Consider the following 72,089-nt stretch of genomic DNA (forward strand, 5'->3'; position numbering starts at 1 on the left):
ACATGGAGTCACAAACTTTTGACAAGATGTAACACATACTCCCTAAGTGTACCGATTCATACGTTTTCCTAGATTTTCACTTTTTAACATCATAAGTTGATGGTTTTTATGGGGTTATGACCCTCTACACTCCTGTCGGCCTAAAAAGGCGATAAAGGCAGACACAATGATATTGTAATATATACAATTAGTCTTGTACATTTACTTATTTTACGGCCGTAAGATATACTATTTATGTATTTACACAGCTATCCTGAAAATTAATTATTTTATGTTTTGTGGGATAGTTCCACACATCTTTTTTCCCAGTTCAGAATTAACGCTCACCTCATGTTTATGGTACAAAGAGATAAACACAAATTAATAAAATGGTCTGGGTATATAAGGCCATTTGAAGATTTACTATGTGAAGAGAAACAAGTCATTATTGCAACCCATGAATTTGTTGCCCATCTGACCACTTCAATATGTACCCTAGTAGAGTATGCTCATTACTATATACCATGCACAGCACTAGACAATGCACACTACTAGACCATGTACACTACTAGGCGAGATACACTAGTAAACCATGTACACTTTAGGCGATACACACTACTAGACCATGTAAAACACTAGATCAGACAAACTTAAAGACCATATACACCAATAGATCATGTACACCACTAGACCATGTACACTGTACACCACTAGACCATATACACCACTAGACCATGTACACCACTAGACCATCCACACCAATAGACTATGTACACAACTAGACCAAATACACCACTAGAACATGTACACCACTAGATCATGTTTACCATTATCACGTACACCACTAGACCATGTGCACCAATAGATCATGTACACCACTAGACCTGTACTCTGTATACCACTAGACCATATACACCACTAGACTATGTTAGGCATTAGACTTTTTACGCCACAAGACCATGTACACCACTTGTCCATGTACACTACTAGACCATGTAAACCACTGGATCATATACACCATTAATTAGACCATGTACACCACTAGACCATATATACACCATTAGATGTTCACCACTGGAACATGTACACAACCTGACCATATACACTACTAGACCATGTACGCCAACAGATCATGTATCCTACTAGACCATGCACTCTAATATTACATGTAAACCATTGGATCATGCTCACTACCGGACCATGTTAACTACTAGACCATGCACCACTGAACCATACTTATCACTACATCATACACTAGACCATGTACGTACACCACTACACCATGCAAATTACATAACCATGTGTACACCGGTGGACCATGTACAGCCTCTTTTTGAAAAGTTCAAGGTATTAATGAGTTCTCGATAATCACGAGAATGTTATCAGAACTGTTTGGATATATATGATGAAATATTTCATTATATAGAGACATTTCTATAAATACTAATAAGTGTTTTTACCCTTTTCATTTCAGTGGATGCTGTAATGGGTCGTTTCAAAATGCACATGCGCAATACATTGGCCTTTACTCTCTTATTGGTGCCTGCATTTACATGTCTATATTTTATACATGTATATTAAAAAATGAAACAAAACTTTTACGGTAAATGTTATAAATAGTTAAATATTGATTATATATACATGTATATATACTGTTAGTTGATCTACCTGTGAAACATTTAAGAAATTCTAGGTTTCAATTATAATAGTTTGTTATATTTATCTCAATATATTAAGTTGTATTTGTTTGACTGAAACTAGGTTTGTTCTTCTAAACTTAACTGCATTTCTTCTTTTTGATAAAAAATGTAAAGGGGTGGTATATTTTTTAAAACGATATTTTAACAGCGTTTTAGGCTGTGTAATTACCGTGGAAGGATGTTTACAGTTTAACCTTCCAAGAGTATTTTTTTGTATCAAACTATATTCAAACTGTGCCATAAATTATATGAATTTTATCTAAGTGTTCATTTCTAATATTTTTTATTGTTTATGATATTTATGCTCAATACATTGTTTTGTTTTTCTGGTTTTTTGCGAAATTTTTAACACATTTTTTTTTGTGTAATATAAATCCTTGTCTCGATTTCCTGAACAAGTTACTATATATAGTAACTTTACCGAGAGTGTTGGAGCACCACGCTAAATATCGTAATCCGGTATATGTTTGTTTGTTTGTTTCATTTTACGCCTTTTCCAACAGTATTTCAGTCATATAGGCGGGTAGTTTCCTAACCATCGTTCCTGGAGAGTTACACCAGTACTAGACTACCTTCCTCCGCGCTAAACTACCAAAGCATCTCCCGGGGATCGAACCCACGCCAGAGAGGTAACTTGATTAGAAGTCATCTACTCTAACCCCTCGACCACGGAGGCGGTATATAATCCGGTATATACCAGACAAAGCGCTTTAATGATTAAATGCTGAAATCTCGCCTTTTTACTGACGAAATCAACTTTAAAACGTCTAATTTGTCTCTAAACACCGATTTATATACGATAATGAATGAAAAATGTAAGATTCGGTATTTTTGTACATTGTGATCATAATTTCAGCAAGCGTCTAGAGGTACCGCTCCAACACTAGTGATTTAAATACCTCCGACATTGTAGTGGGTTAATCCTAGTCAAAATGCCAAATCCGATCAGTTGTCACACAGAATTAACGTCTCGTTCGAGAAAGTATCACTATATTTATAGTATATGTATTTTTTTAGGTTAAGTATCTATTTGTTAGAATTATGCCTTACGCATTATAAGTAAATTGGTCAATAATTAAATGTCAATTAAGGAGTATATGATGAGTGTTTTCTATTATCATACAAATTTTCATTCTTAACCACTTAGAACTTTACCAACATTTACATGATTTTTTTTCAAGAAATATTTTATAAGAATGACAAAATAATATATTTTACATATTTTATACATTATATTGATATATAAGGATATATTTCTATTGTTTTTTTTTATAAGTATTTGAAATACTTATTGAAAATGCGACAATGCAAGACCATTCCGCTTTAAAGTTAATGCTGTACATCAACGAATAAAGCCTGTTATTGACTTTGATTAATAAGTATTGTGGATGATATTGTTATGTTATTAATATGCCTTGGAATATTTCTTTATTTATTTGTGTTCTGTAAAACACGTTGCGTAGATCGCGAACTAATAAGAAATATTTTGATACAATATTTATATTTTTCTCCGGTGAACCTCAGGAGCTTTATATGTGCCATATAGATATTCCGTTATTATATGTTTAAAACATATTATTTACGTACATTGTATATATGTCTACTCCGAGTGATTATTTTTATATAAATCATGTTAAATAAGCAGGTTTTCAGTTTTGAAAATGCTGGTTATTAGATTGGCGAATGGCGGGCGCTCGAGTGGGCGCCGAACAGGTGGTTTCCAGTCTGTAGTTAAAGTTTGGAACAATATTTGTAATCAAACTTGGTATAAAGCAAGCTTATGTGAAGAGCTCGCTTGAGGTTGGTTTTGGGTTCCCTTTGGTCAAGGTCACTGATGTTAATGATAGTAAAAGTTGTTTCTGGTTTGAAAATTTGGTTTCATGGCATTTCGATGTTTTTTGTTAGAGTTCCCTTTATATTGGTTTTGGCGGGAATATTTTGTATAGATTTATCAGTAAAGTATCACTGTCATGTGTTAAAGGCCCCCCATTAAGCCTAAAATATGTAAATATTTTGATTGTCCAAAGTCTTTTTATCTTCTATGTCATTTTACAGTTTCCAAAAGTGTAAGTCACTGACAAAATCATTAATTTTATTGCTTCTTTTGCAATCACTACAGTTATATATTATATACTGCATAAGTATTTTGTTTGAAAGTCAAAAACACCACTTTGTTTACATTTTGCTAATTTTTATCACTATTTATTTCATATTCAGCGCAATTTTATTCAGATGATAAGCAACTTATTATGTTTTTCTTAGTTCATTATTACAACATTATGAAACAAATGTTTGTCATTTCAAAAGAAAGAAAAAAAGAAGATTTCTCAGGCTTAATGTGCCTTTAAAGTTTCAAGGTTTCATTTCCATAATGTATTAAGTTTTTAATTACAATTAACAAGTGTTCTTTATTGTTGGCTTCAGAATTATTATGTGTTAAGAAATAAAAAGTGAAAAATTTACTATTTCAATAATTGTTTGTTTCTGTTTGTTCATAATCCTTTCATGTGGTTAGAAATCCAGGGAAAGAAAATAAATGTTCACCACACGAAACAGTATCTTGTTTACTGCAATAAGAGAAAACAGGCTAGGTAAAATATGATTGAAAAAGCAAGTTTGTTACGCCGTTCATATCATTTATATGTACTATATACATTGCTGCTATCAATTTATGAAGAAATTGACAACAATGCAATGCTACATACCTATTTTCTAATCTTTGGGCATTGTATGTTACATAATAAGACTTAAATGTTTTTCCGTAAATAAGTCTATATAAATCAGTTGACCATTGGGGCGGCAGGGAAAATATTGTTTCTAGCGGTTTTTGGAGTCCATAAAGCATTGTTACATGCAAAATATCTAAACTCTGGGCATTGTAGTTTCACACAGTAACACTTGAAATGTGTTGTCCTATATAAAGTCTTATTAAATTAAGTGACTCCCGGGCGGGGCCAATGTTGATCTGAGGAAGGACAAACCTGCATTTTAATTTCCTCCATTAGTTAAAAAGATAAAGCTCGAGGGCTGACATCAACATTTTGAAATTCATAAATTATATGACTTACGGTTAATATTTCTGCTTAGTAGTTTCGGTGCAAAGGATATAGCGGACTCAAAATTGCTAACAGACGGACGATCAGATGCATAACAATAAATGCCGAACATTTTTTGTGCGTGTAAAAAAATCTTTAAGAACCTGCTTGTCAGAAATAACAATTTTCATTGATAAGATAAGATAAGATATTTTTGGATGTACATGACCATCTGATTCACTACATAGGCTATGTCATAGACATGTTAATCATCCCTTGAGTGAAATTGGACCCGACCTTGGAGCCATATATTTTACACAGCTTTATATACAATGTATATACATATATAGGAATGTCCTTTTATTGCCAGTATGTGGTGTCTTTGTTTCATTACGAAACAAGTAGTCGCTTCAAAGAGTGCAGAAAATTCAAATCTTTTAATCATCCGAATGACATTAAGTTTCTGCTGTATTTCCAAAGCTGCCTTAACATTTATTTTGTCTTAAAAACAATTCTGTGTTGTTTCAAACTAAGTATTTCAATAATTTCATCTTTTGTGTACATCACTGTTACGCCTTCTCAAAACAGCGTCCAGAGGGCTATTTATAACGCGTCAGTGACGTCTGTTTCTAAAAATAGAAGAATCGTGTAACGATTTGTCCGCTTTAGAGGTATTGAGGGCTTTCCTTATTGATTATCATTTCATCGACGTCAAATTTCATTTTCTCAACCATATATCTTTCGATTGATAATTATATGAAACCATATATCTAAAAATAACATTGTTAACCTTTAGAAAAGCTAAAGGCCGCTTTAACATTATAGATCTAATATCAGTTACTCTTGATAAACGTTTCAAGGGAAAAAAATACATTAATTTCCTGTCACTACTAGATGGACAATGTTACTATGTAATGAGCTTATAACATTAAAGTAGAAATTCTAATACTAGACATCAATAAATCTGTTATATCACGATAGGTCTTGTATTGCTAATTGACAACACCAATTTTACTTCTCTTTACATAGAAAATATATCTCGAGCGACACATTTTTTCCTTGCTGTTGCGTAGCAACTGATTTACTCCGCGGTGAGATAATTCAAATTATTGGACATCTACGTCAGATAAAAAGAGTTAATATGTGTCTATTTATGTCGCGATATTAGACTTTACTTGATGGAATACTGATACTTTGAGATAAATTTTAATCAATGTTATAGCGTTTCATTTTATATAGTAAAACCTCGGTATGTCGAAGTTGAAGGGACTTACAAAGAGACTTCGAGACAACGGTAATCGATCTATGTTTCTGACAACTTTTTGAAAAAAGTTCGAGCCATGGATGTTTTGAAATTGCTTAAAGGAAATGACGATATAAGAGTTAACAAGAATTTGTAACAGAGTAACCAATGTCCCCCGCCTCGGGAAAGTTTTATATGAAGCATAAAATTGTGCTATTTCAAAAAAATTGATGTATGGATCTCAGGATTTTCAGTCCAAAATTATGATCAATACTAAATCTGCAAATGCAACAATAAATCTTTTAAAAAAATAATATGAAACACGAAATCAAAAAGTCTATCATGTTAAGCTTTGACCTCTAAGTGTGGCCTTGACCTTGAAGGAAGGGGTGCAGGTGTTGTGCATGCCATATAGTCTTATTATTGAAACTATTTGTGCCAATTTTTTCAAATCCCTTGAACTTTGAAGAAGTTATAGATCGGACACAAAATATACCTTGTTACAGACTATGTAAATCTTTGACCTCTAAGTGTGACTTTGGAGTTTTGTTTGTTTTGCTTTGGGTTTTACGTCACATCGACTCATTATAGGTCATATCGCGACGGTACAGCTTTACAGGTGGAGGAAGACCTCAGGTGCCCTTCCGTGCATTATTTCGGGCACGAACGGGCACCTGAGTAGAACCACCGACGTTCCGTAAGCTAGCTGGAGGTAGGGACCCATGTTTTGCGTCTGACATATCGTCGTATTATTGTGATTATTGTTGCAAAGTTTTTTAAAAATCCCTTGAGCTATGAAAAAAAAATGGACTGGACAAAAAAATATACCCGTAAATCTTTTACCTCTACGTGTAACCTTGATCTTGGAGGTAGGGACACATGTATTACGAATGACATATCATCTTATCAATGTGACTATTTGTGCCAAGTATTTTCAAAATCCCTTGCTCTATGAAGAAGTTATGGACGGGACACAAAATATACCATACATGTTTAACAGACTCTGTTAACCTTTGACCTCTAAGTGTTACCTTGACCTTGGAGGTAGGGGTGCAGTTGTACTTGACATATCGTCTTATTAATGTTACTATTTTAGCCTAGTTATTTCAAAATCCCAAAGAAGTTCTAGATCAGACACAAAATATACCCTGTAACAGACTATGTTAATCTTTGACTTCTAAGTGTGACCTTGAACTTAGAGGTAGGGATGCAGGTGTTGCGCATGACACATCGTCTTATGATAGTGACTATTTGTGGCAAGTATTTACAAAATCCTTTGATCTATGAAAAAGTTATGGACCGGACACAAAATATACCCTGTAACAGACTATGTTAAGCTTTGTGCTCCAAGTGTGACCTTGACCTTGAAGGTAGGTGACTGGCTGTTACGCATGACACATCATCTCATTATTGTGAACAATTGTGGCAAGTATTTACAAAATCCCTTCAAAGATAAGAAAGTTATGGACCGGGCACGACATATACCCTCAAATAGACAATGTTGACATTGAATGAGCAAGTGCGACCTTGACCCTGGAGGTAGGGGTCTGGTTGTTGCGCATGACACATCGTCTTATTATAACAAACATTTTAGCCAAGTAATTTCAGATTTCTTTGATAAAAGACAAAGTTATGGACCGGACACGAAAGTGTGACGGACGGACGGACGGACAGACGGACGGAGCCTTTTTCTATATCCCCATTTTTTCTTCGAAAAGGCGGGGGACAATTAGATATATTTCTTGTGATTATCACGCGCCAAATGGTGTTGTTGAAACTAAATTTGAGAATCACCTTTTTACTTCAAGGTCATTATTAGTATTTATAATTATTGTAAAGATTTACCGCAATATTTAAGTGATTCATGAAATTTATCTCTCAATATAAAATCTGTGATACAAAAATTGGCCCAATGGGATGGAACATTTTTAACCAAATGGCATGACTTATATTCTTTCTTGAGTCCTCTAAACGTTGATAGTAGGGTTCTAAAAAAATCAAAATTTGGACCAGTTGCATAATTATAATTCTACTTTAAATTTCAAACTGAGTTTTAAAAAATTCTTCAACGTAGAAATTTCGTTATATCTCGCATGCAAGACTTTTCACAGACAAAATGAATCCTTTTGACGACGATGTATTCAAAAGTAGATGAATATTTTGTGCCTGAAACAACATAGAAAAGCACTTAGTGACAAAAAAGAATGGCAGCAATGACCCAAGCACTTAGATGTTAATCATTTTATATTTCTTAGTGGATATACATCGGCAATGTTGTTTTTATTTCCAATTTTTCGTTATATAGCCTATGGAACGATTCATTTTTTAGTTCTGTTTGTAAAAAAAAAGCTCTTTAATATGGTGGCTGATTAGTGCCATTCGTGTTTTCGCCCCGCGACCTTGCCAATTTTAACAAGTTATAAAAATTTGTCCCGCGCCCCTGCTAATTAGCGTGCTTTTGCACCGCGACCCGCCAAGCGAAAATGCGGAAAAAAAACAAGTTAAATGGCAGGGCGATGTTTAATAATTAAAACGTCGCCCTGGGGGAGCGAGATTTAAAAAATAAAACGGCGAGTGAAACTAAAAAAGGGGAAGCACCACATTAAATACAGTATTCGGTATACGAGACATACCGGACAAGGCGCTTGAACGATAAAATCTTGCTTTTTACCCAACGGAATGAATTTTAAATGAATGAATTTTAAAAAGTCTAATTCATATTTTCACATCGATTTATGTATGATAATGAATGAAAAATGTAATAATCGGCGAAATAAAGAATGTTTGACTATTTTGTAATCATGATTTCTGCAAGCGTTTAGAGGTACTGCTCCAGTCCTGTAATGAGTTGAATCCTAAAACGACGGGGGCTCGGGGGCTTTGCTAGCGACAGGACGAAAAAGCGATAACGATATAAGTTGTGTTGTCGCTATCGACAACGCAAAGCGCAAAGTGTACCAAATCAGCCACCTTACTTATTTAGTAAATTATATTGATTTTCAAGTATGGTGTTGAAACACATGAAAAGATTAAATCATTCAAATTGTTAACAATGCACATGTTTTTTACATAAAGTTATTGAATACAAATATAACAACATATTTGTTTACTTGATTTTTACGAATCAAAATAAAACTAATTAATACAACATGACATTAACTGCTTATAACAACAGCTCCTTCCATAGGCCAAAATAAAAAGCATTCCATAAGAGGTCACCGGTGTCGCTAATGAAATATATTTCATCTACTTAGATTTTATCTTGTTAAATATTCCTGGTGTCAAATTCCAGAGACTTTATCATTTAAAATCTGTAAATCAATAATCAATACGCTAAAACACTGATATTGTTTGGTCAATTCTCAGAACTCACATACTCTCTATCGATAATGATTATGAAACGTCTAAAGTTTATATATGTATGTATTCTAAGGTAAAAGAGGGTCCATTCTCATTTACAAGGCACAAAAAAAGCTTTCGCTGTCGTGTACGGATCCCCTTGAAGCACAAAGTGGTGATAAACTACCACCATGCAATGCACACGGAGTATAAGCCAAAGACACGAATTTTGAGCTAAAAGTAGTCCACTGTACGAAACCCAATGAGAACCTAATGAACTATAACCTGAGATAGTAATAAAAGGGGGTACCGCTGAAAAATGTTGCTATGCCCGCAAATGGTCTGACTTTTAAGCTGCCACTCGGTGCAAGGGGCTCATGCACGCTAGCATACTTACTTTGTCGTCACTGTCTACTTTATATAGTCACTTACCTCCGCGTTATGTTTATTTGTCGCCATCCCATGTTCGTTCATCGTATCTTCCGCCAATGCACTGTGCCTTCTTGATGTTGAGCAACGACATGCAAGTTACGTCGTACCTAGGGGAAGTGAAAATATCTGAAGTTTACGACATTTAGATATGATATAAAGCTAAACTACGAGTATTATTACAGTCGGGTGGTTATAGGTACACTTGGCAGCTCTTCAGTTTCCACGAAAGTGTTTCTTGTCTGGTCACTTATTGTTCTTCCAACCAAACTACAAAACTTAGTTGAAACACTATATACTACATGTATTTGTTTATATCATTCACAACAACAGACTGAGTGTTTTAAGGTAGACCAAAGAGAAACATTCATGCTACCCGAGAAGAGAAACTGACTTGCGTCAGATTGCTTTTAAATTAATTTTGATATTTATTTTGAAATAATGAATTTACGTGTATTTGAGTACGAATTTTTTCAACAATTTTAATTACTGTAACAGCAGCAAGCCTCCAGATTCCTGCTAATTTTCAAAAAAAATGTGTAAATGTATAAAAAGTAAGTGAACATTTTTTACATAATGCAAAAGCCACTTACAACCTATGTCAATTATCGTAAAACGAGGTCAAAATAAGTAAAAATAGCCGTTACTGCATTACTAACGTAGGTGATGTGTGATGAAAAATACTGCAAAATCGGTCCTTACATATAATCGCATTTAACATTAAAATTATTACTTTTATCTTGAATCTCTTTACTTTTCTTAAAATCTCAGTTTGTTTGTCTAAAGTTTGATTTTCTTGAAATATGTTGGCACATCTGGTGACATGCCGCTTTACATTGCCATACTTAAATTAAACAAATTATTAAATGATAGTGCTAAACTTGCATTTGTAATGTATTAATGGATTAAAACAAACCATCCGATGATCAAGTTATGTGTTGGGTATAACAATAACAAATTTGACCCTTGAGTACAAATACATTGATTATTACGCATACAATGATTGATGTAATGAATTTATTTTACTTGTGTTTGCTATAACCGTGGTCTTTCAAATAGAATGACTCTGCTATAACGTGCTATTTGCAATAAACATTCAATGATAATTATGTTTTGATTTTAACAGATCATGAAAATTAAAATGATAATCACGATTAGACCTTTGCAGTAACACAGCTAGAAATAATAGTTATTGAAGTTCAGAGCTAGTAAAATATATAATGTCACCACATTATATTATTTCGTCCCATAATTAAATTACAGTCTCATTTTTTATCTACAGCTTATGTTTGCAACGAAGTGTACATTACTTTTGCAGCAATATGAAGTGTTTTAGTCGTATTATCATTTGTTGCGTGATTTTAGTGAGTTCTCTATTTACAAATACTCTTGTCATAAGAAAAAGTGAGCAAAAAACCCAACAAAACAACAACAACAAAAATAAAACAACAACAAAAAACACCCTCAATGTCCCGGTTTTTATTTAAGTCTTCAGTTTGCACTTCTAGTTTTAGTTTATTCATATTAATGAATATTTAGGAAGCTTAATGTTTATAAACACTGTCGAATCCGTTCCTGAAACTATGAACGTTTATTATAAATATACATCTCTGCTTTAACCAATCAGTATTAAGCAATGCGCTTAAGTTTCTCACTCCAGGAAAGAACGGCTTACCCCTGTCTTAGATTATTATTTTTTCAAAACATACCATAAAATAACTGAAACTTAAGTAATATGTTTATTACTTGACATTCATTCTTTGTGTTTGATATATGATATTGTTTAATGAGATAATTTGTTTGTCATTTTCGGTGTATAAGATTAGTTGTAAATACGATATTCGACCTTTACAGTATTGATAAAGGTTGTGCTAAGAAATGTCATTATTTCATCACTTTATCCCGGACTAAACATTTTCACGGCTGATATAAAGAATAGGAATACTCCTCTTTCATTTTATGTGATTTATGAATCAATTAAATACTTTTTATTAGAAAGGATAACAGTTTTCTAAGAAATACCTATTGTAATGTCGGACAAATTTAATCTCTGCTTGCAAATGAAATAATATGAATCCAGACACATTTGGAATGCATTTGGCACCAGTGATATAGAATAATGAGGATTGCAGAAATGATTCAAGATAAGAAAATCTCATACCTTCAAACATGTTTGCTTTTTAGGGGGTCAATTTATTTATTGGAAATGCATTTGTTCAATTTATCACAAATATTCAGGGTCCGTTCTTTTTCTCTCAACATTTGATTGTAACATCGATTAATATGATTTCGAACATATGTCAGGACAGGTCTAGTTAGAGTCACGTTTTGATATTTACATACTCTGTACTTGATTGCATTAACACTGTCTAATGTCATTTTCAGGTGATTGCGATTTGACAGCCATGTTCGATTCTAACAAAGTAGGTGCAAGGTATATGTTTGCCAATATTTACAAAGACAAGTCTATGAAGGTCAAATGATGAACCATTTACAATAATACTCCAAGAGTATGCATCGAGGAATAGTATTCAAAAAATTGAAAAATGTAACAATAACAATGTTTACCTCTAAAGTGTTTAGTTTTTGAAGACCAAATACAGACTATTATAAGGCTTTATGCACATTTTATGAATGGCAAAATCCAGTTAAAATTTTGCAGTAACGCAACCAAATGATATATATTGCAACAAGTTCATCTATGATCGTCCTGATAACAGTTTCATTGACGTACTTGTTATATGTTTTCCTTTTAATTGATGAATCTGACGAAATTAGCATTTTTGATTCATTTTGTCATTCAATTATTTGAAATTTTTTTCTACTTTGATCGAAGGCTCGTTTTGTATACATGTCTCATGGTGATAAAATCTCGTCGCGCGCATGCGCGGAATCGCATATCGGATAAAGGTGGACAGAATGATAGATGGCGGAACGCGCGGAGTGCGAAATATGACAGATTTTCACAAGAGTATGTGGTGTTATGGCAGCTTTGTGAAAAATTTTACACATATTAATGTATTTATACAGTATTATTTTGTGTCGCTAAAGTATTAATATATGAAAATATTCCGATAGAACGCTGCAACGCTGAGTTAAAATTGTACCTAATTTAAAAAATATTCGTCTATTGTTTAGGCATACTCTCTACACTTTGACGCCCTTTAACTTCAAGCACAATTTATTACCGCGATTCAGATTCAGATAATTAGTTTCTACATGGTTTAATGGTTGCAATGCAAAAAAAGTTTCTTGATTGCTTAAAAACTTTTAAAGAAATTCATGTTTGAAATTTGTCTTTTTTCTGTGAATTATTTCCAAATGATTTGAACATCTTTTATTTGATTACCTGAATATTAGTATAAATGTAGTATTCTACTAATTAGTGTATTAAATATATTTTCAGATCATTGAAAAAAGCGTTCATACATAGATGAATTCATTATATTGGCAAGGAAGAAACTTTTATTGGCATACAGAACAGCTGTTTTATAATATTATTTTTTATGTTGACTCAAAATTTTTCATAGTTATCCTTCACAATTCCCGTCAAATGATTTATTTGTCATATGCTTAATTTCATTTTTTCAACGAAAGGACTTGTATATTTTCAATTTCATTTATAAATGTTAATAAAGAAAATAGATTTACATTGTATTTATATCTATCATCTTCAGAATCATTTTCTTATTACACATACAATGGACTGTAGTTTAAGATCGCGCACATACAAAATATACATTCAAATTCTATTTGTTTTTGAAGATTGATTGTTGCAATTATCACATGCAACCTGGTAATGAAATGTTGAAAATAAAGTTTTTCAATTATCGCTTGTTACCTGGTAATTAACCCCCTTCAAAAGTAATTAAACTTCAAAGACATTTAAGCGATGTCACGGATTTATATTACAATATAAATCCGTGGCGATGTGTAAAAAATAATCAACAGTTACTTTTATTTCGCATAATACTGACTCAAACTGTAAAGATTTTTATTGTTTTTCTAGTGTTACATTAAAAAATATCAGAAATATCTTTCTACAGGCATTCAAATAAAAAGAATAATCAAAATATGCGAGTGACATTAAAAAGGCCGGAATCGAGACAGCCACACGAGAGTAGGGCCTACTTTACTGTTACGATGATTGTCTACTTAACTGCACCGACAGATAATAATGATATAAATTATGAATGAAATTTGAATATTGTATGAATATGGCAATATTAAAATCTCGGCAATATTTTGTACTAAAAAATGAATATTTTCTTCACGTGTTGAGCGAATTGTAAAGCCTGCAATACATTACCCGTAAAACAATTGTGCGTTAATAAATTTGACTACATAACCCAATAAATCTTAAATATTGCATCTTTGATCAACTGTGAATAACTTACATTGGCTTCTTTTTTATTTTGAAATTGAATTTATTACGTGTCCATAATAATTAATTTCAAATACCTGCTTTTTATATAAAAAAATGTAAATTTACCGCGGATTTCGTCAAGTTATTTTTTTAATCGCCGTTGCGGACAAATAAACTATACCTTTAAAAAATTAATTAGATATTTGAATTGAACAAGTATTTTTCTTCAAAATAAACTTTAAATTCCCAAAATCGGATAATAAATGGAAAAGCTATATGGTATTTTTGTAAAGTAGGTATCCGTTGCGAACGGCATTTACGCTTAGTGCCAGTAGTTTATCGATCGATGTACCTTTATCGGGTGCACGACAAGATATTTAAGCATTTATTTAGGGTTAACTGGGAGTGTCCGATCCCTGTAATATAAATCCGTGATTTACTATAGAACAAAGCATACGAAAATTCACTAGGCCGACTCCCTAAATAACGCACAAATATATTTAGTACTACGGAGCCAATTTAGATACCGGCGAGATACGGAATATAGTCAAAGTAGAGGGAGATAACTGTCAACATAATATCGGCGGTAGTTTTAAAACTGATTATTTTCTTTATTGATTATTATAGTTGTTATTTTGTATATTTTTAGGTTTCTTTATCTATGTTAGACTATTGTGAAAAAATTAGGCTATTTTGGATTGGGAATGGGTCTGTCATTGCCCCACGGCAAATTACAGGGTGAAAATCCATGGAGATCATTTGATCCCAACCTTGATCTGTTGATAAGAAAAGAAATTCTTTATAAATTTGCATTTTGTTTACACTTACATTAATTATTGACACAAGAGGTGATCTTGTAAGCCAAAGCACTTGGTAGATAATTTCAGTTGCACACTAGCTCTTGCGTAAAATGATGTTTGACTTTGAGACCAAGTCCCCCACCCCTCAACTGATACCCCTCAACTTGGGGTCAAGCCTAGCCCCTGGATTTTTATTGTGTCCACTTAGGCTTCCAGTTGAATCAATGATCCAAGAAATAATTGTTAATGGTACATAAACAGATACAATTTTAAACTAAGTGTTAATATTTTCAATAAACTAGATCTAATTATAGAAATTAGAATTGACCGCTTTGGGAATATTGACTCACAGACCTACAGTACAGGTACCATTTTGGTGAAAATGGTTTTGTCAAACTACTGGTTCGGCAAACTAATGTTATAATAAAACAGTTTGTGGTTTCGGCTGTGACGGTAGATTCTGTCCCAGGTTTCGGCTAAGCACAGATTTATATTACAATATACAATGTATATCTGTGGCGAACTGAATTTAAAGTGTTAAAGATATCTATTGTAGGCCTATATAATATATAGGCTATATTGGACACGCCAATAATCATACATGAAGGTGTTAATTTGTGGTTTAACGTGCAATTTCATGCAATTAAAGACAAGATCTTTGAAAATTTGAACTTTTACTTTATTCAATATTTTCTTTAGTATAATAACTTTAAAATATTCAGAATCTGTCACACTTTTTCATATATTAAGTTCACTGAACTGGTAGTTTGCCAAAACCACTATAATTCGTACCATTATAACTGGTTAAAACTGAGTTTTAATTGTCAGACTGTAATACATTCAGTAGAAAGAAATGGACCAAAAATGATATTCCATACTTCAGAAATGTGAAAATTTATTAGAATATCTTTTTTTTTTCAGGAAATTTATAAAGTAAAAACTTAACACACTTGACCTAAAGAATGGATTCAAAAAACCTGCAGGAACTCTCCGAACATTTCACAACAAAATTAGATAGAATTGGAACATTACTAAACCTTCGGGATGCTTGCCAAGACCACACATGCATTGAACAGCTACAGGTAACAAGGACTAAGTTTTGACCCTTTTCAGATTGCCTATGCATGATTGCCCATATACAATTTTTAGTTCACTGTTCTGGAGATTATCATCTTGGCCTGGCACTGCCATAATTGATGTAACACTTGGTTAAACAAAGGTCTTCCTTGAAATATATCTCATTATCAGCAGAAGCAATTAAGGCATTTAAATAACAAATTTTTATCATGTTCATCTTAATGATTAATTTTTTTCAGAAATGCTCATTTACAAAATCTCTCAGCAAGCTAACAGTTTTGATTTTAAAGATAGATTATAGGTTGTGTTATTAGGTTAGAAAATATGGCAATCAAAGATTAAATGAAAGTCTTGATTGACAGTCTTTTTGTTATTTAATCTCCTAGATTATATAAATTATAAATAATAAAAAGATATATGCTTACACAAGCATGTGAGATAAAAGCTACAATAAATGATAGTCTTCCCACAAATGAGTTATGTAGAGCCATCATGGTGCTCTTGTCTTACGGTTAAGCAAGGTGACCATTCTGTAATAAAATTTGAAGTTAAGAAATTTAATGATATTGCAATAATAATTCTATTCTTTTATTTTTTATAGGCTTTACAGACTGAGCTTAGAACACAAGAAAACAATCTATCATTGCTAAGGAACCAGTTTGCTGCCAATCAGGAAAGTTTTAAAAGAATAAAGGTAGGAGTTTTTATTCTTCAGTGTTTATTCTAGGATTCGAAAAACAGGGGGGATTTTATTGAAAAGTGAGAATTTATTACATTTGTTGATCTTTTTCCTTCTTTGTCTATGCAGAATTTTCCCCCTTCCTCTAAAAAAATAGGGGTGAATTTTAAAAAATATGGGTGAATCCCCCCATCGCCCCTCCTAGAATAGAAACTGATTCTTGCCATGTTAAATATCTTAAATGGACTTTTCCATCTTTTGGATGTAAACAAAACCATTCATCATGTTTTAAGAGCAATTTCAAAGTATATAGTGACAGAATAGCAAGCATTGCAGACCATGATTAGATGTCACAGATCTTTTGTCTGTACTGGTTGTGTGTGTAGAATCTGTTGCCCACAGCAGTTTGAGTGTTAAAATGTTGTCAGATCTTTCACAGTCCTTGGGGTTAAGTAAATATTCAATTCAAAAATGATTATACTTACTGATTTGGAAGAAGCAAAATTGTCTGGTTTGCATGATAAATTATTGTTATTCTATTGTATTGTTTGTTTGAAAAGACAATTGTCATTGGATGGCTATGATTTTTAGCTCAACTATTCGAAGAATATGAGAGCTATTGTAGTCGCCCCGGCGTCCGCGTCCGCGTCGGCGTCTGCGTTGGTTAAAGTTTTTTGTATAGTCAAATATCTCAATTATTACTTGAGATATTCAATTGAAACTTACAATACTTATTTATAGTAACAAGGTTCATCAGATTGACAAGTTGGATAACTCTGCCTACAATATTGACAGAATTATGCCCCTTTTTAACTTAGAAATTTTGGTTAAAGTTTTTTGTAAAGTCAAATATCTCAATTATTGCTTGAGATATTCAATTGAAACTTACAATACTTATTTATAGTAACAATGTACATCAGATTGACAAGTTGGATAACTCTGCCTACAATATTGACAGAATAATGCCCCTTTTTAAACTTAGAAATTTTGGTTAAAGTTTTTTGTAAAGTCAAATATCTCAATTATTGCTTGAGATATTCAATTGAAACTTACAATACTTATTTATAGTAACAATGTACATCAGATTGACAAGTTGGATAACTCTGCCTACCATATTGACAGAATTATGCCCCCTTTGGAACTTAGAAATTTTGGTTAAAGTTTTTTTGTAAAGTCAAATATCTCAATTATTGCTTGAGATATTCAATTGAAATTTAAAATACTTATTTATAGTAACAATGTACATCAGTTTGCAAAATTGCATAACTCTGTCTGCAATATTTGCAGAATTATTTGCCCCTTTGAAACTTAGAAATTTTGGTTAAAGGTTAACGGTCTTCAAAGATATATACTTGAAACTTTACACATGCACTTAGGGTCATAATTGGAGGGTCATAATTGTATGTCACTGACCAAGTTCCATAACTCTATCTTGCATTAAGGCTGATTCATATCCCCTTTTCTACTTAGTCTCTTGGTTAATGTTTACATGCAAGTTTTACATATCTCAATAACACATCAAGGTTCACTCAGAAAAGTTAAAGTCAACCGCATACAAGACACTTGTCAGACCCCAGCTTGAGTACAGCTCCACGGTCTGGTCCCCCTACACAGGAACTCTCATTGACCAGATAGAGTCAGTCCAGAGAAGGGCTGCTAGGTGGGTCAAACATGACTTTGGCCGTATGTCAAGTGTCACTGACATGTTGACTTCCCTTCAATGGAGGCGCCTTGACCTTCGGCGTATTGACCAACACCTGGTCATGTTTCACAACATCCTGCATGACCAGGTGGCTATTCCTTTCCCAAAGTATATCGTCCCTCTTACAAGATCATCTAGAACATCCCATCTCCATGCATTCCAACAAGTCCAAACTAAAACTGATTACTATAAATATTCATTTTTCCCAAGAACAATTGTCCACTGGAATGCTTTACCACCTGAAATCATAAACTTGTCTGGCCCCGAGTTCAGTCTGGCTGTAAGCCGGATTGAACATACGTCTCCCTAAAATACTTTTTCTGTTTTTAACCTGTTTTTAACAATATACTCATTTCCTTTACTTTTATATTCTTTTATTTCAGCTCTTTTACTAACATTCTTGTCAGTTGACGCGCGTCAAGTCTAGGTCCCCAGCATGGGTTTGACTATATGGAAGATAGAACTATTAAAGATATTTATCTAAAACTTCACATATGCATTTAGGGTCATAATTGTAGGTCACTGACAAAGATCCATAATTCAATCTTGCATTTAGGCTGATTTTTCTCCCCTTTTTCAACTTAGAAATTCATGGTAAAGTTTTCCTTGTAAGCTGTTATCTCAATAACTACTGAAGGGTTTGTGCCTTTTTTGGGACAATTTTATGCATTCATAATAATAAAGCAGTGATTTACTTGATAAAACATCTTAATAACAAGCCTTTGTACCTTTTCTGTCAAATTTATGTATTCATAGGTAATTAGTATTATTATACTCAATAAAAAAACCTTGTGACATTACCTTCCAAATAGTCAAGCCAATTCTGTATAATTAGACTCTCTGTAAGGCCTATAACATGAATTTATAAAAAAAAATTAGCCCTTTTGTGAACTTAAAAAATTTAACAATATCAAGGCTCTTTTACTATCAAGCACTTAGAATAGTCGAGCATGCTGTCCTACAGACAGCTCTTGTTTATTCATTTTAATAGTTGTTTTTTTTCAGAGGATATTACACATTCATAAATGGTGTTTTTCATAAACAAGAGGGCCATGATGGCCCTGAGGTCGCTCACCTGTATATAGTCCCCCCGGAGCGGGGCCAGTTTAAACCCCAGGGCTTTTATTTGAGCAAACTTGGAAGACACCCATTAGAAGATGTTTCATGATGTTAAATTTTTACTACACACATATAATGAAAAACAATGACCTCTGCCCCCCCTTTGGCAGGGCCAATTTAAATCCAAGGGCTTTTATTTGGACAAACTTGGTAGACACCAACAAAAAGATGTTTCCTGCTAAAAATCTAACCTCTAGCTCATTGGGTTTTTTAAAAGAAGATTTTTTAAGTTTTTACTATACACATATAGTTAAAAACAATGACACCTCTGGGGCGGGGCCAGTTTTAACCCCAGGGCTTTTATTTGAACAAACTTTGTAGACACTTACTAGAAGATGTTTCATTCTTAATATCTTAACTCTAGCTATTTGGGTTTTTTCAGAGAAGATTTTTAAGTTTTTGCCATAAACATATAAGGAAAAATAATGACCCCCGGGGCGGGGCCAATTTTGACCCCAGGGCTTTTATTTGAACAAACTTTTTAGACACCCATTAGAACATGTTTCATGCTAAATATCTTAGCTCTAGCTCTTTGGGTTCTTTAAAAGAAGATTTTTTAAGTTTTTACTATATGCATATAGGGAAAATCAATGACCCCCTGGGGCGGGGCCAATTTTAACCCCAGGGCTTTTATTTGAACAAACTTTGTAGACACTCACTAGAAGATGTTTCATGCTAAATATCTTAGCTCTAGCTATATGGGTTTTTTCAAAGAAGATTTTTTAAGTTTTTGCTATACAAAGGAAAATCAATGACCCCCTGGGACGGGGCCAATTTTGACCCCAGGGCTTTTATTTGAACAAACTTGGTAGACACTCACTAGAAGATGTTTCATACTTAATATCTAAACTCTAGCTATTTGGGTTTTTTCAAAGAAGATTTTTTAAGTTTTTGCTATACACATATAAGGAAAATCAATGACCCCCTGGACGGGGCCAATTTTGACCCCAGGGCTTTTATTTGAACAAACTTTGTAGACACCCATTAGAACATGTTTCATGCTAAATATCTTAGCTCTAGCTCTTTGGGCTCTTTAAAAGAAGATTTTTTAAGTTTTTACTATATGCATATAAGGAAAATCAATGACCCCCTGGGCGGGGCCAATTTTGACCCCAGGGCTTTTATTTACACAAACTTGGTAGACACTCACTAGAAGATGTTTCATGCTTAATATCTAAACTCTAGCTATATGGGTTTTTTCAAAGAAGATTTTTTAAGTTTTTGCTATACACATATTAGGAAAATCAATGACCCCCGGGGCAGGGCCAATTTTGACCCCAGGGCTTTTATTTGAACAAACTTTGTAGACACACATTAGAACATGTTTCATGCTAAATATCTTAGCTCTAGCTCTTTGGGTTTTTTCAAAGAAATTTTTTAAGTTTTTGCTATACACATATAAGGAAAATCAATGACCCCGGGGCGGGGCCAATTTTGACCCCAGGGCTTTTATTTGAACAAACTTTGTAGACACCCATTAGAACATGTTTCATGCTAAATATCTTAGCTCTAGCTCTTTGGGTTCTTTAAAAGAAGATTTTTTAAGTTTTTACTATATGCATATAGGGAAAATAAATGACCCCCTGGGGCGGGGCCAATTTTGACCCCAGGTCTTTTATTTGAACAAACTTGGTAGACACTCACTAGAAGATGTTTCATGCCAAATATCTAAGCTCTAGCTCTTTGGGTTTTTTAAAAGAAGATATTTAAAGTTTTTTCTTTTGGTTGCCATGGCAACCAGAGTTCTGCATGGAATTAAATTCTTTGAACAATTTTTAGCTCACCTGAGCACGAAGTGCTCAAAGGTGAGCTTTTGTCATCACTCTGCGTCCGTCGTGCGTCGTGCGTCCTTCAAAAAATGGCGTCAAACTTTTCAAACAACATCTCCTCCTAAACTACATGGCCAATTGCAACCAAACTTTACAGAAATGATCCTTAGGTGGACCCCTTTCAAAGTTGTTCAAAAATTTAAATTCCATTAAAAACTCTGGTTGCCATGGCAACCAATAAGAAAAACTTAAAAAATCTTCTTCTAAAAAACCGTAAGAGCTAGAGCTTAGATATTTGGCATGAAACATCTTCTAATGAGTGCCTACCAAGTTTGTTCAAATCAAAGCCCTAGGGTCAAAATTGGCCCCGCCCCAGGGGGTCATTGATTTTCCCTATATGCATATAGTAAAAACTTAAAAAATCTTCTTTTAAAGAACTCAAAGAGCTAGAGCTAAGATATTTAGCATGAAAAATGTTCTCATGGGTGTCTACCAAGTTTGTTCAAATAAAAGCCCTGGGGTCAAAATTGGCTCCGCCCTGGGGGTCATTGATTTTCCTTATATGTGTATAGCAAAAACTTAAAAAAATCTTCTTTAAAAAAACCCAAATAGCTGGAGTTTAGCTATTAAGCATGAAACATCTTCTAGTGAGTGTCTACAAAGTTCGTTCAAATCAAAGCCCTGGGGTCAAAATTGGCCCCGCCCCGGGGGTCATTGATTTTCCTTATATGACTGTGTATAGCAAAAACTTAAAAATCTTCTTTGAAAAAACCCAGATAGCTAGTGTTTAGATATTTGGCATGAAACATCTTCTAATGAGTGCCTACCAAGTTTGTTCAAATCAAAGCCCTAGGGTCAAAATTGGCCCCGCCCCAGGGTGTCTTTGATTTTCCCTATATGCATATAGTTAAAACTTAAAAAATCTTCTTTTAAAGAACCCAAAGAGCTAGAGCTAAGATATTTAGCATGAAACATCTTCTAATGAGTGTCTACAAAGTTTGTTCAAATAAAAGCCCTAGGGTCAAAATTGGCCCCGCCCCCCGGGGTCATTGATTTTCCCTATGTGCATATAGTAAAAACTTAAAAAATCTTCTTTTAAAGAACTCAAAGAGCTAGAGCTAAGTATTTAGCATGAAACATGTTCTCATGGGTGTCTACCAAGTTTGTTCAAATAAAAGCCCTGGGGTCAAAATTGGCCCCGCCCCGGGGGTCATTCATTAGCTTGACTTTTTTTTTTTTTAGATATATACATATTATATATATACACATATATATTTAATATTTATATATAAATATATATATATATATATATATATGTATGTATATGTATATATATATATGTATATATATATATATATATATGTATGTATATATATATATATATTATACATATATATACACACACATATATATATACTAGGGATTAAACGATGATCGAGTATAATCGAAAATTGATCGTTTATAGGATCCATTAGCGATGATCGAATACAAAGTTCAATAATCGATTATCGGTTATTTATCTTCTTGCTGTTACTTAAGTGACTCACTGTATTATAACAACACTTTAAATTAAAGCCTGAGCTTTGGTTTACCCAATAATTTTCATTAAAATGAATGAGAAAGCATACTGGTGACCATGAGGTTAATAGTTGACAGTGAGGCATTCTAGTTTACAGACATACTTAAAAAATAATGCTCAAATTTGAAATTAGAAAATTGCTACACAGTCTATTTGTAAATATTAAATAAACATGTTTTTACTTCAAACAAAGAAGATATGTATAAAATTATTCTACACACTAATCTAAAGATGGTTACAATATAAATATATAGTGTCATTAAAAAAACCTGGCATTTTTATTAATGACCAACTTCTCTTGTTCCCATACATAGCTTATTCATTCCTTTATTGGAATTGAGACATAATAATTTCATAGATATAATGAATTTATTTGATTAAAATATTTTACTCCAGGATGAACATAAGCATGAGTAACTAGTTTATTTCAGTTGATTAAGTGGTAGTTACACAAAATATAAAATATTAATGGAATTCTTATAAATATTAAAGCATGACATGTGCATTGTACATATTTACTTTGTTATCATAAATGTTTCGATTATATAATCGAAGATTGATCGAAAAAGGTTGTTCGATTATTTTCGATGATCGATTATGATTTTTGTCCGATTAAGAAACCCTAATATATACACACACACACACATATATATATATATATATACACATATATATATATATATAAATATATATATATATATATATATATATATATATATATATATATATATATATACACATGCATACATATACAACCAAGTTTGTTCAAATAAAAGCCCTGGGGTTAAAACTGGCCCCGCTCCAGGGGCCTATATACAGGTGAGCGACTTTGGGCCACCATGGCCCTCTTGTTAAAGGTGACCACCAAAGGAACATTCCTGTGAAGTTTGGATGAAATTGGCTTTGTGGTTTATGAGGAGATGTCATTCAAAGTAAAAGTTTACGGACGGACGCCGGACGAAAAGCGATCACAAAAGCTCACCCTGTCACTTTGTGACAGGTGAGCTAAAAAGGCCAAATCCTTGTAAATATACTTAAAAGGCAGCCTGGTCGGGGGAAATATTCACAATTTAAATTTTTTTACAGTAATTTTATCAATTGGAAAAAGCCGGTATACACACAAAAGAAAAAAATCACTGATTATATATGTTCTAATGTTTTTGCAACTAATATTGTTAAATGTTATCACTGTGAATATCAGTGAGGGATAATTAATATCTAACTGTTTGAAACTGAGTGAAACTTTGTCAGTTGCAACAGCAATTTTTTCAACCTATGGGCAGTGGCTTTCTGAATGGGAATATTATACAATTCTTGACTAGTGTGCCATTGAATATGATGTGATATTCACTGGCAGATGACATATTGACCGAGGCGATAGCCGAGGTCAATATGACTTTCTTCCGGTGAATATCACATCATGTTTAATGGTTCACTTGTCAATAATTGTTTTATTATATGAAAAGGCTAAAAAATTTAAAGAAAATCACAGTAAATACAACCTTATACATGTACAACTTTTGTCTGTTTCGTTAAAGCGCGGGAAAAAGATGCATGTGGAAGGCGTGCAACAACTATGCTAACAATGCGCATACAAAAGTAATTCAAGTTTATACTCATGATTGCGGTGTAACTTTATCTTAAATAGTAAAGAATTGATATTTTAATCGAGAAATATACCATAAAGAACAAAACGCAACAATTATTTTTAGCTCACCTGTCACAAAGTGACAGGGTGAGCTTTTGTGATCGCTTTTCGTCCGTCGTCCGTCCGTAAACTTTTACTTTAAATGACATCTCCTCATAAACCACTGAGCCAATTTCATCCAAACTTCACAGGAATGTTCCTTTGGTGGTCACCTTTATAAATTGTTCAAAGAATTTAATTCCATGCAGAACTCTGGTTGCCATGGCAACCGAAAGAAAAAACTTTAAATATCTTCTTTTAAAAAACCATAAGAGCTAGAGCTAAGATATTTGGCATGAAACATCTTCTAGTGAGTGTCTACCAAGTTTGTTCAAATAAAAGCCCTGGGGTCAAAATTGGCCCCGCCCCAGGGGGTCATTGATTTTCCTTATATGTGTATAGCAAAAACTTAAAAAATCTTCTTTGAAAAAACCCATATAGCTAGAGCTAAGATATTTAGCATGAAACATCTTCTAGTGAGTGTCTACAAAGTTTGTTCAAATAAAAGCCCTGGGGTTAAAATTGGCCCCGCCCCAGGGGGTCATTGATTTTCCCTATATGCATATAGTAAAAACTTAAAAAATCTTCTTTTAAAGAGCCCAAAGAGCTAGAGCTAAGATATTTAGCATGAAACATGTTCTAATGGGTGTCTACAAAGTTTGTTCAAATAAAAGCCCTGGGGTCAAAATTGGCCCCGTCCAGGGGGTCATTGATTTTCCTTATATGTGTATAGCAAAAACTTAAAAAATCTTCTTTGAAAAAACCCAAATAGCTAGAGTTTAGATATTAAGTATGAAACATCTTCTAGTGAGTGTCTACCAAGTTTGTTCAAATAAAAGCCCTGGGGTCAAAATTGGCCCCGTCCCAGGGGGTCATTGATTTTCCTTATATGTGTATAGCAAAAACTTAAAAAATCTTCTTTGAAAAAACCCAAATAGCTAGAGTTTAGATATTAAGTATGAAACATCTTCTAGTGAGTGTCTACAAAGTTTGTTCAAATAAAAGCCCTGGGGTCAAAATTGGCACCGCCCCGGGGGTCATTGATTTTCTTTACATGTGTATAGCAAAAACTTAAAATCTTCTTTGAAAAAACCCAAATAGCTAGAGTTCAGATATTAAGCATGAAACATCTTCTAGTAAGTGTCTACAAAGTTTGTTCAAATAAAAGCCTTGGGGTCAAAACTGGCCCAGCCCCAGGGGTGGCATTGTTTTTAACTATATGTGTATAGTAAAAACTTTAAAAAAATCTTCTTTTAAAAAGCCCAATGAGCTAGAGCTTAGATGTTTAGCATGAAACATTTTCTTATGGATGTCTACCAAGTTTGTGCAAATAAAAGCTACTGGGTTAAATTGGCCCTGCAGCGTTGGGGGGGGGGGTGGGGGGTTGGGGGCCTATATACAGGTGAGCGACCTCAGGGCCATCATGGCCCTCTTGTTTCAATAACCACGCGTAATTAACAGTCAACGATATATGGTCATTGAATATTAGTCTCAAACTATTTTTAGACTGGGAAAATCCAATTTAGCCAGTGAATATGATACTACACCCAATGAATATGATTCTCTAAAAAGTTATGTTGACTACTGTTTGGACCAATGAGATTGCAGCTGTATTTAGATCATATAATTAGATCATATAATAAAGCATGATAAACAAGAAAGAAGGGGGGCAATCTGAATTATAAATTTAACAACTGAAAACATTTAATAAAATTTTCAAATTAATTCAATTTAACATGAATGATACATAGCAGAGACTATCTTTTATCTATAGGGTCAGCTTTCTGTCTTTCAGTCAATTAAATCTATCAACTAGCTGAAATAAGTCAGCTGCTTTTAAATCATGTTTCTGGTGAAGAAGTGCACAGGACAATTAAGGGAAAATACAGCATTTTTAGGGGAAAATATATCTATTTTGGTCTAGGGGAAACCGCCTTTATTCAGCTATAAAATACAGGGAAAAAATCGCTTTTGCCCCTTTGTGGCCTTGGTTGACAAGTTTGACTGTATAGTGCAAAGGATTTTTTGAATAGAGGCAGGTCGACACAGGTGGCTCCAATGCTTTAATAAAATATAAAAAAATTCTTCTTCATAGTTTATAAAGAATATGATACTATACATTTCAGTGTTTAAATAACATAATGATAGAATGGAAGAAGAAGCTTGAATATATGGTTGAAAATATTCCAGAGAGATTACCTACACGTAAAAAGAACATTCCATGGTAAGTTTTATTATTTGTATTTGAATATTATCAATACAGCGACAAACACTTTCCAAACTAGCAGACAACAGGCTATTCTTATTAGTAGATTTTCGAGTAAAGATAACCGGTTGCGTATTTCACTGTATAAATCCTATGTAAAATGGTCTGACATATGGCAGGTTTAACAGTTAATTTATATACTTTGGTGTCAAAAAACATGTGTTGAAGTATATACTGTGACGAAGCTAAGATCCAGAGATTTCCATTGGTGTAATAGATTTTAAAATCGGACAACAAACTAGCGGTTTACAAACTGTTTAATTTGTATTGTTTTAGCATAAGAGATATCGATTTTACTCAATTTCATTCATTTGATATACCTCGTGTTGTTTATGTAGTTTTTGTCATATAGAAAGTGTTTATGGGTGTATGTAGTTCATATAGATGTATGTAGTTCATATAGAAAGTGTTTATGGGTGTATTAATTTATGCTCCCCAATACTGTATAGTAGTGTATATAGTTGCTTCTCCAGATAAAACGTCCTTGTTTTAAATTTGATATACGCATTTTGCAAAACTCTTTCACCTATTCCACCATTATTGATGGGAGTCCCACAAAAGTTACATAAAAACTGTCGGTCCAGCAAAATTAAATCTTTTACATTATATCAGGAAGCTATACAACTAGCCTATGGAATGTCGAACGGTGGTTATACTTAGACAACCACTCTTTCATAAGTCGCAACTGGTTGCACTTAGATACCCCCTCTTGCATGGGCCGCAACTGGCGTCTTCCTCCCCCATCAAATCTGTATAGTCACCATATCAGGGTAACCTTCAGACACAACAAAAATGTATCTTTGTATGAACTGCAAGTTTCTTGAAACATTTCCATATTTCAGTGATGAGCCGGCGACCACAGTTAAAGTTCCGGTGATGGTAGTGAAAGCATTGACTCATGGTGACGCTGCTACAAAAACAAAATGTAAACAGCAGGGAGCTACTCAACATCAAGAAGCAAATCAACAAACAGGGCGGCTAGAAAACACATATTTCCCTGAGATAGAATTCTTAACAACAGAGGAATTCGAACAGGTTCCAAAGTGGGTATTATTTTGGTTCCAGTATTGCAAAAATGTAAAAATGCCAATGTTTGTTAATGAGTTCGCGACTATCTAATTATTGACATAGCATACAAGTTTAATAATGAGGGTTGGAATTTTCCGCTTGCATATTCGCAAAATCCGAGTGAATTTTGGAAAAATCGCTAGTGATTTTATCTTACATTGGCAAAATTTTTATAAGTTGTTTTGGTAAAATGAAAATAGAGCGTATATGTATGACGTGCCTGCATCGACAGGATGTTAATTCAATATTGACAACTAACCTAGGCAATATGAGCAATTGATTTTGATGTTAATCACTTTTAGTTCCAGTAGAATAAACATTAAAGATATACTATGCTCATCCTTGCGTAAAATATTTTTATCAAATCTATATAATTCTTACCGAATATGTCCGATTTGAATAAAAGAATGAATAAATTATGTATTGGAAGCTGCGTTTCCTATTACAGGTCAAGTAAAATTAGTCTTTTCTTTAAAAATCTGCCAGTTCTTTTAATGACATTATTATATTCATATTGTAACCACCTATAGGGTGTAGAATTTTAAACACAACATAGCTACTTTTTGTGAATTTGAAACATGTTTATTTTATATTTACGAAGAGACTGTGTAGGAATTATAAATACAAAATATAAAATTTGAGCATAATATGAGCCATGCCATGACAAAACCAATATAATGGGTTTGCGACCAGCATGGATCCAGACCAGCCTGCGCATCCGCGCAGTCTGATCAGGATCCATGCTGTTCGCTGACAAACCGTTTAACAAGTATAGAAACTGATAGCGAACAGCATGGATCCTGATCAGACTGCGCGGATGCGCAGGCTGGTCTGGATCCATGCTGGTCGCAAACCCATTATGTTGGTCTTGTCATGGCACGGCTCATATATCTTTAAGCATTGTGTATTAATATCAATTTTCTTTCATTTACTGTAACAGATATATAAAAGGTCGCATAACATACGACAGTGTGAATAAGTTCATTGAAGGAATGAACAAATCCTACAGAGCCAAGTACAAGCTTCTTAAACAGAAAAAGGCGACATTAAATGATGCAAATAGGAAGCGTTGTGAAGCTTACAAGGCACAGGAAACAAAAGAAACAAAGGGTATGGGTTTCGTAAATAGTCAAATTTTTTTGATTTTTCAGATTTCATACAAAATTGTATCAAAATAGCATAGCATAGCTTAATGTTCAGTAATGTGTCATAAAGGTTGGAAAATGTAAACAAAGTAGTATTTTGACTTATACATACATACAAAATACTAAATCACTATAGATATATCAATTGCCAACAAAGAAAAAGAAGCAATAGTCTTAGATAGGTAATTTATGCGGCAAATTAGCATTTTAAGGAAACTGTAACAAGAAATGAAAAATAAAAAGCTTGTGAGTAATAAGCTTTTTAGCATTTCTGAGACATTATGGGCCTTTAAGAGAAATTCACAAATGTAGTTTGTAGTTCTAATACACCACAAATAACAATAAATAAGTCTGTGATCAGTTTGATAACATTTACCAATGCTTTAAGCCTCAGCCTTCAAATAAAAAAAATCAAAAAAAAATCCATTTATATGTATTTCTCAAAATTAATTAATTATCAAAATTTGAATACAAATAATAGAAAGAGCATTGGCACACAAGGCTATCTAATTTTACAAGGGGGCATAGCCTCTTTCTCTGTTGTATCAAAGGCATAAAAAACACAACATGTTCCCTGTCCTCACAACATGAAACCCCCCAGAATAAATGAACCAATGTACAAGCATCTTCATATGATTTTTCTATCATTTTACCTTTTCCCTGTCGTCACAATAAGTAAACCTCAGGTCAACTAGCAAGCTCTATTTTTATCTCAGATAGTTTGGTAACTGGAGTGCTGGTGCATTCCATATAACACACTGTGTTTTTATGGGTATACTAATATATGATTTAACTCCTGCACATTTTTAGCATAAAGGTCTCTAAACTATGATACAATACAGTTATAATATATCTTATCATTTATTATACAATGTACTTTAGCATTAATTATACATTTACTTTAAAAAAAAAAAGACATACACATAATGTAGAATTTTTTTTTATTCACTCATGTATAAGATTCATAAAATCAATGTTTTTTTTTTCAGGATGTTATTTCATTGTTGACGAGGATCTTAAAGACACAGGAGGTTTGAAGATTGATAATGTTGCTCGCTCTACATTGACGATAATACGACATTGTGGGAGATGTAGAGAAGTACGCGGGGGACGTATCACAAGATATGTTTACGTAGACAACTATTAGCTTGAGAGGGAGAGAATGGTGTCATTTCTATCAAAGCAAAGAGAAAAAACTGTTGTTGTATGGTACCTCAAAACAAGATATGAGCCGCATCACAACAAAACCAACATAGTGCGTTTGCGACCAGCATGGATCCAGACCAGCCTGCGCATCCGCGCAGTCTGATCAGTATCCATGCTGTTGGCCATCAGTTTCTCTACTTGTAATAGAGTTGGTAAGCGAACAGCATGGATCCTGATCAGACTGCGTGGATGTGTAGGCTGGTCTGGATCCATGCTGGTCGCAAACGCACTATGTTGGTTTTGTCATGACGCGGCTCATATTTTTGTTCTATACAGTGGTCTTTGTAGAGATAAATTGTTTATTATAGTGACATATGTTAACAACATACAATATAAACATATTTTTACAAAATAGAATAAAGCAACACTCGTCGTCCACATGGGCTTATAAGTCACCTTAAATAATAGACTGAATTAAGCATATGTGATCAAATGCTACGGTGTATTGTCAGCTGAATATGTTAAGCATATGATGACAAATATAAATATATATATATTGATGTATGTTAATAATTAAAAAGAATTTGTATTTAAATAAATGATAATGCAAAAGGAATTATTCCATTAAGTCATTCAGTAATACTGAATTAATTTTCTATTTAAGAACATGCAGTTATATTAAATGTACAGAAAAAGGATTTGACCAGAATTATTTATGATATTGGATACAAAAAAAAGTTTAAGAATGATGTTTAAACTTACGCTTTTTAATGAGATACTAAAATACATCTATGAGATATTATGTCATATCCCACTGTTTGAAGCTGAAAGAAATATAGAATTTAGGTACTCATTTTATTCATTGTAAAACATAAGAAAAGATAGCTCAAAGTGTATATAGAGGATATTTGTTTGTTTGTGTGTAAGATGAAATTTTATTTCATCGAGTGGGCTTTAAAAACAGTATTCTCACGAGTGGCGTAGCCACGAGTGAGAATACTGTTTTTAAAGTTCACGAGATGAAATAAAATTACATCTTACACAACAAACAGACAAATTTTCTTTTTATTTTATGCTTAAAAACAAGTTAAAACGAAATTTCCATAATTTTAACGTTACTATTAAAATTTGTTTCCCCCATTGAGAGCCCCATTTAGACGGAATTTCACATTAAAAACAAGAAGTTTTGAGCTGAAGAATAAGTCCGCCAATCAAGGTTAAATGACGGTGATATTTATTCATTTTAATAAAAAATATGAATGATCGCTTGTTTTAACAATAAAAACAAACAATTCTTGTAGGAGAAAAAGTCCAACCATCCATCCATATTTCTGTTACTTACTGCGAATTTATATTAGACCTGGCTTTGTAAAATGTAAACGGCAGCCATTTTTTAAAAGTTCAATGTGTATTTCATGGCACAGGCAATCGGTGCGTGGCTTGTATAGTATACATGTACATGACCACGCCCACTTATTTTTTTATATATATTTTTTTTTCACTAATAAAATATTTTTTTATTCAAAATGTTTTTAAAATATCTTATTTTCAATAAGTCAACAAAGAAAATTTGTTTTTAAAAAATTTCATCCATATATACTTTTAATATAGTAAAGGTAGAAAGGTTCGCCAGCGGACCTACCACCAGGCCTTATGTTACCTCCCAGATCTTTGTTAATTGTCAACCAATTTTCACCAAATAAAGTGCAATCTTCGCAGAAATGATTTCTCTTTCGAAAAATGTACAATATTAGAACAGTTGGTTCGACAAAAGATGGAATTTTAAAGCGAAAATGCACTTTTTGTCTAGGTCGGCCATCGCTTGACCGAGCCGAAAGTAGACGATTTTGAACATAAATCGATCTTTTTCTTAATAATAAACTAATGTCAGTGCATGCAAACAGTTGAAACAGAAAGGGCAGCTATAATACTATCGCTTACCGGTCCAAAGTTAATCCAAAACGTCTGTATAGGTACGCACTTTCGGTAGTTATTTGCACTAACTTTTTAAATTCCCTGACATTACATGTATACAAATGCTGACCCGGATGTACCTGATGCGTACCCCTTTTCGCATAATAAAAATTGAGCGAAGCTGGGTACCAGCGGGAACCGAGCATGCGTACCTTGAATATCCGGATCAGAATTTGTATACATGTACAATGTCGGGAAATTTAAAAAGTTAGTGCAAATAACTACAGAAAGTGCGTACCTGCAGACGTTTTGGATTTACTTTGGACCGGTAAGCGATAGTATTATAGCTTCCTTTTCTGTTTCAACTGTTTGCATACACTGACATTAGTTTGTTATTAAGAAAAAGATCGATTTATGTTCAAAATCGTCTACTTTCGGCTCGGTCAAGCGATGGCCGACCTAGACAAAAAGTGCATTTTCGCTTTAAAATTCCATCTTTTGTCGAACCAACTGTTCTAATATTGTACATTTTTCGAAAGAGAAATCATTTCTGCGTAGATTGCACTTTATTTGGTGAAAATTGGTTGACAATTAACAAAGATCTGGGAGGTAACATAAGGCCTGGTGGTAGGTCCGCTGGCGAACCTTTCTACCTTTACTATATTAATAGTATATATGGATGAAATTTTTTAAAAACAAATTTTCTTTGTTGATTTATTGAAAATAAGATATTTTAAAAACATTTTGAATAAAAAAATATTTTATTAGTGAAAAAAAAAAATTTATAAAAAAATAATGGTCATGTACATGTATACTATCCAAGCCACGCACCGATTGCCTGTGTTTCATGGGAGGAAAATAATTGTGTAAGATTCAGGGGGATATAATTTGGATTTGTTAGTCATACACCTTTTTAAAAGAAAAAAAAAACTTATTTGAGGATTGTAACAGACAAAAAATAAGTGTTGACAGAAGTGAAAACATTCAGAAAAGGAGCTAAGAAAATTGAAAACTTGGAAGCTTGCTAAGGAATGCTGGGTTATTTTACTTATTCTACGAGTGATGGCTGTCAATGCTTTTCAATTTTTCATAAAGCATACGGCAGTTATTGCTCGTAGGATACCTTAATATGCCCAAATGTCATCAAGAGCAGTTTTGCATGGGGAAGGAATATATTTTTCAGACTGTAAAAACGAAACAAAAAAATTTAGAGACGAAATTTGGTGATTGGAATTTGAATGAATAGAAGTAAGTTTTCTCTCTTTATTACTTTTGACATTTAAGTTATTTATCTATTTCAGCTTTGCTATTTCTTTTAACAGCCTGACATTGTCAGAATTGTCAGTAAAAATTAAATTGAGGTACCACATGGGAAAAATCTTAAAAAAGTAGTTTCGTCATTGAAAAAAGTGAAATTACATTTTGATAATTTTCACTGTGAAATTATCAAATATAATTTTCACGGATAAATCAGTAATCCACTGAAAAGCATAAAATAAAAAGATATAATTTTGTTATTTGGCATCATTTTGGGTAATATCTGGCATTTTTTTATGAAAAAAGTATAGATGTTTTACATGTGTATAGAAGTTTAAAAAATATTAAGAATTTCTCAATGAGATATATTCAATAATCACATGGGGTTGCTTGTTTTCAATGTATTACTAATACTGGTATATCCATATCATATTTCTTTATATTTTACATGATTAATATAAAACCTTATGATGTCACCAGCTCTTTGTGATGTAAAATCAGTTGAAAAATAATCTCAGACTGCTTGAAATGGTTGTTTATCTTGAAACCATGTTTTTGTTTATACAGAATTTATTGTAGTTTGATTACATTAAGCTAAAAAATTATAGATACTCTCTCTGGAATCTGCTCCTGGAACCAACCAGTACTGAGCATTGGGTGAAAAGTTTCTTGCTTAATGTAACAAAGGCTTGTCTCTGATGGGGTTTGAACCGTTGCGGATAGTGATCCTTGGTTTACTAGTCCAACATGTTAACCACTTAGCCATGCCGACACTGTTCAAAATAGTTTTTATGTACATACGACACTAGTTTGTTTTTACTTGGAATCTGATAAATATAACTTACTTTCATGTAAGCACTTAATCCTAAATATCTTTGGATTTAACTCAATACAGGATTGGAGCAGTACCTCTAGACGCTTGCAGAAATCATGGTCACAAAATAGACAAGTATTGTTTTTTTTCTCCGTTTTTTAGCTCACCTGTCACAAAGTGACAGGGTGAGCTTTTGTGATCGCTTTTCGTCCGGCGTCCGTCCGTCCGTCGTCCGTAAACTTTTACTTTAAATGACATCTCCTCATAAACCACTTGGCCAATTTCATCCAAACTTCACAGGAATGTTCCTTTGGTGGTCACCTTTAAAAATTGTTCAAAGAATTTAATTCCATGCAGAACTCTGGTTGCCATGGCAACCGATAGAAAAAACTTAAAATATCTTCTTTTAAAAAACCCAAAGAGCTAGAGCTTAGATATTTGGCATGAAACATCATCTAGTCAGTGTCTACCAAGTTTGTTCAAATAAAAGCCCTGGGGTCAAAATTGGCCCCGCCCCAGGGGGTCATTGATTTTCCCTATATGCATATAGTAAAACCTTAAAAAATCTTCTTTTAAAAAACCCAAAGAGGTAGAGCTTACATATTTGGCATGAAACATCTTCTAGTCAGTGTCTACAAAGTTTGTTCAAATAAAAGCCCTAGGGTCAAAATTGGCCCCGCCCCAGGGAGTCATTGATTTTCCCTATATGCATATAGTAAAAACTTAAAAAATTTTCTTTAAAAAAAACCCAAAGAGCTAGAGCTTAGCTATTAAGCACGAAACCTCTTCTAGTGGGTGTCTAACAAGTTTGTTCAAATAAAAGCTCTAGGGTCAAAATTTGCCCCGCCCCAGGGGGTCATTGATTTACCCTATATGCATATAGTAAAAACTTAAAAAATTTTCTTTAAAAAAACCCAAAGAGCTAGAGCTTAGCTATTAAGCACGAAACCTCTTCTAGTGGGTGTCTAACAAGTTTGTTCCAATAAAAGCCCAGCGGGTCAAAATTGGCCCCGCCCCAGGGGGTCATTGTTTTTCCTTTTATGTACAGTATATAGTTAAAACATAAAAAATCTTCTTTTAAAAAATCTTAAAAAAGCTAGAGCTAAGATATTTAGCATGAAACATCTTCTAATGAGTGTCTACCATTTTTGTTAAATTAAGGGCCCTGGGGTTAAAAAATTGGGCCCGCCCGGGGATCATTGATTTTCCTTTTATGTATATAGTAAAAACTGAAAAAATGTTCTGTTAAAAAGCCCAAAGAGATAGAGTTTAGATATTAAGCATGAATTATCTTCTAGTGAGTGTTTACCAAGTTTGTTCAAATAAAAGCCCTGGGGACAAAATTGGCCCGCACAGAGGGGGTGGGTCATTGTTTATCACTATATGTGTTTAGTAAAAACTTAAAGATTTTCTTAGAGCTAGAGCTTAGATATTTATCATGAAACATCCTCTAATGGGTGTCTACCAAGTTTGTTCAAATAAAAGCCCCTGGATTAAAATTAGCCCCGCCCCTGGGGCCTATATACAGGTGAGCGATTTCAGGGCCATCATGGCCCTCTTGTTACATTTTTCATTCATTATCATACATAATTCGGTGTGAAAAGATGAATTAGACCTATTAAAGTTCATTCCGTTGGGTTAAAAGGCAAGATTTTAGCATTTTATAATTCAAGCGCCTTGTCCGGTCTATACCGGAATACGGTATTTAGTGTGGTGCTCCAATCCTTTTTTTAGTCTCACTCAATATCTTTTGTCTCGTATGGCTATTTCATAAGTAGTTGGTCCTTTGAAGAGAAGTTGGTGATAACCTTGTATCAAGGTAAGATGACCAAACCGTGTTAAAACGTAAAAAAAATATGTGAGTACAGGGTCTTTCAAATAGAATTCTATTTGAAAGACCCTAGTGAAGGAAATATGAAAATAAACCATTGTTTTAAATGTGTTCCAAGTGATTCTGTAATATTTATATATATATATGATTATTTAATAAATGCATTTATACTTTCATCTGGTGTTTGTTACACGATCTCAATGTATATTTATAAGTATGAATGATTATCCAGTGCTCATGTGAGCTTTTAAAGATCGATGCGGATCTGTTGTCAAGTCTATGTGGGACCCAAAATTTTGATTGATTGTACAAAAGCAGCTACAAAGTTTTTATTTGAACCAAATTCCGCTTAAGTTGAATCAGTTGAATTTAGTTCATTTCATAAAGCACCCTGATACCATCATGTTTGACTCCAGAGTTGTCGGCCCTTCCAGACCCTAAACAATAAAAAATTGTCTAAGTGTAACAAACTTGCAACAACTTGTATCACCAGAAGATCTACGATGCTATTTGAAGATCTCGTGCATTCCCAAGTTGTGTCCCCTTAATCAAAAGAGTGGAATAGGTATAGTACTCTACTGCAAATTTCAGTTTTCAGAGACTAGGGAGATCTCTAGTGTCCATGCACCCAGGCGTCGGCGCCACACTTCGGTTAAGTTTCTGCATGCAAGGGCTATTGTCCAGCATAATATTTCTTATAATGGGCATTCATCAAGGTGCAGAATAAGCACCTGTCTTATTTCAGATGTAGTCACGTGGCTGACGTTACTACCAAAGAAGGTAGCAAATACTTTGAATAATGCACCAGACGATTGTAAACCCGGTGTTGTGTTATTATCACACGCGTGGTAATATTACGCGACCCCGGCCCCCATCGTTTAAGGGATATCTAGGGTACCAAGTAAAGGCCTTGCATAGTTGAGAAGCTTTCATTATAAAGGCCCCGTTTGTTGTCCTCATACTGTAAGTGGGACATATAAAACTAAAAAAAAAAAAAAACATCGACTTGATCATGCAGTACGGGGATAAACTTGAGGTAAAAGTGTTCCTTTCTCAGCTATCCTCGCTTTCATTTGGGATTTGGGACAAGGGTTACATTCGGGATTTGGGACCAGGGTTACATTGGGATTTTGTGACCAGGGTTACATTTGTCCTGGTGCATGGATAGTTAATTATCATAGACTTTGCTTTCATATAATATACATACTCAGCTTGCATACTGTAAGTTGAATTTACTAACACGTTGTACAATAGTAAAAAAAAATTATTTCATTTATTACACGTTTTTTACATATAAAAATTGCAAAACAGTTGAGAGAATAAATGTCACGCCATTGTTGGTACTTAAATTAAATTGAAATAATAGTTAAAACACATCTGGTATATTTATATAGCTGTGAAGATACATTGTACAAGTTATTCGATTGGTTAATGATACCTAATCACATTGATCTTAACATTTTTAGTGACATTAACCGACTATGTTTTACTTTTAAGCCTTTTCATTTATACTATAACAGTTTTCACTTTTGGCACGTGATACACTATATAATAAGGACGACATAAAAATTAGTAAACAGTTTATTTGCAAATGCAGATTTGATGATCAGAATTGTGTGTATGTAAAGATGTGTTTTCAATCAAAGTCCTAGCCAACCTGGTTCGGGTCAACATGTCGGGCTATTTCAGCCTGGAACTGTATACATCCAAGGTTGTCGGGGTTGGTCGGGTCGTCTTTTACGGATATTGTCACTCTGTATTTTCCCTTAAACAGAAAAATAATGTTTTGAAGGAAAACCCACACATTTCGCTCACTTAAATGAATTACTGTTAGTGATCCGTTTTTATACATCATGTTCTGATATATTTAAATTTAGTAGTAAATAAAATAGTTTTCAAATTTCTGAGCCTGTGACAAACTATATTGGGAAAGGGAACTGAAGATTAGCACCGCGTTATCTCGGTTCAATAGTAATAACGACATAAATATAAGAGTTAAGCACTAAAACATGATAAAAAAATAGTATAATAGTATTTAAGTAAAATAAATAAAATGATAAGAATGAAACACTGCATTTATCGATCGCTCGCGTCCCAATTGGACGCTGACACCGGGTGGCTTATCTAGTAGATAGTTGCCTGTCCCGGTTATATTATGTCCCACATAAAACAAAAAACTTACTTGTGAAATCAGACTAAGAGTTGATGGTAGAGCTTGTAGAGTAAGAGACTCATTGTTAATAACCACTGACTCGGGACTTATTGGGCACGAAGCTTTGTGTCCTAACGCCTTCAACAAAATGGCATCGATTTGTTGGCCAAAATCCTGGGATACGACGGATGATCCGTTCAGAATATTGTCCAATATAGTGCAAGAATCAATATTTTGGCTGTAAAAAGTAAATATTTAATTATTTTACTTATAATCGCTTTTCTGATTTCTTTTTGAGACATATAGTTCCAATGTGCTTGGTGCCTTTATATATCCCAATTAAATATTAAGTTATGCACATGTCACAATAATAAAAAACATAATTATGTTATTTTTTATTTTAATTATTTAGCATGATACGTTCTGCTCACTAAACAATGGTGTTTAACTGGCTGTTTTAAGTATTAAGAACTGCTCTTTTTTTGGCAAGATGTTCTATTCATTAATAAAATGTGATTTGTAATCTCATATACGATGCCACGCTTCAATGATATTCCTCATGATAATGATGATGCATATGATAATAACGATGCTTATAATGATAAATGTGATGCTTATGATTATTATGATGATGCTGATAATGATAACAATAAAGATGATAATATTATTGTATTTGGTAATAATGATGATTATAATCGTAGTGCTTATGATGGTGAGATGATATTAATGATGATATTAATAATAATTATGATTTTATTTAATTATGCTGGTGATTATATTGATGATGATGATGGTGATAATCATGACCATGACGATTGATAGTGAGGATATTATTAGTGATGATAATTGTAACAATTAAACATAATTTATACCTACCATGATCCAATATTTGTTGATCCTATGCAAGGAATTTTTGTCCATGCTCCAAGCGTATTTTTTTCAAGAACTGTATCAATAAATAGGTGAGTAATTCGTTGGTTAACTGTTATGTTTGTGCTGATACGAATTTGTCCCGGAAACACAATTACAGCTGGGGATATATCTAAACTGTGAACTGTCAGGGCTGTATTTGAAGGATCAGTGGCTGTAAGAAAAACATTTCACTTTTATTAAACAATCAACTTATTAATATTGTAAATCAGAATGATAGTACACCGATCAGATGATATCAAAATCGTTCATAAACTACTTTGTTACAAAATGATCAAACAGGAACATAATATGTGAAAAGACTGAAAGTCACTTAGTCGTGGAAATGACACGCAAATTAAAAAAAATAACGTTGAAGAATAGAGAAGGATTAAAATTATTTGTTGGAAAAACGAACAGTGCATCTACTAAAAGAGAAGTACATATGTTAGCAATTTTGATGGAACGACCTATTAACTGATGTTCATGCATCAGTCGGGTATATCCTTTGAACTACTAAAAGATACATAACATCGTTTTTTTCTATGAGATTTTGTCTTTCTTTTAGGCTATATGGGAAATTACTCAAAATGTCAAATGCCAAAAACGATAGTTTTTATGTCCCTTGATTAGAAGAACGGATATGAATCATTTAATATTTTTAAACCTTTGTATAGTTTTTTATAATCCATTTGAAAAATAAATCGCTCAGAGATCTGAGTCAATTGTGTCTTAGTAAATCTAAAAATATTCGCACCATATTATTTATTTACTTAGAACAAAAACACGATAACGAGGAAAAATATATTTTCTATTTCAAAACGATAAAAGGATGCAAATTTTTTGACTTATATTTAGACGGTATTTCTTAAGAAAAGTTATTTATTATACTAGTATTTAATACGATTCCGATTAAGCATTTTGAAGAAAGTAAAACATTTAATTTGCAATTCCCTTGAGAAAGTTAAGAACTTTTATCCATCAAGTCGTAACTAGCTTCTTTAACTACGTCAAAGATGTATCAAATTATATTACAAGCAATTATGCAGGCACATCATTATGTAGAAATAGTGAAGAAAATAACAGAATCTGCTTCCATAGAAAACCACACTGTTAATTACTGTTAAAACATACATTAATATTCACACTGAAACAAAATTTTAACTCACAATTCCATTCTTTTAACTACAACGATTTATATAAAGGTAAAAAGTAAATAAGTATATAAAGTTTCTCTTACCACAGTCTGTGAATTGGAGGGCTGTGGCCAAAGCCAGCGAAGAAGCCACCACGAATAAGATTCTCAACATGATTGTTTTTTGTCCTTGTAGAGTACAATAAGACACCGTTATAGTTGGCAGACTGTCTTATCACTCTTATATATACCAGCTGGTTATCAAGACGGCGCGTGACAGTCCTAGTTACAGTGAAATTCAGATACAAAGTACAAAACGTCCATGAGCGCTTAAGATGAAATAATTCTTTAAACGGACAAAGTCCGTCACAGAAAACGTGCTCGGCGTTTAGTACTAATATTTTTTTGTTATCCTTTGGAATTTTACTGCCCTTCGTTGCATGATTATTACTGCATTTTGTAATGACTAAGTGGAAATCACGTTTGTTGCAGGTGCCTCTGATGGGTTTATTAATATTCGGTGCAACCAGTGCAAATAACGAAACCGGTGTTACGCCATATTTGTAAAGATCGGTATGCTATATTGGTCAAATTACAAATCGCTAATCTTTGCCATGAATTTTCAAGTTCTTTTCTAAAAGGATAACAGCCTCCAAACATTAAGTTCTGATTTCGCCTTTTTTTGTGCTAGGTATTTCTTCCTATTCAGGTATCAACCTAAAAGCCTCACTTCCTAAAATGTCGTATTAACAGCGGGTCAATATGCACTTCCCCCCATCCCCCCCCCCCCAAAAAAAAAAAAACAACAACAAAAAAACAACAACAAAAAAAAACCCTTAAAACAAACAACAACAAAAACATAGCAAACAAACAAACCCAAACATCTTAATTGATATCAGTCAGGAAAAAGTTCTGTTTGTGTGGTTATATCAGGGACTTTAGACTCCAACAACAATTTCCGTCCTGCGGGGATATATTATCAACCCTAGCGGTAAACCCTATTTACAATATATAAACAGGTATATTAAAGAGAGGTTCAAGCTAAAATATAAGGCTCTAAAGAAATTTACAGTGATCGAAGTAACACGTGCTTGTAATTTCAAGACGCAGAGCACATTGACTTGTATAGGCTCGCAAGACAGGGTACAGTGATGTCGTTTATCTTCTGTGATATTTCACGCTATCTTTGGGCAGAAAAAAACATAACATTTTTGACCAGCCACTTTTAAAAAAAATAGATGTCTTGGTTGACTGGTGCAACATCCATGTATAAGTTTATGCTAAATACAATGTTGATACACGTATAATTATGATAAACAGTTGGAATTCCTTGTATTTCACTTCCCCTTAAATTAAAATCTAGTCAATACAGGTGTGTATTTTCATAGTTCTTCGGTAAGTACAGTTAACATTTGTCCAGAAAATGGGCCGTAATTCCAAAATTGAACATGTTCACTGAGTGATAAATTAGAACAATAGCATGAACGTGATTATTTCATGTAGCACGTGCGTGTCAACTACAAAGTATGTACATGTACATTTGAACGACCGAAAAGTACACATGTCTATGTGAACACAACATTCTTTAAAAGTTTTTTTTTTGTCTTCAGAGAAAACATTAACGGACCAGCTCCTACAGGTTCTTACTCGGTGTTATTATAACAAACCTTTAGCTTCGGTCAACACCCATTGCGACAGTGTTTGCAAAATTTAATGTTGAGAATAACGCTTTCCAATGAATTGCTTTATTTGATATAGTGTGCAAATGGCATTGTTCTTTTATAAGGTTTGGTTTTAATTAACAAATATTGTACAATGAGTCACAATGAGGCATTTTTATACATTTTAGCGCGTTTTATTCGAAGGTCTAGTGCTATAAGGGCGTAAATGCATTTTAACAAGTTTTGGGAAATTGAAAAAAAAAACTGTCTGCAGACTTTGATCCTTTTTCAATCATGATAAAATATGGGACACACTTAGAACAAGAAATATCGACTTTTTAAAAACATTTTTTAGATTCAAATAACCCATCATCTTCATAACATTCACGAAATCCGTTTTATGCCCTTTTAATATTTACTTTCTCATGCATCGGCCAATTATTCAAAAAAGGAGGTAACTAGCTGTTACGCTCTTTAAAATTGTTACTCGGACTTAGCTAAATAGGGCGTAACTACCATATATACCCTTTTAGATTTTAGTGTATTTATTATTTTTTCAATACAATTATAATTTTATTTTATCTATAACAATAATGAATTATTTATATATAATAAGTGACCATTTTTAAAGTATCTTTAGTCTTAAATCCCATGACATTGTATGATTTTAACTTTAAATTTATGTTTTAAAAACGGGCCATGTTTGATTTTTTGCTTTTTAAATATAAAAATTAAACCCTTTAGAAGGTAAAACACATTGATTCTTTCCTAGAATAAACTAAAATGACTTATACATTCTGTGTGTGGAAAACCCACAAAGTATGCTACATATCAACTATCTAAGCTCTGAGTATTGTGTCGTAGTCTCCTGAAAACATTTATGTAAAAGAGACATTTCTAAAGAACTTGTGGTTAATGACAAACGACAGACATATTCCTATCACAGACAAAAGCTCACTCAAGCACTAAAACGTCAAGCGCGGAACATAATTACCGCTTAATGTACAATGATGCACATACTGATACGGCATCTATTACAAAACACAAAGGCAAATTTAGGCCACATGAAGCTATCAGAGTAGAATATACATTCTTCAACATGACAAAATTTTGAATGTTTATATAGACAATTTAATGCAATATCGTTGCTTCTTTTTTGGAAATTTCTCGGTCTATGGGATGAGACATTCCTCCTACACCTACCTGATTATAAATAGGTACAACTAGAGGCCTATATAGTACGAAACATGCAAAGCGCCTGTTTAAATGCAATATTGCTATTTCTTTAATCCTTACATTTTGTTTCCAGTGATTCAGTTATTCAATCGCATGAAAAGTTATAAAACTTTGTATAATCGAATTGACAATTCATAGACGATGACTCAAGTGATTCTTGTCAGATATAGAATTGCACTTATTCTCCCGGGGAATAGACCTTGGACCCCCTTATCTACAATGCATGTCCTTAAAATGTGTCAAGGTATGTCCATGACTCGTGAGATAAAGTCCTAACGTGCGTAAGTGTGACTATCTGACTATCTGTTTGTAGTAACGTATCAAAATCTTAAAAGGGCCTAACTTATAAAATTTGAGAACAGTGTAGTTACGTTGTAGTATAAAATTATAAAATTTCCCTTTGAACTCATGCACTTACGCCCTACCAATCATTTTTCGATATTGAAGCAAACTTAAATGAGAGGCCAGCAGGTGCGCGATGACGTTCTGCATCGAATGGCGTAAAGCAAAACCATCGTATTGTAGATCAATAATAGATTTATATGGTCTTTACTTGTGTTTTTCTTTTATAAATATTAAAAGCAAATGTGAATGAAACGTAATTACATGTATAAATTTATAATATGTATAAAAAATGATTTTTTATTACTAGTATTTGATTTTTTTATTACTAGTATTTGTTTTGTCGCCTCCATACTGTAAAAGGTCACATGCCAACTTTCCAGCAAATACTGGCGAAGGAAGACCTTGCATTATTTCAGGCAAGAGTGGGCACCCGAGTAGAACTACTGAGGTTCTGTAAGCTAGCAGGATAGTTTCCTCACATGAAAAAATATCCATAGTCCCTGGTGGGATTTTAACCCACATAGGTGTGGCAAGTAGCAAAAGCAGTAATCATTTACAACGATTGAAGTAACATCCATGACAGTAAATACGGGATTCAATGTCGCTTTTTAAAATGAAGTAAGAGTTCTCGTGACTGACAAGTGATACTTTTATCACATACTTAATTGAATTCTTTTAATAAAATACCGTGATACAGACAGTGGGGTAAATTGGTTAGCATGAAACATAATCTGACCAATACTGTTTTACAGTAAAACCGCTCGTTTAAAAAATGTGTCATTACTCCACGCATGTACTTTTTTGTCATACGTCATACATTGACTTTACATAACCTAATGTCCACACTTTGTGTCACTTGTAGTTTGACCTGAGTTCATCTGGATAGATCTTTGTCCCAACAAGATTCAAAACAAAACTCGTATTATTCTATGTCAATGTCAGTATAAAAGAAAAAATATAAATGTTCAAAACGCCACACCACCTTCCCACTCACTTTTTAGCTGCATTCAAAGATAAATGTACGAGTATCTAAGCACGCCTGCAGTTGACTTTGAAAGTTCCTTCCGTAACGGTTAGATCATCTTCCTTTTCCTTTCTGTTGCAGTATGATCCACTTCCTTCTATTGCAGATTCGTCCTCTTCCTTCTGTAACGGCGTGATCTTCTCCCTTTCATAACGATATGACCGCTTCTTTCTGCTGGGGTATGATCTGCGTCCTTCCATAACGGCGTGATCCGCTTCACTCCGATTCGGTTTGATCCAATTGCTTCTGTTACGAATTGATAAATTTTCTTCTGTTACTCAATACTGTGTTATCCGCTCCTTTTCGTTACGGTATGATCCGCTTCCGTCTGTTACGGTATGACCCGCTTCCTTCTGTTACGGTGTGATCCGCTTCCGTCTGTTACAGTATGATCCGCTTCCGTCTGTTACGGTATGACCGCTTCCTTCTGTTACGGTATGATCCGCTTCCGTCTGTTACGGTATGACCCGCTTCCTTCTGTTACGGTGTGATCCGCTTCCTTCCGTTACGCTGGACGCGCTTCCTTCTGTTACGGTATGATCCGCTTCCGTCTGTTACGGTATGATCCGCTTCCTTCTGTTACGGTGTGATCCGCTTCCTTCCGTTACGCTGGACGCGCTTCCTTCTTTTACGGTATGATCCGCTTTTCTTATTTCAGTATTGACGTTTGGAATAAATTACCTATTACTATCAAACAATGTTCGACTTTACAATCTTTCAAAAACAACTGTAAAATTTATTTTCTAAGTTTACAAGTAGATACATGATGAAAATTGATCACTTTATATTTTAATTGTTGTAAATGTTGATATCATCATTTTTTCTCTCTTTTTTTAATCATTACGAGTTTATCTATAATTACCATAATTAATATGAGTGTCAGTCGGATGAATAAATAAAAATTATCTAACCTTTACATTATTTTTTTTAAATTTTTTTATATATACCAAAAGATTTTAAATATTAAATTTTGTATAAATCTACATTTTTTTCTTTGCTATTGTTAAATCAGAAGGCCATACTGAAAATAAGTGTACTTGTTACTGTGAACTTTGTATGTTACCTTCTATAAATAAAGATTTTATTATTATCATTATTATTATTATTATTATTATTATTATTATAAGAAATTCCCGAGAAAAATAAACTCGCCTAAGTGCCAGAGACAAAACCACAGCACAAATCCAGCATGACCGTAAAAACGCCGCTCATTTCTCTATGAACCCTCAGTCGCACTCCTGCTATCCCCTAGATAGCTTTTTGGTCGGGGACTAGAGTTACAGCTGACTGGTGCGTATAGCAACAGCGTTTTAATCTTTCATCAGTCACTTATCATCAATTTATTTGTTGTATTGGGAAAACATTGATCAGCATAGAAATTTTATTTTCAAGACCAGAAAAAACAAAAATACTGCCATAATCAAATAACCAAATAGTACAAAACTAGATTAAATAAATATAAAATATGAAAGCAAGTACAGGTAATTTTGAAATATGTTATAGCTGATAAACGTTAGTGCGAGTGACCGAAAAACATTTCTTTATAGGCGGACTTTGTTCATAGAAACAAAAACATCCTGGACTTTGAAACATAAAATTTATAATCTAGGTGAAAAGATATTAAATAACAAGAGTGAAGTTAAGAATTATAACGGCCTTGAAAATGTGTAAGAGCAGATAATTTTTTTTTTCTATTTTTGATTGTATTTTCAATTTATTTTTATTAAACTTTGTGTGGAATAATTCAAATCAAGACACGTTTAAAGGCTTAACTTAATTTTTTAAAATTCTGTTTTCAATTTTCAGCAGTTATGTATAACCACGTTTCCCCACTCTTGGGTAAATAGTAGAGACTTTGAGTTTTCAAAAATTTGGAAGAGGGGTGATTCCACAAACCCTGTAAGCGCTCGAGGAGAGTTGAATGGTGAATTACCCGCTAAATTTCCCTTACTGCGTCTTGAACATATCCGCGGACATTTTGGAGCTACAACAAACCCCTACCCTAACGGAATAATCCAGCAGTGCTATTCCCCACCCTTCTATGAGATGGATTAGCCGGACTGGTAAATAGATAGATAGACAAATAAATAAATAAATAAATAACTTATTGAAATAAAAATAAATGTGTCCGTTTGACCCTTGAAATGACTCGTTGACCCTTCAAATTTCAAAAAGGCCTGATTTGACCCTCAGGATTTTAACTTGAGGGTCAAATTTTGTTAAAATCATGTGGATTTGGCCTTGTAGTCTGTAAAACTTAGTCAAGCTGACCCTCATGCTTTTATGGCTAGTGAACACCCTGACTGTGCCACAAAGAGTTTCACAGAAGAGAGATAATTATACACCTGCTCATGTCTCAATAAAAAATTAAGATTTTTCTTAGGTTCATGTGGTAAGCTATTGCCACTTATATTAAAAATAGAAACTAACAACAAGAAAGAAATGAAAGAAGAAGAAGAAGAGAAAGAGGAGGAGGAGAAGAAGAAAAAAAGCAAAATGTGAATTATTCATATTGTACTCGTTGAATGCGAAATGCTACTTCTTTTTTATCATAGTGTATTTCAAAGTATTTAAAACTCATAAAGTAGTTTTACCCTTATTTTAATTTGTCAAAAATGTGCTGAATCTGGTTTCGGTTACACCTCGCCGCAATAAGTTTGAATTTTGCGAGAAAATTTAACCTTCTATTTAAGAAATCACATTTCCATTAGCCTATAAAAAGTAATATTTCTTCCCGTGTGAGTTAAAATAATGCACATAGAGGCTTCTAACGTCTTTTTCCACAAATAGGGGGAATATTATGGTGGCTCATTTGTGCCATTCGTGTATTCACCCCGCGACACCGCCAAGCGAAAAGTCAAGAATTAATTGTAATAACTTGTTAACTCTTGACTTTTCGCCAGGCGAAGTCGCGGGGCGAAAACAAGAAATGGCACTAATCAGCCACCATAGAATATATTCATATAAGTTAGCCACAAAACGAAGGAACAAAACTGGTAAAGAAACTCATGTAGCTGTCACATGTCATTCATTTGAATTTTTACTCTCGCCACCAGAGGAGTTTATCAAAGAGAAGATTAAAAAAAAATAATAGTATCAATGTATTAATAATTAAACATTCACGACAAAAAAGAATATCTACATGTATAGGGGTTATTTTTACGTATATAGTTTAAGACTCGTATGTATGTGAAAATGTGTGCTGCGCATGAAAATCAAAATAAGTCAAACTCTAGCATGTATGTTATTTTTTTTATCTATCTATGCTACGGTGTTCTACGGTGTTCCGTTTGGACAATCGTGATTTTCTATTTCTTCCCTACCCGCGATGCACAATGGTACGATGGTGAAATCGCGATGTCGCGATGGTGAAAACGCGATGTTATAAATATGTATCGCGATTTCACCATCGTACCATCGCGTTTTCACCATCGTACCATCGCGTTTTCAACATCGTACCATCGCGTTTTCACCATCGTGCCATTGCGTTTTCACCATCGTGCCATCGCGCTTTCACCATCGTGCCATCGTGTTTTCACCATCGTACCATCGTGTTTTCACGATCGTGCCATCGCGTTTTCACCATCGTTCCATTGCGTTTTCACCATCGTATCATCGCGCTTTCACCATCGTACCATCGCGCTTTCACAACCGTACCATCGCATTTTCACCATCGTACCATCGGGCTTTCACCATTGTACCATCGCGTTTTCACCATCGTGCCATCGCGCCATCGTACCATCGATATATGCTTATATGTGCTTAATGTATGTTTTGCTGTATTTAAGATATCAACTTGGAACTTCATATGTATAGTGCACAATGATGACAACTTTAATTTTTTTTTATATTTCAGCGATTGCCTTTTGTTATTTTTCATGTTTTAAATACTAAGATTTAAAAAAATGCACAAACAAAAATAGTGCGGGGTTAATTAATGAAAAGCCATACATTGTTGATAAAAATGTACCATTGATGAAATCGCGATGGTACGATGGTGAAACGCGATGGAACGATGGTGAAATCGCAATGATACGATGGTGAAAACGCGATGTCATATCGCGATTTCACCATCGTGCTTTCGTGCCATCGCGATTTCACCATCGTACCATCGCGTTTTCACCATCGTACCATCGCATTTTCACCATCGTACAATTGCGCCATCGTGTTTTCACCATCGTACCACCAGCGATTTCATCATCGTACCATCGCGTTTTAACCATCGTGCCATCGCGTTTTCACCATCGTGCATCGCGGGTACAGACTAAATAAAAAAAAATCACGATTGTCCAAACGGAACACCGTAATATGCAGACATTTTCAACAAAGATATTCAACACGTTGACCGCTTGTTTCAATCAGATAAGTCTGGAAAAATGTACATTCTAATGCACAACCCTTCACTTATATATAAAACTAAAGGAAAATAATCAGTAATCTGGTTTTTAAAATTACATAAGTTTCTGCCTTTGAATGTGTAGATGCATTTTATTTAGAATTTGAATTTCTTGACAAGCCAAATTTTTTTATCGTTATTTCATTACTAACTTTACGGCATTTATATAATATAATGGAAATTGCATAGAAAAAAAGAGAAAAATTTTCCCTGATAAGGGTCCTTTTTTCCCCTTATTCGATCAGACACTTGAAACCAAATCTTTTATTTATTATACCCATTTTAAAATAAAAGGTTGCGGGATTTTTTAAATATTGCAAAATTTTTCAATCAGGGTTAAAAATCAAAAATTTGGCGTTTCCTAAACACCCTATTTTAGTAAAAAATTTCTTTTTTCGAATACTTTTCCCTTTTATTGTTCCGCTCCCCAATATCTGCTTCATTTCTTGTTTGCGACATAGAATTTTGTTTTTGAAAACAATAAAGTTATAGCGAACTCGAAACTCGATGCGCACATGATTGTTTTAAAGTTAACATTTATGATGCACTTACATATAATATTTATTTATAATTTTCTTTCAAGTAAATATATGAACATGAGGGGTAATTTTATATTCTGATGTTACATGCATGAGATCTGTTGATTATTTACATTCAAAATATAACAGCATATGGATCGGGATAATTTCTAAAAATGATTGCTAGCTGAACATATAGTTAACAAAAAGTTAGTTAAAAATGATCATAATTATTAAATAATGATACGACATGTTAGTATGTATATAAATATTAGTTGATGTAGATATTCAAGGCTCTTATTTTATTGCGAACAACATTTTTTTTTAAATACACACATTAAAAATCAAGATAGAAAATAACGGTCGTAATATAGAGTTGCCCGGACTTTAGTGGTCAGTCGTAATATAAAAATAAGGACAGGTTTAAATCTAAAATGCATCTTATTCTTAATCTCTCTATATGCAGAAAATTTAGATAAATGGTCGACTGTTTAAAAACGTACACACTATATCAAATCGAAGGGAAATAATCCACAAATCGGCTTCGTAATGCATAATTATACTGGTTACTTCCCGTTAAACATTCATATTTTGATTTTATAATGTTTCTACTATGAAAATGCAAAATTACTAGAAATTCTTTTGTAAAAAATCTGCCTTATTTTAACACTACGTCGTACATGTTCATTATTTAGTTTTTGAAATAACTACCGGAAAGCAGTAGGATTTTACACAGATTTGTTTTCCACATAACACCGGCTACTTTAAGGTGCCGGGGTGTTTAATTATCAAGTATGCAACTTACAACATTTTCCTGTTTTTACAGTATTTGTTTTTCATCTCACACAATATGCTTTTATCTGTCTGTGAAAAAATACCCACACGAAGACGTATTAACAGGGACAATTAGAAGTGTATAATTGATAATAATCATCATACAGTCGGCAACTTTTATATCCCCGACAGACGCACATAGCGCAGTATTACAAACGAATAATGCCGAGAATACACATTTCAGAAAAAAACAACTTTAAATCAATTCATCACAGAACTGCCAGTTAGCTATTGTGATAGGACCTCACATTATATCCATTAATCATTGTATTGTCATACAGCGATTAAAACAGGCAATGTTATCTTACGTGTTGACTCAAATTAATACATTATGCCAGAAACAGTCGTGGCGTGTCTCGGTCTAAATGCAAATTCACGTAGACCGCTGTTAAGACATCGAGCTTACTGCTGCTAATTAATCGGATTACAAGAATGTATAAAATGAACACAACTTTCGGTGATAAAATATTAGTTATAACGATTTTTGACAGGTTATATGGCCCTATATAAACGGTTGTTTGGAAATATAACCCCAGCCGCTAGGCGAGGTTTACACTGCAAACAATCGCTTATATAAGTCATAAAACCTTTTAGGAATGTTTATAACGAAATTATAATACATCGAACTTTTTAAAAAGGAGATTTCTTCATAAATTGACAGCAGCCGTTTATATAAAACTATATAAACGTCACTATTATCCAATGAAAAGCGACGTTACAAATGTATTTACAGTATTACAATGCTGTATATATACGCTCTCACTTTAAACAGCAATTATATGCCAGCCCGCATAACTCAATCGGTTAGAGCGCGAAACTTGTTATCTCGACATTGTGGGCTCGATTCCTGGCTGGCCAACTAAAATTACATGAGACGTTGAATTGAGGTCCCGTGTATGGGTGCTTTAAAAACACTTGGCACGCTAAAGACACGAAAAAAACAAACAAAAACAGATGAAGCTTCTGGAATTGGTGCATCTTTCTGTATCTTGCACTATCCTCCAAATGTAAAATGACTAATACTCTTTTGGAGAACTCGTCCAGATGGGCATATGAATAAACGCAAATACACACGCACACATGAATTATTCATCTATGACCGCAATGGAAGCAAGTGAATTCACACTCATTTTTTGTGTCACCCGGAGTATATTAATACAATCTCATGTCCTAGTACATTTTTCATTTCATTAATAAGTGGGATGTATATGATATCTTTTATAAAAAAGCCTTTCAAAATGATTATTATTTTACTGTGTTTTAGGTAGTCCTCATATATCACTAGTCTTAAGGTTTTATTTAAAAGTCATAATTAGTTTTTATTATGCTTTTTAGCTCACCTGAGCTAGCATAGGGTGAGCTTATAGGATCGTTGAATGTCCGTCCTCCGTCGTCTGTCGTCCGTCGTCCGACCACACTTGTTCGTGAACACTCTAGCGGTCACATTTTTGCCTCAATCATCATCAAAATTTGTCAGGATGCTTATCTAGGTAATAGCTCATACATTTAGCACATGACCTCAAATAATTTCTTCAAGATCTCTGTAAAGCAAACAGGTCATGACATTAAGACATTCAATTTTTTTTAGCTCACCTGTCACAAAGTGACAGGGTGAGCTTTTGTGATCGCTTTTCGTCCGGCGTCCGTCCGTAAACTTTTACTTTAAATGACATCTCCTCATAAACCACTAAGCCAATTTCATCCAAACTTCACAGGAATGTTCCTTTGGTGGTCACCTTTAAAAATTGTTCAAAGAATTTAATTCCATGCAGAACACTGGTTGCCATGGCAACCGAAAGAAAAAACTTTAAATCTCTTCTCTTAAAAAAACCCAGAGAGCTAGAGCTTAGATATTTTGCATGAAGCATCTTCTAGTGAGTGTCTACCAAGTTTGTTCAAATAAAAGACCTGGCCCCGTGTTCACAAAGAAAATATCAGGATCAGGATCAGTTGATCCTGATTTTATTTTCATTTTTTTTTATAAAACTAAAACTGACCGTATTATGCTAGAATCAAATGGAACATATTCAAAATATATATAATTGCTTATTTGCAGAGAAACCATCCAATTATGGGATAAAATCAACAAATAAGAGAACAAATGCAAAATAAACGAATCAAAATGAGGATCAATTTTAGGATCAAGATCAAAATTTGGATCAACTGTAAAATACCTATTTCTTGTAAAAATAACAATAAATTCATTCTAAAATTTCATAAACGTGCTATTTCAGGGTCAGTTTTATCAAGTTAATACTGACAATTCAATCTAAGAGAATAAATAATGGAGAATATTCGAGTTTTTAAATTTGATCCTGATCTTGATCCTGATCCTTAAATCTTTGTGAACACGGGGCCAGGGGTCAAAATTGGCCCCGCCCGGGGGTCATTGATTTTCCCTATATGCATAAAGTAAAAACTTAAAAAATCTTCTTTTAAAGAACCCAAAGAGCTAGAGCTAAGATATTTAGCATGAAACATCTTCTAGTGAGTGTCTACCAAGTTTGTTCAAATAAAAGCCCTGGGGTCAAAATTGGCACCGCCCCAGGGGGTTATTGATTTTCCCTATATGCATATAGTAAAATTAAAAAAATCTTCTTTTAAAGATCTCAAAGAGCTAGAGCTAAGATATTTAGCATGAAACATGTTCTAATGGGTGTCTACCAAGTTTGTTCAAATAAATTCCCTGGGGTCAAAATTGGCCCCGCCCCGGGGGTCATTGATTTTCCTTATATGTGTATAGCAAAAACTTCAAAAATCTTCTGTGAAAAAACCCAAATAGCTAGAGTTTAGATATTAAGCATGAAACATCTTCTAGTGAGTGTCTATCAAGTTTGTTCAAATAAAAGCCATTTGGTCAAAATTGGCCCCGCCCCGGGGGTCATTGATTTTCCTTATATGTGTACAGCAAAAACTTAAAAATCTTCTTTGAAAAAATCCAAATAGCTAGAGTTTAGATATTAAGCATGAAACATCTTCTAGTAAGTGTCTACAAAGTTTGTTCAAATAAAAGCCCTGGGGTCAAAACTGGCCCCGCCCCTGGGGTGTCAATATTTTTAACTATATTTGTATAGTAAAAACATAAAAAACCAATGAGCTAGAGCTTAGATATTTTTTAGCATGAAACATCTTCTTATGGTTGTCTACCAAGTTTGTTCAAATAAAAGCCCTCGGGTTAAAATTGGCCCTGGCGGGGGGGGGGGGGCTGGTCATTGTTTTACATTATATGTGTGTTGTAAAAACTAAACATCATGAAACATCTTCTAATGGGTGTCTTCCAAGTTTGTTCAAGTAAAAGCCCTGGGGTTTAAACTGGCCCCGCTCTGGGGGCCTATATACAGGTGAGCGACCTCAGGGCCATCATGGCCCTCTTGTTATTCATAACATGTACATACATGTGAACTTTTTTAAATGTTCAAGAGGGAGAATTTACTTCAAAAAGAGGGAGATTTTTTAAATGACAGGAAATTTTAAAATGAAAAATATGGAGATTTCTTTATTTTTTAAAATATCCCTTATTCTAAGAAAAATATTTAAAATATTGACAGGAGAAAGAGGGTGTCTCCCGCTCAAATTGGGAGAGTTCACATGTATGCATGTACACATATATGGAAACATTCCAACATGAGTTATTTTTCCTTTCATTATTAAACTATAATTTGAAGAAATGCCATGGCCCAGGGCATTTTAGCTATACTTGCTCCTAATATTTTTAGCTTTAGCGGCCCCTAAAAGGGGCTTATCAAATAAATATGAGCAAATTCGATAAAAGACTACCAAAGAATGCTACAAACAAAATTTGGTGATCATCCATCAATTAGTTCGTAAAAGCTGACGTTTAAAGATATTTCTCTTTTTAGCTAAAGCGGCCACTAACAGGGACCAATCAAATTAATATGAGCACACTTGATAAAAGACTACTAAAGAATGCTACAGACAAAGTTTGGTGATCATCCATCAATTAGTTCTGTAGAAGCAGACGTTTAAAGGGTTTTCAGGTTTTTCTATTTTAGCTATAGCGGCCCCTAATATGGGCAAATCAAGTTAATATGAGCAAACTTGATAAAAGACTACAGACAAAGTTTGGTGATCATCCATCAATTAGATCTGTAGAAACAGATGTCTAAAGGTTTTTCTATTTTTAGCTCTAGAAGCCCCTTAAAGGGGCTAATCAAATAAATATGAGCCAATTTGATAAAAGACTACCAAAAAATGCTACAAACAAAATTTGGTGATCATCCATCAATTAGTTCCTAGAAGCTGACGTTTAAAGATATTTCTCTTTTTAGCTAAAGCGGCCACTAACAGGGGCCAATCAAATTAATATGAGCACACTTGATAAAAGACTACTTAAGAATGCTACAGACAAAGTTGGTGATCATCCATCAATTGGTTCTGTAGAAGCAGACGATTAAAGGTATTTCTATGTTTAGCTATAGCGGCCCCTTAAAGGGGCCAATCAAATTAATATGAGCAAACATGATAGAAGACTACCTAAGAATGCTACAGACAAAGTTTGATGATCATCTATCAATTAGTTCTGTAGAAGAAGATGTATAAAGGTTTTTCTATTTTTAGCCCTTGAGACCCCTTGAAGGGGCCAATCAAATTAATGTGAGTAAACTTGACAAAAGACTTCCCAAGAATACTACAGACAAAGTTTGGTGATCATCCATCTTTTCGTTCTGTAGTAGGTGATGTCTTAAGGTTTTTCTATTTTTAGCTCTGTTGACCCCTAAAAGGGGCCAATTAAAATGATATGAGCAAATTAAAGTGTGACTGTCACAAGGATGCTACATACCAAATTTTAGGTAAATCTGCCCAGCAGTTTCAGAGAAGAAGATGATTGTTGACGCATGACGACGGACGACGTACGCCGTAGTATCCCACTTTGAGCTCTGGTGAGCTAAAAACCTTGTTTACACTCTAGCGGTTACATTTTTGCCTCAATCATAATCAAACTTGGTCAGGATGCTTATCTAGGAAATAGCTCGGATGAGTTCGAATATGGGTCATCTTGGATTAAAACTAGGTCACAGGAGCTAAACATAGAAAAACCTTGTTAACACTCTAGCGGTCACATTTTTTGGCTCAATCATCATCAAACTTGGTCAGGATGCTTATCTAGGTAATAGCTCATTTTTTACTCGATCGTCATTAAACTTGGCCAGAATGCTTGTCTAGGTTATTGCTCGGGTGAGTTCGAACATGGGTCATCTCGAATGAAAAACTAGGTCACAGAACCTAAAAATAGGAAAACCTTGTTAACACTCTAAATATCTTTGAAATTGGTCTGAAAGTTTGTTTTGATGGTTTCTAGGTCAAGTTCGAATATGGGTCACCTGATGTCAAAAACTAGTTCACACAGCCCAAATATGGAAAAACCTTGTTAACACTCTTATGGTCACATTTGTTATTCAATTATCATCAAACTTGGTCAGAATGCTTGTCTAGGTAATTGATCGGATGAGTTTGAACATGGGTCATCTTTGATGAAAAACTAGATCACAGGAGCTAAAAATAAAAAAAATCTTGTTAACACTCTAGTGGCTACTGTTATGATCCAAATATTCTGGAAATTGGTCTGAAAGTTTGTTTTGATGATTTCTCGGTCAAGTTCGAATATGGGTTACCTGAGGTCAAAAACTAGGTCACACCGCCCAAATATGGAAAAACCTTGTTAACACTCTAGTGGTTACATTTTTGACTCAATTATCATCAAACTTTGTCAAGATGCGTGTCTAGATAATTGCTCGGATGAGTTTGAACATGGGTCATCTCGGATGAAAAACTAGGTCACAGGAACTGTCATGAAACTTGGTCTAAGAATGCTTGTCTAGGTTATTGTTCGGATGAGTTCGATGGGTCAGGTGAGCAATTTAGGGCGATCTTGACCCTCTTGTTTGAATTAAGATTTATGTTAGAGTTTTTGTAATACCTCAAATATTTTCAAAGTCCATTTAAAAATATGGCTTTGAATCTTTGCACACTTGTTCACCATCATGACCCTAACATTTAGACTGGAGGAGGTAACTGTATCAAGCATTTTGACAAAGTAATGCCCCTTTTTCCACTTAGAATTTATGTTTAAGTTTTTGTTATACCTCAAATATTTTTAAAGTCCATTGACATATGGCTTTGAATCTTTGCACACTTGTTCGCCATTATTACCCTAACCTGTAGACAGGAGGAGGTAACTGTTTCAAGCATTTTGACTGAATTATGCTCTTTTTGAAGTAAAATTTACGTAACAGCTTTTGTAGCATCTCAAATATTTTTAAAGTCCATTGACATAATGGCTTTGAAACTTTGCACGCTTGTTAACCATCATGATCCCAACCTGTAGACAGGAGGAGGTAACTATATGAAGCATTCTGACTGAATAATGTCCCTTTTTCAACTTAGAATTTACATTTAGGTTTGCATACCACCTCAGATATTTTCATATTCTATTGACATCTGGTTTTGAAACAAGTTGAAATTTTACACTCTTCATTGAGAGCATAATAGGACTCTCTCCATGGCCTATAACTGTAACATGGATTTAAAGAAAAATTTGCCCTTTTGTTAACTCAGAAAATTTTACATTATCAAGGCTCTTTTACTATCAAACACTAAGAATAGTCGAGCGTTGCTGTCCTACCAACAGCTCTTGTATGATTTGTCCTATATTTTCCCTGGTCAAACTTATGTTCTGTTTCCTTTTGCACATTTATTAATTGGCTTCTAACTTTGAAAAAACTTTCTGTAAGTTTCAACCATCATTTAAAATTTCATTTTACTAAGGTCAAGGTCATTAAATCTGAAAATTGATTTTTTTGTAACGACATTTAGGGGTTTCCTCTGTTGGCGATGTCGGCCCTTGAGTAATTGCCCTTTGTTAATTTTCATACTTTATTTTTGTCCAGGCCATTTCTTCTAATTAAAAGAGCTATTGACTTGAAACTTCATAGGATGATAGATCTCATTGATAAAAAGTGCAGTGCAGAAAAATCAGTACTCTGCACAACATTTTTTTGAGTTATTGCCCTTTTTTAATTTTCATAATAGGCTTAACTCGACTTAAGTCGGCTTGACCAGTAAACAGTTGTGACAAGTATTGATAATGTTATGCCAAATATTTAACCTGCTCATGCCTGATATAATGCACTTTAACAGAATGCATTTAGTCTAGTAAAAGGAAGAAAATTACTATTGTGATTGATAACTAAAACATAATTTTATATCTTATCACTATTTTTTATAATGTTAGAATATCTGGCTTTAAATCTACTTCAAGCTTTTGTTTAAAAAAAAATCTTGGAATATTTCAAATACCAAAATTAATAATACATCTAACCATAATTATAAGGTGAGAATGGTAAAAAGCAAGAAAAGTTTGCAAAGCAAAAACATTTTGTATATGCCTTGGTAGATTATAGTCTCAAAACATTTAAAAAGTTAGAAGTGATTATTCAAACATTTAAGCATTAATAAATTTTTCCGAAACAACAGAAAACATTCAAATATATATACAAACATGCATGTAATATATAATATTTTTACAGACACCTGATGCTACAGTACAAAGTGGTGTATTACTTACAGACCAGATTTTTATGACGGGATTTCAAACACATTGAATAGTGATGAACTCAAGTTAAAAATGCCGGAGAAATACCACAACAAAGTTGATAAGGTTTGTTTAAATCATTACAGATTTATCTATTGCACAATTATTGTTGATGTATGTATTTTAGAAAATTGGACAAAGTGGTAATGGTTGCTGACTTATAATCACATGCTTCCTAAGTTGAATCCTGACGGGAAGTTTGGATTCCCTTTTTGTGACAAAGTTATAGCCATAGTCATAAAACATTACATTTAACCCTCATAGACAAGGCAAACCTTAAAAAGGATGTTTGTTTGCTACTTATTATTGTTTCTCAAATTATTTGCTTAGTTTGATAGTTCTTTATTGTTAAGTGTCCTTTTGTATTTTCAATCAAAAGCCATTAATATTACTTATAAAGTATTTTGTCAAATATTATCGTTCACAAATGTATAATGTGTCCCTCACGGTCACCTATTGACATATTTTTGATTTTTATGCTACGAGTGTAAAATTTAAGCCTAATTGTCTTATACATGAACTTTCACAGAGTCCTCTTGTTTAATCACAGTTCATTAAACTTCACTCATCAAATAATAAACTTGTCTTGGACGAAGCTTCAAGGTTGCTGACCTTGATTCAATTGACCCTTGAGAGGTGTCTGTGGCCTAGAAGTTAAGATTGCTGACCTCGATTCAATTGACCCTTCAGGGGCATCCGTGGCTGAAAGGTTAAGGTTGCTGACCTCAATTCAATTGTCCCTTGAGGGGCGTCCGTGGCTGAGAAGCTTAGGTTGCTGACTCATATGCAATTGACTTTTGAGGGGTGTCCGTGCCCGAGAAGTTAAGGTTGCTGACCTTGATTCAATTGACCCTTGTGGGGTGTCCGAGGTCGAGAAGTTAAGGTTGCTGACCTCGATGCAATTGACTCTTGAAGGGCGTCCGTGGCTGAGAAGCTAAGGTTGCTGACCTCGATGCAATTGTCCCTTGAGGGGCGTCCGTGGCTGAGAAGCTAAGGTTGCTGACCTCGATGCAATTGACCCTTCAGGGGCGTCCGTGGCTGAGAAGCTAAGATTGCTGACCTCGATGCAATTGACCCTTCAGGGGCATATGTGGCTGAAAGGTTAAGGTTGCTGACCTCAATTCAATTGTCCCTTGAGGGGCGTCCGTGGCTGAGATGTTAAGACTGCTAACCTTGATACAATTGACCCTTGAGGGGCGTCAGTGGCTAAGTGGTTAAGGTTGTTGAAAGTGGCTAAATGGCCTATACTGTATTGGTGAGATGTAAAATCCAGCGAAAATAAAAACCCAACACAATTGACTCTTGTTCATAAGGCTTTTTATCATGCTAGGCATATTGGATTCTTTGTGTGAGGGAATTATCTACACTCGGCCACAATGAAAACTTTACACGGATTTTGATCCTATATAACTTTAAAGATATAAATCACAAAATGTTAATAATGATATCATTATTTTTGTTAAACATATTTCTATAAGTTTCATTAATTTTATTGGAGTTCCTAATAAACAGAAAAGTTATTGACATGTCAAAAGACGTACGGGTCAATTTCAAAAATCAAAAGAAAATGTTTTATTTGACAAAATTTCGATACGACTAGCTTAATGCAAAAAAATAAATATTGACTTAAATTTGTCAATAACGCGTATTCCAACCATTTCGATTTATGCAAGCCAAAATTCTCCTCCTCATGGAGTGAACGTAACGTCTAAATGAAGTGATTCAGAATTGCCTGCCACTCAACCAGCAAAGCCTGTCTATGGTTGTTGATGTTGTTTACTTGGTGATTTGCTCTTACCCTGCATCCAAGTTTATCCCAGATGTGCTCGATAGGGTTCAGATTTTGGAAGATTGCAGACCAGGGCAGGACGTTGACGTTGTTTTGAGCTAAGAACTGTGTGGTTATTCGGGCAGTTTGAGGCCTAGCATTGTCATGGTGCAGCGTAACGTGAGGGCCATGATTCTGCATGAATGGGAGATAATTGCTCCGAACATTAATGTAACCCGGTGCATTCAGATTCCCATGAATAATAATTATCTTTTCGTTTCCCATTATATCACCCTAGACCATGACACTGCCACCACCAAACCTGTCTCTCTACTTGATACCACATTGAGCAGATCTCTAGTTTCTGCGACGGTAAATCCTTACTCTACCATCGGCACAGCAGACCCTGAAACGTTATGCATCGGAAAAAAATAACATTATTCCACTGGTTTCGCCTCCAGTGCTGATGATGCCTTGACCATGCCAACCGAGCGGCCCTGTGACATGCCGTTAAAATCTGCCCAATGTAAGGTCTCCTGGCACGGAGAGGACTGTTTAACTGCCTTAAACGGCGTAGGATGGTCTTTGCAGAAATTCCTAGACGTCTGGCAGTTAAGGTTGCTGGATTAAAACGATCACGTAAATGAGCTTATGTTATGGCGCGGTCGTCTCTACGAGACGTCACACGTTCTCTACCTGACTTTGGGCGATCATTGACGGAGCCAGTATTTGCAAAGCGATTTGCAAGGTTATGGATAGTCTGTCGAGAGCACCCAAAGTGCAAAGTTAATTACCAATGCACCGGCATGCAGCATGCCAATCGTCTGATTTCTCTGATTTTCAGACAGCCGTGGCATTGCTGAGAATCTTCTAAATTACACAACAAATTGATTTTCTTGGTTTTGATCATTAATAAGCAATTCCCTGTAATCAGATTGAACAGCGATTTTAAAACACGTGGGCAGTGTTAAAAAAGCCGAAAATTGATAATATCGCGCAGATCGGGCGAGGCACACCTGTGTGAGAGTCTCGATTTAAAGAACGTGTCGTTTTTGTAAGATTATCTATATTCAAATAATAAAGATGTTTAGTGTGTAAAGTTTTCATTTTGGCTGAGTAAATGCAGCTTTCAGAAGGGTGGGTTCTGTTCAGGATCTACCTAATTCCATACGGTCAGCGGAGTTTTACGTAAGTACCTTCACATGTTAAAAATGCTAAAAACCTTATTATGCATATAGTCACCATATTGTCCGTCTGCCCGTCCGTCCGTCCGCACAAACATTTTAGGTATATGAGCTAACTAACGGTACACTGGGACAAAAGAGAACAAAGGACTTCATTCCATAAATAATAGTTAGCTCATAAGGAAACAATAGTTAGCCCACAAGGAAACAAAAGAAAAGAACAATAGAAATAGCTCATAAACCTGAAAAATTGGTACGTCCGTCTGTCCTTCTGTCCGTCTGTTGTCTTGTCAGGAGCATAATTGAAACCCCTTGGAGATAATTTGTTTAAACAAATAAAACTTCATACAGTGGTAGAGGGCATTGAGGGGGAGTGCAGTGTCAAAGAACCATAACTCTTTTTTGCCCGGTTTTTGAATTATCTCCCCTTTTAGAAAAATCTTGTCCGGGACATAACTCTAAAACTATAAGAGATATCAACATGAAACTTTGTAGGTAAATAGATCTCAATGGGTAAATGTGCAGTGCACAAGAACTATAACTCTTTTTTGCCTTATTTTGGAGTTATTGCCCTTTGTTAATTTTAACTATTTGAACTTTGTCCGGAACATAACTCCCAAAATTATAAAAGATATAAACATGAAACATTGTAGGTAGATATATCTCATTGAGTAGAAGTGCAGTGCAAAAGAACAATAACTCTGCTAAGCCTCATTTTTAAATTATCTCCCCTTTTAGAAAAACTAGTCCAGGACATAGCTGTAAAACTATAGGCGATATCAACATTAAACTTTGTAGGTAGATATATCTCAATGGGTAGATGTGCAGTGCACAAGAATCATAACTCTGCCTTGCCTAATTTTGGAGTTATTGTACTTTGAACTTTTTCCAGGGACATAACACTGAAACTACAAGAGATGTACTTTCCTGTGTCCAAAACCTATTCGGGGAGCATCACCCGGCTCAAACCGGGCTCTTGTCTTAATACTTTTTCCATCATTAAAGTTAGAAAGTACCCATATAACTATAACAACAAAGTAATTAAGATTGTTTCAGAAAATATAACAACAACAAAGTAATTAATATTGTTTCAGATAATTTGTTTATTGAGTAAATTTCTTTGTGCAACATACTAATTTTCTTGTTTGATAAACATCTACAATTACACAGATTTTTGTTCTTGCAACATAATTTACATACAAGCAGTATAATACCATTTAAGCATAAAAAAACCATTAAAATAAAAAAAAATTGTGTATAAAAATAAATATAAACTTTCATGGCAAATAAATAAATTTGCCATAGTTATATTTACTTGTTTAAACATTCAAGGCAAATAAATAAATTTGCCCTTTTTCAATCTATAACCTTGTTACTTTTCTATTTTCCCATACATAGTACACAGGGCCGAAGTTTGGTTGTAAAACAGATGAGATAAAAATAAATATATGTTGAAAATTGATTTGCCATTATACAATGTGGCTTCATGTAAAGTAGATATAAACATTTTCTTAGTACATGTATATGATATTTACAATGCACAATATAAAACTTTGAACAATGAAATAAGTCGATACATATTATAGAATTATAAAAAAACGCTTCATTTCAATATTTGAAGCAAATTCAAATTATCATCTTGGGTAATTTGAATAGGATAAACAAAGATTATCTTTGAGAATATAAAAAAAGCCTGTCATTCACTTTATGTTTATGTAAAATATATACAATAGATAAAATGTTATTCACTTATAAATGTAAGTTCATTTATAATATAAAGTCATACTCTCGAATCACCTTGGTAACTTGTATAATGTATAAAGAATGTTTGAGTATACAACAATTTTGTAGCTCACTTGGACATGTATATTCATGTCACACTATTTTTCATGATTGTCCTATTTTTTATGTTGAAGAGTTATTCTTATATTAAATAACAATTACCAGTTCCCTTCAATAACAAGTTTATCATTTACATTTGTCACACACTGATTACCATTTTTTTACAATAACTCTTCATTGATACCATGATTGTTGTTTTTATTTTACTTAAAGTGTTTAAAGCAATATATCCGCTTCAAAAGTTTCTGTTTGAATTTTTAAAAAGAATCAAATCCATAATGCTTGTATCATATCAATTGTGTGTTAAATAACAGAGACATTTTATTTTACAACTTTTTCAATAATCGATTATAAGAAAATGGAAACAATATTATTTTGCTGTTGTTGAATTTTACAGAAATATTTCATAAGATATAATAGCTTTATACCCTTTAACTGATCAGATATCATACACTTCAATATTGTCTTCACTTCCTCTGCTTATACACATCTTAGACATTTGCTGATTACAACAAAGTGAGTTTATTCCTTGTTTTCCACTGTCATCTTTTATGACCTCTCCTTTCAGCTTGCCATCAGATGTAAACTGTAAAACATTATTGGAGTTGTATCCAGATACCAGCACACTATCTGCATCAGTGAGATGACAATATGAAGCTGGCTGTAGTTGTTTACCATTAAATGTTGTAATAATCTGACCATTGTGGTCTTGTACTATCAGTCCTTTATTATCATCAGCAACATAAAGCCTTGTACCATTCTTACCGACAGCTAGACTGTTTATGCTAGAGAACAGTTCCTGTCCTGAGTGGTCAGTACTAATCAGTGCAAGTTTCCTGCCAGTCATTGTGTAGATATAGACTGACGTGAAGTCTGAAATATATAAATGATTGTTGCCATAGGCAATACCACGGCAATAAAATTCAGTTTTAATTTTGTTTGTTGTTTTCATTTGTCTGTCTACAGAAATGAAATGAACTTCCTGTTTGGAGGGTAATGTTACTGCTACTTGAGTTTCATTATTTTTACATATTTCCCATGGCTGTCCAGGTATATCATAGCAGCCGGTTATTGTATAATTGTGACTATCTAATCGTTTTAGCTTTTTGTTGGAGTAATCAGCTAGGATTAGTGTTCCACCTTCCATATAGCAGGCGCTGGAGATATTACATTTTTGTTCATCAGACTTAACTTTGATACAGTATGATTGTCCTCCTTTTATCTGAAGCAACATGTCAGATGTCTTCATATTTTTCTCAGTTAGCATGCCAATTAATTTGTATTGTTTCAGCTGTTGAAGGAGTATTCTGTCAGGTTGAAACTTTATGTCACTTACTGTAATCTTCATTTTGGTATCTTCTATAAATTTGTTGGCAACATTTTTCAGCATTTTCCCCCATCTTCATGCACAAACAATTCAGCTTGATTTGAGTTTGGAGATGCTATTTATTACATTAGCTGATGTAACCTTTGCTTTGTGTGCTTGTAGCTGTTTGAGACCTTCTTCAATCTTGGCTTCAAGAAGTTTGAATTTATTTTCTATCTCATCTAAGAATTTTCTCCGCTTGTCAAGTTGTCATTTATTTCATGTCGGAATTTTCTGATAATCGTCCAGTAACTCAGCCTTTCTTTTCAGAAGGCTTTGTTTATCCTGTTGAAATTTGTTACCTTGTACAACAAGGGTCTTGGCTAATGCCTTCAGCTTTGTTTGAATTTTTCTTGGAGTCATTTGGTAAGATTTGTTTTGGATGAATTCTGGTATATAGAATATATCCTCACATGATCTGAAAATAAAAAGAATTGAGTCTGTTTAGGCATCGGAGAGGAAAGATTGATTAAAAATTAATCTGATTATCTTGCAGATTGATTAATTTATTACCTATCACCTGGCAAAATGATGAATTTATTACGCTGATTAATTAATTTTGTTTACCTAAGAATGATGATTAACTTTCAATTTGGAACAATCCGAAACTAATAAAAGGTGATATATTTTACAAAAAATATTATAGTTAGTTTGTTAGTTTGAATGTAATCTATATTTACTGGCTTGTCTGGCTGTAAACTGGTGGCATAAGTAAGTTTAAGACAGTTTCTTCTATACTGAATTTTTCCATAGGCAAGGTAGAAACATGTTTACTAATGCATAGACTTGTCTAAAAGTTTTCATGAATTAAGAAAATTATTACTGATATCATGGAAAGAAAATAAGGGGGCACCATCTTTCGTTTTGGGTAACCACATTTTTGAGTTACGTGCTGTTGAAAATGAATCATAAGATTATTTAAAACAAATTCACATTATTGGTGGGGGGGGGGGAATAGGATGGGACTTAGAGCGCTAAAGGTCCCAAGTACACTTCTTATAACTATTTTTTAAAAAAAACGTTAAAACGGATAATTAATGCTAATCATTTAACCTGTGATCAATTTTCCATACATGTAGAAAACCCAATACTTATTCATCGAATTCTGAACAGTACATTATCAAGTGTTTTATTAATTGTTGTCCCCAATATTCTCCTGTTGGTCCCCTCGGTAGCCTTTTACTGGTTATTGACCCTTAAACCAGAGAAATTTATCCCAACACCTTTGATGGCTAAACAGGTACTTGATTGTGAATTTCCACAATTTTATACAAGAAATAACAATGACAGTCTACACAGAATTTTTCACCTTCGGAAATTTTTACCCCATTTTTTACACATTGAACCCAAAGTACAATCAAATATCTTCAATCAGAAAAAATATCATAATATTTTCCACCGTTAGCCATTTCATAAATAATTTTGTGGGAAACCCCGGTTTTACTTAGTTGATCTATACAACACATGAAGTTAAAAAAAAATGTCCTTTCTTATCACAGCGATATTAAACAAAGATTTTTTATTCCTACAATCACTTTAAAACTGTCGTATCAAGTAAATACAGTAACTTCTTTTAAATAATCAATCGTTTTTCTTCTCTTATTTTATGAATTACAATCACCTTGAATAGTTAACTTTTAAGGATTTAGTTACGGTCATAAATGTAGTTATGAAAATTCTCTTATCTCTCACGATCTAGACATTTAAATACTTAGTAAACACCTTAAAATATTGATTGTTAAACATCTTATCTTGATAAATTGTGAAACCAAAAAGGTTTTCATTTGTAATATGTGAATGTTTTTTAGGCTTACCCCAGAACTTTAAGGGTTCGGGGTGAGCTTAAGAATCAAAGGGGGATACCCTGCTTCTCGACATACTAACAATTCTTCTTTTCTAAAATTTGATAAGGAATTTCCTCAAATTTTGCCTGTAGTTACCTTGTGACAGTCACACTTAAATTTGCTCATATCATTTCAATTGCCCAATTGTAGGGGTCAACAGAGCTAAAAAAGAAAACCTTTATACATCTGTCTGTAGCATCCTAAGGAAGTCTTTTATCAAGTTTGCCATATTAATTTGATTAGTCCCCTTTAGGGGCCTCTAAAGCTAAAAATAGAAAAAACCTTTGAACATCATCTCCTTCTGAAATTATTCATGGATAATCACTAAACTGTCCTTGTAGCATTCTTAGGTAGTTTTTTATAAGTTTGCTTATAACTTATTGTTTGGCCCCTTTAAAGCTAAAAATTAGAAAATTTTTAAAACTTCTGCTTTTACCAGAATAAAATTGAGGATGATCACCCAAATTTTGTCTACATAAGCATTCTTAAAGGTATTTTTTTATCAAGTTTCTCATATTATTGATTGGCCCCTTTAACGGGCCGCTCAAACTTAAATGCCTCAGGCCATGGCATTTCTTCAAATTATAGTTTTAAAGATATTATATGATAAAATTTAAATATTAGAAAATTTTGAAATGGATACACAGTAATCTTTATAAAGATAAAATAAATGTGTTTTGACTTCACACAAAGTAGAATTATCTTATGTTGTAAACTTCAACAAATAGGTGGTCAAAGTAATTGAGGTATAAAGTTTATTTAAAAAGAGGGGCCACTGATGGCCCTGGGATGCTCCCCTAACCCATTCAACCGCATCCAAGCAATGTCCTTTACGACAAGCATCCTGGCCAAATTTTGATGACAACTGAGGTGAAACATGTGACCTCTAGTGTGTTAAAAGGGGTTTTCCATTATTTTGGCAATGTGACCTAATTTTTTGACCGGAGAACGACCCAAATATTCCCAAACTTGACCTTAGAAATCATCAAAACAATCTTCCTGACCAATTTCCAGGTAATTGGATCAAAACTGCAAGCCACAGAGTGTTAAACAATCTTTTTCTATTTTTAGCTCCTGTGACCTAGTTTTGACTGGACCATGACCCATCTTTTAAACTTTACTTAAGGATATCTTTCAAAACACCCCTTTCTGACATAATTTCCAGAATATTTTTTGAATGAAAACTGCAGCCACTTAAGACTATTAACAATCTTTTTCTATTTTTAAAGTTCCCTGTGACCTAGTTTTGACCGGAGATTACCCATCTTCAGAAACTTGACCTAAATCATCAAAACACCTTTTCCTGAACAGATTTTTCCAAAATATTTGGAGTCAAAACTGCAGCACTTAGAGTGTTAACAAGCTTTTTTTTATTTTTTAGCTCCTGTGACCTAGTTTTTGGGACGGAGATTACCATCTTCAAAGTTGACCTAGAAAAACATCAAAACACCCTTCCTGAAAATTTCCAGAATATTTTGGATCAAAAACTGCTGCCACTACGAGTGTTAACAAGTTTTTCTATTTTTAGCTCCTGAACCCTAGTTTTTTCAATCGGAGGTCACAACATGGATCCGAACTCAATCTCGAGATATTATTTAAGACAGATATTCTGACAAAGTTACATGATGATTGAGGAAATAAATGCGAAAACGTGCTAGAGTGTTAACGGAAAACTTAAATGTGGACGGCGACGGAACGACGGACAATCATCGTCCTAAAAGCTCACCCTAACATGCTCAGGTGGCTAAAAAAACTGGCTGTTTTTTTATATGAAAAGACCAAACTTTACTTGGCCTATGTAAAGGGAATGACTGCCCCCATGCATAGTTTTTTCATTCTTTAAATCCAAATTAGACACTATTAAGTAAGAAATTTCATAGATTTCAAATAAATTTCTATAACAATATGAACTGGTTATATTACCATTTGGATCATGCTTGAGCATAATTTTTATTAATACAATTATTGTAAACCTAATATTTTAATAAAAAAAAAAAACGATTTTATGGAATATTTTTTTCTTTTCTTGTTTTTTGTGTTTTATGTGCTATTTTAATACTGAGTTTTTTTTACGTTTACTACTATTTTTTTAAAGAATTCAATTGTCATTTGACCGACCGATTAAAAGTCAAAACCCTTAACTGGAAAAAAGTCAGTAAATTATGGGTTAATTTTCAATTAATATTGTTTTATTCTTTTAAACCATATAATGTACATTTGTACTTTTTCTTTATCATTTTTTTAAATAATCAATCAATTATCTAATATTGTAACTTTGAATAATTCCTCGGAATCTTTACTAAAACACGAAATAACAAATTAAATAAAATGTTTCAAAGTTTGATAGTGTCATATCAATCCATAAAAAATGTACATTTTCTCTCAATTATTTGTAACATATTGTTTTCAACCTAATAGATAAAATAAAACATGCATTTGCTTGTTGTGTTTTTTTTTCCCGAAATTGTATGTTTTGTATAATAAAATATAAAAATTTGAGAGGGTTGATCTGTTTTATTAATTATTGTAACCCAAACTAAGTGACAAACATTAATTTTGAAAAAAAGCTTATTTATCTTAAAAAATTTGTTCTGTTCTGGTTTAACGAAATCCAAAAACGGGAAGAGGACAATAAACGTTGGTAAACTATTCGCCGGTCACCAAAAATAGACCAAGGAGAGACGCGAGAATTACCCGAAAGAGTACATCCCTCTAATAAAATAGATTTTCGGAATTTTTAGGTCCGTCCAACTCATCATTCTATTTCCGCTTTCGGAAGGGAACATGTAACAAATTACCATAAATAACCAACGTGCATCAAAAGATGAATAAAAATACCCCCCCCCGAAGACCGCGATTTATTAAACGGAAAAGGGTTATTTCAAATTTGAAAATGTTTGCTTGCGAAAAAATTCTCCAGTTCGCTATTCATTGTATATATCGCGACATTATAATCAAGCACCCTCATAACGATCGGAATGATCGGCTTTTATCATGTCCGACTAAAAGGTTCGAGAAGTTGCTGTAACCCTTTCACAAAATCTGATTTCATTCCATAAAAGGCGCCGCGCTTCGGCGCGGACGCCAATAAAAATATTTTTCTCAAGGATGACCATAGTATATCTTTCATAATGAAAGGGAAACAACTCAAGGTTTGCAATTTTTCAAAGCTGGGAGAAAGTCTTAATGTCATGACCTGTTCGCTTAAGAAATGATTTGAGGTCATGTGCTTTGTATATGAACAGTAAAGATATCTGTACATTGTCTTTCATTTGACATGATAAATAACACTTCACTAGACACTATTGCACTGTGGCAAAGTTCAGTTGTATAGAAAAAAAATCTATTTCTGGTACTATTTAGTGTTCACAGGGGCAATTTTGTTAAGCTAGGTAACAATAAAATAATGTTTTAAATACTTTCAGCTTTGATTTTGACACATATTTGCATCATCGGGTAGGGGTCAGTTGTAGGTCAAGTGTAGAGAATTTCCCTTAGAAAATAAAATTGGCCTGAAAGAAAGATTACATTTGTTTCCTGTACTTTACTAACTAAGACAAGTTTGTATGCTGATTTTTTTCATTGACTTTTGTTAAAAATTGTTGTATATTTTTCATATTTTTTAATTTGATTCAAATCTGGACAAAGCACATTTTAATAAATTTTGAGACATACTGGTGAACCTGAAGTTTCATGTGCATAATTGAATTTTGGTGTCAATTGAGCTGTTATGGATATTTTTGAAACCATTTCACCTACTTTCGTGCTCGCTTTTTGACATACAGACATGTAATTTGGACCACTGGTGTAATTTCTGATGTCAAATCAAATTTTGATAAAATCTGATCTATTTTTTGATATCATTTACTTCCTTGTTTTTGACATACAGACTTGAATTCGGAACTAGGGTGTAATTTTTTCATGTTGAATTTGAATTTTGATATCAGCTGACCTACTTTCGATATAATTGACACAGTTTTGACCTACTATCTTTGTTTTTTTGACATAAAGACTTGAAATTTTGGACTATGGGTGCAATTTCTGAGTGCCAAATGAATTTTGAATAGCAGTTGACCTACTTCTGATATTTTGATACCAAACATGACCTACTTCCTAATATGTGACGTTCAGACTTCAAATTTTGGACCAGGGGTCTAAATTTTTTATGCTTAATTGAATTTGATAGCAATTGACCTACTTTATTGATATTGTTTATATCAGTTTTTACTACTTTCTTCCTTTTGCTGTACATACTTTAAATTTGGACCCTAGGGTGTAATTTCTGATGCTGAGTTGAATTTTGATTATAAGCTGGGCATAATTTGAATATTTTTTTTTTAGCCTTGATTTTGACCAATTGTTGCACATATATACAATTTTTGAGAGTAATGGAAAAGTTATTTACCATGTAGAATGTATTAAAAATTTGTTGTTCTAAACTGTTAATTCAACGTCTACATATTTTGCATGTGACATTTTGTGTATTCATTTTCAAAAGTTATAAAAAAAAAATGTTCCATCAAAATTAACCCTGCTCTAGTGGTCATTTTTTTCTGCATTTATTTTACAAAGTCTCATTGGTACACACTAGTAACATAGATATTTTTAACAAAACCTTTCCAAAATATTAGGGCAAAATATTTCCATTTATATAGTGAATTAAAAAATGATGGGTTAGATGAGTGATTTAGGATCATCTTAGTGGCCCTATTGCTTATCATAAAGAAAAGCACAACACAATCAGTGTTTTGAAAGTATATTACTAGAGGGGCAAGTTAAAGTTGAGCTGAACTTGCAGAAAGAGCTGGAAATACCTTTCAGCAAGTTCATTTGAAAAATAATTTACCACACTGACAAACAATTGTTTCTGGTGAGCGAATCAGGGCTATCATGGCCCTCTTTTTTTAAATTTTGGACCAGGAAGCGATGTGTTTAGTAAATATATAGTTATGAAGAAATAAAGCAATTTAAGTTGACATAGGGCACATACATTCCTCCTAAAATGAGCCAAAGTATGCAAATGTACCATAATCTTGCATGTAAAACAATGTTAAGTTTTAAAGATTTTTACTTTTTTCACTTTAACCCATGTAGCGGAAAAGTTTATTGCTTTAGAACCACATTTTTAGTGCATACATGTTGAATTTGGATGTCTGTCAAATCTATTTTTTATTGAGCTTATTGAATCGCACCAACGCAGGGGAGAACCATAATTTTCTTGTGTATACATGTTGTGATTTGACGTCTTTCCAAACTATTTTTTATTGAGCTTATTGAACCGCATCAACACAGTAGAGGTCATATGGCAACTTTCCAGCTTAAATGGTGGATTTTTGACTCACCTGTCATGAAACTTCATGGTCAGGATGCTTGTCTAGGTACTTGCTGGGATGAGTTCGATGGGTCAGGTGAGCGATCTAGGGCCATATTAGCCCTCTTGTTTATATAATCATATTGTTGTTTCACTCATGAAAATAATATGTTCCTCGTTTTGTACCATGAAATACCATATATTTATATACTAAAATATGTTATTATCATTTTAAGCATATTCACACACTTTTCAATCGCCACATGTTAATCTGTCATATATAAATCTAACTTCTAGACTGCACATGTTCGGTAAAATTATCGAAATGTGCTTGCTTGAAATTTAACGTCAATATAATATTTGAGTAAGCACAAAAATGAATACAATTGCTCTTAGACTTTGTCTTCAACTCTTTGTTTGTGTAAACTATAAAATTATCAATGTTACATCTGCTATGTCATCTGGAAGTTTCTTCTTTTGCCTACTTGAAACATTCCGTCAAACAAAGAGTTCCTGCCAAATGAACATAAGTTGCATATACATAAAGACTATAGATAGACATAAAAAGCATGTCTGACTAGTGGGGACTTGCAAAGGGTCATTTACCACAACTGGACGGGTCATAGTCCGCCACGGAGTGACAGCTTGCAAAAACATTTTTTTAATTATGTTAAAAAATATGTTAATAGTTTAAACTTCAAACTTTTAACATGTCTGAGAATGCATAGGAAACACAAATGAGCCGTGTTATGACAAAACCAACATAATGGGTTTGCGACCATCATGGATCCAGACCAGCCTGCGCATCCGCGCAGTCTGATCAGGATCCATGCTGTTCGCTTACAAACCTTATAACATGTAGAGAAACTGATAGCGAACAGCATGGATCCTGATCAAACTGCGCGGATGCGCTGGCTGGTCTGGATCCATGCTGGTCGCAAACACATTAAGTTGGTTTTGTCGTGACGCGGCTCAAATTTAATAGTTACAGAAAAAGCTATATGATAC

General features: G+C 33.7%; 3 protein-coding genes across 3 annotated transcripts; 1 reads left to right on the plus strand and 2 right to left on the minus strand.

The window, feature by feature from the left end:
- The first annotated feature begins 14,629 nt into the window (after positions 1-14,629).
- On the plus strand, positions 14,630-30,235 carry LOC132732303 (spindle and kinetochore-associated protein 1-like). The gene is made up of 7 exons (XM_060718696.1): positions 14,630-14,677; positions 15,813-15,973; positions 16,570-16,662; positions 26,630-26,727; positions 27,612-27,812; positions 28,778-28,947; positions 29,972-30,235. The coding sequence occupies exons 2-7, from the start codon at positions 15,854-15,856 to the stop codon at positions 30,127-30,129; spliced, it is 840 nt and encodes a 279-aa protein (XP_060574679.1). The 5' UTR covers positions 14,630-14,677; positions 15,813-15,853; the 3' UTR covers positions 30,130-30,235.
- Positions 30,236-37,187: 6,952 nt separating this feature from the next.
- Positions 37,188-40,415, minus strand: LOC132732306 (uncharacterized). The gene is made up of 4 exons (XM_060718700.1): positions 40,246-40,415; positions 38,973-39,180; positions 38,127-38,334; positions 37,188-37,709 (listed from the first exon to the last, which is right to left on the minus strand). Exons 1-4 carry the CDS (start codon positions 40,313-40,315, stop codon positions 37,593-37,595), a joined length of 603 nt encoding a protein of 200 aa, XP_060574683.1. The 5' UTR covers positions 40,316-40,415; the 3' UTR covers positions 37,188-37,592.
- Positions 40,416-62,999: 22,584 nt separating this feature from the next.
- LOC132732307 (uncharacterized) lies at positions 63,000-63,950 on the minus strand. The gene has a single exon (XM_060718701.1). The coding sequence runs from the start codon at positions 63,948-63,950 to the stop codon at positions 63,000-63,002; it is 951 nt and encodes a 316-aa protein (XP_060574684.1).
- Positions 63,951-72,089: the final 8,139 nt, after the last annotated feature.

Source organism: Ruditapes philippinarum, unplaced genomic scaffold (assembly GCF_026571515.1).
Source record: "Ruditapes philippinarum isolate M1 unplaced genomic scaffold, ASM2657151v2 ctg2811_1_1_1_1, whole genome shotgun sequence".
NCBI lineage: Eukaryota > Metazoa > Mollusca > Bivalvia > Venerida > Veneridae > Ruditapes > Ruditapes philippinarum.

Excerpts from the sequence above, each read along its gene's own strand:
- LOC132732306 (XM_060718700.1), bottom strand. The coding sequence starts at position 40,315 with ATGTTGAGAATCTTATTCGTGGTGGCTTCTTCGCTGGCTTTGGCCACA. Across the intron at positions 38,335-38,972 it reads TCAACAAATATTGGATCATG|CCAAAATATTGATTCTTGCA; the intron begins GTAGGTATAAAT and ends TACTTTTTACAG. Across the intron at positions 37,710-38,126 it reads CTCTTAGTCTGATTTCACAA|GGAAAATACAGAGTGACAAT; the intron begins GTAAGTTTTTTG and ends TTTCTGTTTAAG.
- LOC132732303 (XM_060718696.1), top strand. The coding sequence starts at position 15,854 with ATGGATTCAAAAAACCTGCAGGAACTCTCCGAACATTTCACAACAAAA. Across the intron at positions 16,663-26,629 it reads AAAGTTTTAAAAGAATAAAG|TGTTTAAATAACATAATGAT; the intron begins GTAGGAGTTTTT and ends TATACATTTCAG. Across the intron at positions 28,948-29,971 it reads GGAAACAAAAGAAACAAAGG|GATGTTATTTCATTGTTGAC; the intron begins GTATGGGTTTCG and ends TTTTTTTTTCAG.
- LOC132732307 (XM_060718701.1), bottom strand. The coding sequence starts at position 63,950 with ATGCTGAAAAATGTTGCCAACAAATTTATAGAAGATACCAAAATGAAG.